The sequence below is a fragment of the Bos mutus genome, chromosome 18, assembly GCF_027580195.1.
Source record: "Bos mutus isolate GX-2022 chromosome 18, NWIPB_WYAK_1.1, whole genome shotgun sequence".
Lineage (NCBI taxonomy): Eukaryota > Metazoa > Chordata > Mammalia > Artiodactyla > Bovidae > Bos > Bos mutus.
In genome coordinates, this window is record NC_091634.1 from 8,116,693 (window position 1) to 8,187,916 (window position 71,224).

The 71,224-nt window shown below is 43.6% G+C and overlaps 3 protein-coding genes across 3 annotated transcripts; 2 read left to right on the forward strand and 1 right to left on the reverse strand.

The window, feature by feature from the left end:
• Positions 1–3,946: 3,946 nt before the first annotated feature.
• LOC138991669 (sulfotransferase 2A1-like) lies at positions 3,947–21,308 on the forward strand. The gene is made up of 6 exons (XM_070386812.1): positions 3,947–4,082; positions 7,102–7,310; positions 7,834–7,960; positions 10,501–10,595; positions 19,703–19,880; positions 21,096–21,308. Exons 1-6 carry the CDS (start codon positions 3,947–3,949, stop codon positions 21,209–21,211), a joined length of 861 nt encoding a protein of 286 aa, XP_070242913.1. The 3' UTR covers positions 21,212–21,308.
• An 8,798-nt stretch (positions 21,309–30,106) lies between these two features.
• Positions 30,107–51,599, forward strand: LOC102269085 (sulfotransferase 2A1). Its single transcript, XM_070386720.1, is given in 8 exon segments — positions 30,107–30,202; positions 31,439–31,463; positions 34,229–34,267; positions 34,270–34,436; positions 35,489–35,615; positions 38,773–38,867; positions 41,005–41,182; positions 51,329–51,599. Coding segments are annotated over 8 exon segments (840 nt in total). The 3' UTR covers positions 51,442–51,599.
• A 15,872-nt stretch (positions 51,600–67,471) lies between these two features.
• LOC102287501 (cone-rod homeobox protein) lies at positions 67,472–70,684 on the reverse strand. The gene is made up of 3 exons (XM_005910208.2): positions 70,585–70,684; positions 69,706–69,857; positions 67,472–68,119 (listed from the first exon to the last, which is right to left on the reverse strand). Exons 1-3 carry the CDS (start codon positions 70,682–70,684, stop codon positions 67,472–67,474), a joined length of 900 nt encoding a protein of 299 aa, XP_005910270.1.
• Positions 70,685–71,224: the final 540 nt, after the last annotated feature.

The following is a 71,224-nucleotide window of genomic DNA, read 5'->3' on the forward strand; positions in this document are numbered from 1 at the left end:
ATCCCACGGGTGGAGGAGCCTGGTAGGCTGCAGTCCATGAGGTCGCTAAGAGTGGGACACCACTGAGAGACTTCACTTTGACTTTTTACTTAAATGCATTGGAGAAGGAAATGGCAACCCAATCCAGTATTCTTGCCTGGAGAATCCCGGGGACGAGGGAGCCTGGTGGGCTGCCATCTATGGGGTCGCAGAGTTGGACACGACTGAAGCGATTTAGCAGCAGCAGACAATTATTTTTTAAAGATTCCTCAATTAGAGTTTACAGGAGATGTTCTCATTAATATCTTCAGGTCTAGACTTCATCTTTTAAATATGCCCACATAAAAGGAAGGAAGGTAAGGACTTCCTTGGCAGTCCAGTGGTTAAGACTCTGAGCTTCCAAAGCAAGGGGTATGGGTTCAATCTCTGATCAGAGAACTAAGCTCCCACATGCCATTAGGCCTGGCCAGAAAAAATTAAAAAAAAAAAAAAAAAAGGAAGAAGGTGAGAGTAAATTTACCATGGGGAAATCTCAGTTCAGTTCAGTTCATTTCAGTCGCTCAGTCATGTCGGACACTTTGTGACCCCATGAATTGCAGCATGCCAGGCCTCCCTGTCCATCACCAACTCCCAGAATTCACTCAAACTCACATCCATCGAGTCGGTGATGCCATCCAGCCATCTCATCCTCTGTCATCTCCTTCTCCTCCTGCCCCTTATCCCTCCCAGCATCAGAGTCTTTTCCAATGAGTCAACTCTTCGCATGAGGTGGCCAAAGTACTGGAGTTTCAGCTTTAGCATCATTCCTTCCAAAGAATACCCAGGACTGATCTCCTTTAGAATGGACTGGTTGGATCTCCTTTAGAATGGACTGGTTGGATCTCCTTGCAGTCCAAGGGACTCTCAAGAGTCTTCTCCAACACTACAGTTCAAAGGCATCAATTCTTTGGCACTCAGCTTTCTTCACAGTTCAACTCTCACATCCATACATGACCACTGGAAAAACCATAGCCTTGACTAGATGGACCTTTGTTGGCAAAGTAATGTCTCTGCTTTTGAATATGCTATCTACATTGGTCATAACTTTCCTTCCAAGGAGGAAGCGTCTTTTAATTTCATGGCTGCAGTCACCATCTGCAGTGATTTGGGAGCCCAGAAAAATAAAGTCTGACACTGTTTCCACTGTTTCCCCATCTATTTCCCATGAAGTGATGGGACCAGATGCCATGATCTTCGTTTTCTGAATGTTGAGCTTTAAGCCAACTTTTTCACTCTCCTCTTTCACTTTCATCAAGAGGCTTTTTAGTTCCTCTTCACTTTCTGCCATAGGGTGGTGTCATCTGCATATCTGAGGTTATTGATATTTCTTCTGGCAATCTTAATTCCAGCTTGTGCTTCTTCCAGCCCAGCGTTTCTCATGATGTACTCTGCATAGAAGTTAAATAAGCAGGGTGACAATATACAGCCTTGACGTACTCCTTTTCCTATTTGGAACCAGTCTGTTGCTCCATGTCCAATTCTAATTGTTGCTTCTGACCTGCATATAGGTTTCTCAAGAGGCAGGTCAGGTGGTCTGGTATTCCCCTCTCTTTCAGAATTTTCCACAGTTTATTGTGATCCACACAGTCGAAGGCTTTGGCATAGTCAATAAAGCAGAAATAGATGTTTTTCTGGAACTCTCTTGCTTTTTCGATGATCCAGCGGATGTTGGCAATTTGATCTCTGGTTCCTCTGCCTTTTCTAAAACCAGCTTGAACATCTGGAAGTTCACGGTTCACGTACTGCTGAAGCCTGGCTTGGAGAATTTTGAACATTACTTTACTAGCGTGTGAGAGGAGTGCAATTGTGTGGTAATTTGAGCATTCTTTGGCATTGCCTTTCTTTGGGATTGGAATGAACACTGACCTTTTCCAGTTCTGTGGCCACTGCTGAGTTTTCCAAATTTGCTGGCATGTTGAGTGCAGCACTTTCACAGCATCGTCTTTCAGGATTTGAAATAGCTCAACTGGAATTCTATCACCTCCACTAGCTTTGTTCGTAGTGATGCTTTCTAAGGCCCACTTGACTTCATATTCCAGGATGTCTGGCTCTAGGTGAGTGATCACACCATTGTGATTATCTGGGTCGTGAAGATCTTTTTTGTACAGTTCTTCTGTGTATTCTTGCCACCTCTTCTTAATATCTTCTGCTTCTGTTAGGTCCATACCATTTCTGTCCTTTATCGAGCATATCTTTGCATGAAATCTTCCCTTGGTATCTTTAATTTCCTTGAAGAGATCTCTAGTCCTTCCCATTCTGTGTTTTCCTCTATTTCTTTGCATTGATCACTGAGGAAGGTTTTCTTGTCTCTCCTTGCTCTTCTTTGGAACTCTGCATTCAGATGCTTATATCTTTTCTTTTCTCCTTTGCTTTTCCCTTCTCTTCTTTTCACAGCTATTTGTAAGGCCTCCTCAGACAGCCATTTTTCTTTTTTGCATTTCTTTTCCATGGGGATGGTCTTTATCCCTGTCTCCTGTACAATGTCACGAACCTCCGTCCATAGTTCATCAGGCACTCTATCTATCAGATCTAGCCCCTTAAATCTATTTCTCACTTCCACTGTATAATCATAAAGCTAACAAACATTACTTCTGCCAGGTCATCAAAATCAACATCTAAAATGAGATGTCAGTGAAAGTGAAAGTCACTCAGCCCTGGCTGACTCTTTTGACCCCATGGAGTATAGAGTCCATGGAATTCTCCAGGCCAGAATACTGGAGTGGGTAGCCATTCACTTTTTCAGCGGATCTTCCCAACCCAGGGATCAAACCAAGGTCTCCTGCATTGCAGGTGGATTCTTCATCAACTGAGCTATGAGGGAAAGCCCCATGTGGCTCAGCTGGTAAAGCTCCACCTGCAACGTGGGGACCTGGGTTTGGTCCCTGGGTTGGGAAGATCCCCTGGAGAAGGGGAAAGCTACCCACTCCAGTATTCTGGTCTAGAGAATTCTATGGGATCCCAAAGAATCGAATATGACTGAGATGTCAGGTTGATAGTAAATACCCTCTAAATGTTGTGACTGTACTAGTATTTTACCTCCATGATCTTCTCTCCAAAACCCAGAAACCCAGTCTAATTTGGAGAAAAACATCGGGCACACCCAAAGACAGCAACCTTCCCCCAAAATCCTTGACCAGTAATCCTCAAAACTGTCAAAGTCATCAAAGACAAGGAAAGTCTGAGAAACTGTCGCAGCCAAGAGAGACCTAAGGAGACATGAAGACCCAATGTAATGTAGCATCTGGGATGGGATCTTGGACCAGAGAAAGGATATTATGTAAAAACTAAGGAAGTCCTAATAATGTATGGACTATGAGAAGTCTTTACACTATCTTTACAATTTTCCAATACATCTAAAAGTGTTGAAAAAATATAACAAACCTTATTTAAAATATTTTTTTAGGATTCCCCTGGTGGTCCAGTGGTTAGGATTCTGCCTGCCAATGCAAGGGACTCAGGTTCGATACCCAGTCCGGAAAGTTTCCACGTGCCAATGCACAACTCAGCCCCTGTGCTATATATTCAGCCCAGCTGCCTAGATCCCCACCTTGGCAAAAAGAGAGTAACCTCTGCTTGCTGCAGCTAGGAAAAGCCCACACACACCAATGAAGACCTGGTGCAGCTAATAAATAATAAACTTAAAGATATACATTTTTAATCCACCACATGTCTACATCCTCCATCTTGTTACTAAACTCCCAGTTCCCTCCCATGAAGTCAAACTCAGGTCACACCAGAATGTTCTCTGAATGACTTCACGATTGCCCAATATTATCAATCTTGTGACCCTCTCTTTTTATGGACAGGAACACTCATCAACGACCTGGGAGAGATTAATGATTGTTCGATGTTGACTATAAAATGGATCTCCCAATCCAACAGTGACTATGGCTAAAAGGCTCACAAGAGGTAGAAAGAGCTCATCGTCATGACAGGAAAGTGTGTGTGGTTTGAAGGGATACCCTTCCCAAGCCTGGATTACTCACCTGAACTCCTGAGAGAGGTGCAGGAGAGTTTCCTTGTTAAAGACGAAGATGTCTTACTGCTGACTTTCCCCAAATCAGGTAAGGAAGCAGGATCAGATACTGACAGGCTGTGGCTGTGGCCCTCATTCATTCAGTAGACAGGTGGAATGCTTTCTGTATGCCGACAATGCATTAGGGGAATAGAAATGTGCACTGATACCGCTGATGTCCAGAGAAAGGGGTTGAGCCAGGCAGTCACACAGTCAGCTGAGTGCTCAGAGAGGGTAATCAAAGGCATCGGAGGAAACCATGGGAATGAAGCCCAAGGCAGATTCAGCTGTTTGTAGAGAGGAGTGGAAGAAGATGGAGAGTGAAGTCTGTAGAGGAAACGGGCTGCTGTTGTTTAGTCACTCAGTTCTGTCTGACTTTTGTGAAACCTCATGAACCATAGCCCACCAGGCTCCTCTGTCCATGGGATTCTCCAGGTAAGAATACTGGAGAGGCTGCCATCTCCTTCTCCAGGGGATCTTCCTGACCCAGGGATTGAATCCTAATCTCTTCTCTCTCCTGCGTTGGCAGGTGGATTCTTTACCACTGAGCCACCGGGGAAGCCCTAAAAGTAGTGGAAGGAGGTAATTCTGTGAGATGTATATGTTAATTAGCTTGACGGGGGTAGTCTTTTCACAATGTGACATGTAACAAATGAACATGTACACCTTAAATACACACATTCTTTTTTTTAATAGAATTTTGCTTTTTGCTTTTATCATTATTGTTGATTTATTTTGGACTGTGTTAGGTCTTCACTGCGTGCGTGGGCCTTCTCCAGTTGCAGTGTGAGGGCTTCTCTAGAGGTAACTTCTCTTGTTGTGGAGCCGGGGTTCTAGGGCTTCAGTAGTTCAGTGACTCGTGGCTCAGTAGTTATGGTGTATGGGTTTAGTTGCCCCACTGCCTGTGGGATCTTCCCGGGTCAGAGATTGAACCCATGTCTCCTGCATTGGCAGGCAGATTCTTTACCACTGAGACCCCAGAGATGCCCTATTTCTGCTTTATATGAAAGAGACAATAAGCTCCCTGCTAGCAGAAACAAGTCTTATCCAGTTACTTGTATAATATAATGGAGCAATGGAGAGTTTAGTCTTGCCATGTTGACCCCACTGTTTTTGAACTGAGGGTGTTAAACATATACATCCTGAACTTGTTAGTTAAGTCAATAAAACAAGGTGGGAGGGCTGGGGTGGGGAATAAAACATAACTACCGCAGCCAAACAGCAAGGTAGAAGAAATGACACTAGATTGAGATCAGAAAGAGTGAACGCGGGGCTTCGCTGTTTGATCCCTGGTCAGGGAAGATTCCACATCCTGTGGTGCAACTCAGCCTGTACACCGCAGCTACTGAGCCGTGCTCTAGGGCCCACAAGCCACAACTGCTGAAGCCCATGTGCCCAGAGCCTGTGCTTCACAAGAAAAGAAGCCACTGCAATGAGAAGGCTTCTCAGTAGCCCCTGCTCACTGCAACTAGAGGAAGTCCGAGTGCAACAATGAAAACAGCACAGGCGTTAATGATAAAATAAATGAATCTTTTTTTAGAAAAGGGAAAGAATTAGCAGCAGGAAAATAAAATGTTTTTTTTTTTTTACAGAGTGAATGTGAAATTATTTCATGAAAAGAGATATTTTCCAGGACTTCCCTGATGGTCCAGTGGTTAACAATCTGCCTGCCAATGCAGGGGACATGGGTTCAACCCCTGGTCCAGGAAGATCCTCCATGCTGTGGAGCAATTATGCCCATGTGTGACAACCACCGTAGCCTGCCGGCTCTAGAGCCCATGCTCTGCAACAGGAGAAGTCACTGCAATGAGAAGCCTGAGCATCACAACTAGAGAGTTGCCCCCTGCTCACTCCAGCTGGAGAAAGCCCAAGTACAGCAAGACCCAGCCAAAAATAAATGCATAAATAAATATAACTTTTCAGAAAGGAGAGATTTTCCAGTAAAGGTATCAGCATATCAGCATGGATAGTAATCAGGAATTGGAAAAGAACTTGACAAATCCACTGAACTGAAAGGATGTGGATCATATATCTAAGAGTGGCAGGGTCATAGATGGACTGTGATTGGGCAAGAAACAAGGCTGAAGTCATTGGAAGTGCTGTGGTCATGATGAGCCAAGGCCACTGGGAAGCTGTTCAAAGACCAAGAGCAACAGGAACAAGTTCAAGGGGTTTAAGCAAATAGCCAAAGCATAGAAGCAACCCAAAGGTCCATTGACAGATGAATGGGTAAACAAAATTTATTATCCACATATTGAGAATATTATTCAGCCTTAGAAAGGAATGGAGCTCTGACACTTGCTACAACATGGATAAACTATGAAGACATAGTATGTATGGAGTGAAGTGAAAGAGTTAGTTGTTCAGTTGTGTCTGACTCTTCATGATCCCAGAAACTGTAGCCCTCCAGGCTTCCCTGTCCATGGGTTTCTCCAAGCAAGAACACTGGAGTCTGTAGCCATTTCCTTCTCCAGGGGATCTTCTGACCCAGGGATCAAACCTGGGTCTTCTGCATTGCAGGCAGATTTTTTATCATCTGAGCCACCAAGCTCTGCATGGTATGTATGACTCTACTTAAATGAGGTATCAGAAAGGGAAAGTAGAATGGTTGCCAGGGACTGGGAGGAGAAGAAAATGAGAAGTTGTTACTTCATGGGCAAGAGGTTCAGCTGTGCAAGATGGAAAAGTTCTGCAGATTGTTTGCATAACCATGTAAATATACTTAACCCTACAGAGCTGTACAGGTGTGCCTGGTGGCTCAGTGGTAAAGAGTCCGCCTGCCTATGCAGGAGACGTGCGTACCATCCCTGGGTCGGGAAGATCCCCTGAGAGGGAAATGGCAACCCACTCCGGTATTCTTGCCTGGGAAATCCCATGGACAGAGGAGCCTGGAGGGCTACAGTCCATGGGGTTGCAAAAAGAGTTGGACATGACTGAGTGACTAAACAACAACTCAACTGTACATTTAAAGATGGTTAAGATGGCACCTTTTATGATCTGTATACATTATAAAAATCTTTATAAGTCAGATTAAAATGATTGATCATAGTTTTCCTTTCTTTATCTAGGAACGAACTGGTTGATTGAAACTGTCTGCCTGATTTACTCCAAGGGGGATCCCAAGTGGGTCCAATCTGAGCCCATTTGGGACCGCTGCCCCTGGGTAGAGACTAAGCATGGGTATGAATTACTAAAGGAGAAGGAAGGCCCACGTCTCATCAGTTCTCACCTTCCCATCCAACTCTTCCCCAAGTCTTTCTTCAAATCCAAGGCCAAGGTCAGTGTACAGCGGTCAAGACAGTCTTCATCAGGGCTTCCCTGATGGGCCAGTGGTGGTACTCTGTTGCTTAAGTCATGTTCTTAAGTCATGTTCATGACTCTTTTTGACCCCATGGACTGTAACCCACCAGGCTCTGCTTTCCATGAGATTTTCTAGGCAAGAATACTGGAGTGGGTTGCCATGCCCTACTCCAGGGGATCTTCCCAACCCAGGGATTAAACCCACATCTCTGGCATCTCTTGCATTGACAGGAAGATTCTTTAGTCTATAGTATCCCAAAGGGAAAGAACAATGCTTTCCTCTTTCTTAGTTAGGGCCTTACTATTGGTCCAGTGACTAGTTCACAGGAACTTTAAAATACATATTTGATTAATGAATATAATAACTAGTTTATTAAAACAATCCATGATATTTAAAGGGCACTTTCTAGGAAATGTTTTTTTTTTTCCCCATTTTTATGATGATTAAGAAGGTTAGAAAATGACTATTGATTTTTCATGATCCAATTTTTCTCTTTAAGATGATCTACCTCATCAGAAATCCCAGAGATGTTTTAGTGTCTGGTTATTTTTTCTGGAGGAGTGCAAAATTTGTTAAGAGACCACAGTCACTGGAACAATACTTTGAATGGTTCGTCGAAGGAAATGGTGAGTGAATGTAAAATATGAAAGCTTGGAGTTGTCAGAGTCCTTCATCAGACCTCTTTTTATTTTTTTACCCAACTTGATGTCTCTACATCTAACCAATACATGAGTATAGGGTTCCATCACCACTGGAACCCAAATTTTCTAAATCCACATACTATCTTGTAAAGCAGAAGAACTTCAACCAGCCCTTTTGTTTGCCCCATCAGAAACTATCCTAGCTATCTTCTAAATCTCCATGACCTAATACTAACAGAAAGCATTCACATTCTTCTCCTGTACTCTCCTAAATTTGTGAAAGTCAGGAGACTTTCTGAAAGACAGCTTTCATTGGCTTCCCGGACAATACAATCCTGACTTTCCACCATTTATGGGTGCATCTCTAGAAAAGTCCCTTCATTCTCTTGTCCTCTGTGTCTAAAAACTGTATGCATTACGCCAGGACCTTTATGGGCTTCCCCGGGTGCTCAGTGGGTAAAGAATCTGGCTGTAGTACAGGAGATGCAGGAGATACAGGTTCTTTCCCTGGGTCGGGAAGATCTCCTGGAGGAGGCCATGACAACCCACTCCAGTATTCTTGCCAGGAAAATCCCATAGAGAGGAGCCTGGAACGCTCCAGTCACTGGGATCGCAGAGAGTCAGACACAACTGTAGTGACTTAGCACGCATTCACTCAGGACCTCTATTTTTTTAAATTATTCATTTATCTGGCTGCATCAGGTCTTAGATGTGGAAGGTGAATTCTTCCATCTTAGTTGTGGCTTGGGGGTTCTTTCATTGCAGCATGTGGGATCTAGTTCCCTGACCAGGGGTAGAACCCTGGCCCCCTGAACTGGAGCACAGAGTCTTAACCACTGGACCACCAGGGAAACCTCTCTATACTTTTAATTATGCAAAACATCTAAGCATTCTCAGATACTTGAAATGTTGCAGTTTTTCTCAAAACTATGTGATGAATCTAGTATCTCACCTATGATACATCTCCTGGTTTCAGAACTGTTTCTTTAGTAGCCCATGGACATCTTCACTGGAGAGGGCCATTGTTGTTTAGTCGTTCAGTCGTGTCTGATCCTTTTCATAAACTATACAAAATAGCGTCTCTCCCATCTCTATAGTTTCATCTTTCCCCCACCTTTGCAGTCATCACCAGTGAGTATGTATTCTATTTGTTTGTTTCTGCCACATGTATCTCCACTAAAATGCAACATCTTTGAGTTTTTCCTTGTTGACTCCAGGCCCTAGGGTGGTGCTTGCCACTTGTGTGTGAGTGCTCAGTCAATCAATCATCTCTGACTCATTGCAACTCCCTGGACTGTAGCCCACGAGGCTCCTCTGTCCATGGAATTGTCCAAGAATATCGGAGTGGGTTACTATTCCCTCCTCCAGGGGGTTTTCCTGACCCAGGGATGGAACGCACATCTCTAGCCCTCTTGCATTGGCAGGCAGATTCTTTACCACTACTGCCACCTGGGAAGCCCCATTATCATCAGTGTGAGATGACAAATAAACAATCAAATACAACATGAAATAAAGCAAAGAGATCGTAGTAATGTCATTCAGAGATCTATTAATGTCACTCTTTGATGCTCACAGAGGGCATCCTGCCATCAGTGGACATGCACTCTGCTCCCTGTCTGCCAACATTCTGCCATAACTCAACATCTTTTCTGCTTCTTGGGCAGCTGGGGACACACTGGTCACCAAGACAGTTGATGGTGCTGCTGTCGACACAGGAGAATCCAGTGATGTCCTTGGTCTATGGGAGTAATGCCACAGACTCTTTATTGTCCTCATCTGCATGCTCTTCAGCCCTTCCAGGCTATGACACAATCATCACTTCTATATTGAATAGTTCAGGTTCCCTCACTTTTTTTTTTTGCCCTCAACACTAAAGTCCAATCTTCAAACACTGGAAGTCATAGTTTTTATTGAGCTGATCCTGAGTGAACTCCTGAAGCAAATCTCCTGATTTGCTTCAGGCTACTCTTTCAGTAAAAGAGCAACAAGACTTCCCTGGTGGTCCAGTGGTTCAGAATCTGCCTGCCAAGGCGGGTGACATGGGTTTGATCCCTGGTCTGGGAAAATCCCACATGCCATGGGGCAACTAGGTGGATGCACTGGAACTACTGAAGCCAGTATTCCCTTCCTGATTTGGTCTCCCAGGGAATCATAATTCCAACAGCAACAATGAAGGGAAGATGACAGGGAGAGGGAGGAAAAACAAGTGTTGTGAGAATGTACCTAACAAGCAAAAATATCTAAATGCTGAACAGATAAGAGGAAAAAAAAATGCCTTGTCTCAGACCACATGGTTCACTGGACACGATCTCCTTACAGACCCTTGAAAACTGTATACAAAACCTGCTGCAAAGGCATTAGGCTTGTTAAAGGGCAAATGCGTGGTGTTGGATACCAGTTATAGCAAATGTAGATGTGTCCGGCACTGTGCTAGTCACTGTGCCCACAGAGTGAACATAGTGTATGGATCCCTGCTTTCATTCCGTGCGTCATCCACTCACTCTTTCTGCCTCCCCTCCATGCAGTGGTATTTGGATCGTGGTTTGACCACGCTCGGGGCTGGATGTCCATGAGAGACAAGGAGAACTTCCTGATACTGAGCTATGAAGAGATGAAATGGGTAACTATTGCTCTTAGAGTCAACACACTCTCTCTCACCACCATCTGCACTCCCCCCACCTTCCCTCCATTCCCATGTCTCCCTTTCACCTTCTCAAAGTTTAGCCTGTAGTCAATAGGAGTGAGAATAGCAACCCGGTCTTCATTGCCTTATTTCTGGTTGACACTTCAAAGCTCCGAGCTCTATTTCTTCACATATTTTTCTTTGTTTCACCATAAGCTGAAGGGCTTTTTTACAAAAGGATTTTATTTATGTATTGGCTGTGCTGGGTCTTCACGGCTGTCCTCAGGCTTTCTCTAGCTGTGATGAGCCAAGGATACTCTTGTTGCAGTGCCCGGATTCTAGAGCACAGGCTCAAAAGTGATGCCACACGGGCTGAGTTGCTCCGAGGCAGGTGGGATCTTCCCAGACCAGGGATCGAACCCATGTTTCCTAAACTGACAGGCAGAATCTTTAACACTGAGCCACCAGGGAGCCCCTTTGTTTTCTTTTTGTTAGGATTTTTGTTCTGTTCTGTCCGTGTTGTTCTTGTTGTTGTTGTTGTTGTTATTTTTACAGGTGTGTGGCTTCTTTTATTTAATTTGTTTATTTTAATTGGAAGCTAATTATCTTACAATAGTGTAGTGGTTTTTGCCATACATTAACATGAATCAGCCATGGGTGTACACGTGTTCCCCATCCTGAACCCCCCTCCCACCTCCCTCCCCATCCCATCCCTCAGGGTCATCCCAGTGCACCTGCCCTGAGCACCCTGTTTCATGCATTGAACCTGGACTGGTGACCTATTTCACAAATGTAATATATGTTTCAATGCTATTCTCTCAAATCATCCCACCCTGGTCTTCTCCCACAGAGTCCAAAAGTCTGTTCTTTACATCTGTGTCTCTTTTGCTGTCTCGCATATAGGGTCATCGTTACCATCTTTCTAAATTCCATATATATGCATTAATATACTGTATTGGTGTTTTTCCTTCTGACTTATTTCACTCTGTATAATAGACTCCAGTTTAATCCACCTCATTAGAACTGATTCAAATGCATTCTTTTTAATAGCTGAGTAATATTCCATTGTGTATATGTACCACAGCTTTCATATCCATTCACCTGCCGATCAAAGTCTAGGTTGCTTAACATTAGGGTACATGTGTCTCTTTCAATTCTGGTTTCCTCGGTGTGTACGCCCAGCAGTGGGATTGCTGGGTCATGTGCAAGTTCTATTTCCAGTTTTTTAAAGAATCGCCATAGTGGCTATACTAGTTTGCATTCCCACCAACAGTGTAAGACTGTTCCCTTTGCTCCACACCCTCTCCAGCATTTATTGTTTGTAGACTTTTTTATATCAGCCTTCTGACCAGCATGAGATGGTACCTTAATGTAGCTTTAATTTGCATTTCTCTGATAATGAGTGATATTGAGCATCTTTTTAGGTGTTTGTTAGCCATCTGTATGTCTTCTTTGGAGAAATGTCTGTTTAGTTCTTTGGCCCGTTTTTTGATTGGGTCATTTATTTTTCTGGAATTGAGCTGCATGAGCTGCTTGTATATTTTTGAGATTAATTCTTTGTCAGTTGCTTCATTTGGTATTATTTTCTCTCATTCTGAAGGCTGTCTTTTCACCTTGCTTATAGTTTCCTTCATTGTGCAAAAGCTTTTAAGTTTAATTAGGTCCCATTTGTTTATTTTTGCTTTTATTTCCATTACTCTGGGAGGTGGGTCATAGAGGATCCTGCTGTGATTTATGTCAGAGAGTGCTTTGCCTATGTTTTCCTCTAGCAGTTTTATAGTTTCTGGTCTTCCATTTAGATCTTTGATCCATTCTTAGTTTATTTTTGTGTATGGTATTAAAAAGAGTTCTAGTTTCATTCTTTTACAAGTGGTTGACCAGTTGTCCCAGCATCAGTTGTTAAAGAGATTGTCTTTTCTCTATTGTATATTCTTGACTCTTTTGTCAAAGATAAGGTGTCCATAGGTATGTGGATTTATCTTTGGGCTTTCTATTTTGTTCCATCGATCTATATTTCTGTCTTTGTGCCAGTACCATACTGTCTTGATGATGGTAGCTTTGTAAAGTATAGTCTGAAGTCAGGCAGGTTGATTCCTCCAGTTCCATTCTTCTTTCTCAAGATTGCTTTGGCTATTCGAGGTTTTTTGTATTTCCATACAAATCATGAAATTATTTGTTCTAGTTCTCTGAAAAATACCATTGGTAGCTTCATAGGGATTGCATTGAATCTATAGATTGCTTTGGGTAGTATACTCATTTTCACTGTATTGATTCTTCCAATCCATGGACATGGTATATTTCTCCATCTATTTGTGTCATCTTTGATTTCTTTCATCAGTGTCTTATAGTTTTCTATATATAGGTCTTTTGTTTCTTTAGGTAGCTTTATTCCTAAGTATTTTATTCTTTTCATCACAATGGTGAATGGAATTGTTTCCTTAATTTCTCTTTCTGTTTTCTCATTGTTAGTGTATAGGAATGCAAGGGATTTCTGTGTGTGAATTTTATATCCTGCAACTTTACTATACTCATTGATTAGCTCTAGTAATTTTCTCTTGCCTGGAAAATCCCATGGACAGAGGAGCCTGGTAGGCTGCAGTCCATGGGGTCGCTAAGAGTCGGACATGACTGAGCGACTTCACTTTCACTTTTCACCTTCATGCATTGGAGAAGGAAATGGCAACCCACTCCAGTGTTCTTGCCTGGAGAATCCCAGGGACGGGGGAGCCTGGTGAGCTGCCGTCTATGGGGTCACACAGAGTCAGATACGACTGAAGAGACTTAGCAGCAGCAGCAGCAGTAAGTTTCTGGTGGTATCTTTGGGGTTTTCTATGTAGAGGATCATGTCATCTGCAAACAGTGAGAGTTTTATTTCTTCTTTTCCAATCTGGATTCCTTTTATTTATTTTTTTTTTCTGATTGCTGTGGCTAAAACTTCCAAAACTATGTTGAATAGTAGTGGTGAGAGTGGGCACCCTTATCTTGTTCCTGACTTAGGGGAAGTGCTTTCAATTTTTCACCATTGAGGATAATGTTTGCTGTGGGTTTATCATATATGGCTTTTATTATGTTGAAGTATGTTCCTTCTATGCCTGCTTCCTGGAGGGTTTTATCATAAATGGATGTTGAATTTTGTCAAAGGCTTTCTCTGCATCTATTGAGATAATCACATAGTTTTTATCTTTCAACTTGTTAATGTGGTGTATCACATTGATTGATTTGTGAATATTGAGGAATCCTTGCATCCCTGGGGTAAAGCCCACTTGGTCATGATGTATGATCTTTTTAACATGTTGTTGGATTCTGTTTGCTACAATTTTGTTAAGGATTTTTGCATCTATGTTCATCGGTGGTATTGGCCTGTAGTTTTCTTTTTTTGTGGCGTCTTTGTCTGGTTTTGGTACTAGGGTGATGGTGCCCTCATAGAAAGAGTTTGGCAGTTTACCTTCCTCTGCAATTTTCTGGAAGAGATTGACTACGATAGGTGTTAGCTCTTCTCTAAATTTTTGGTAGAATTCACCTGTGGAGCCATCTGGCCCTAGGCTTTGTTTGTTGAAAGATTTTTGATTACAGTTTCAATTTCCATGCTTGTAATGGGTCTGTTAAGATTTTCTATTTTTTCCTGGTTCAGTTTTGGAAGGAATTTGTCCATTTCTTCCAAGTTGTCCATTTTATTGACATATAGTTGCTAACAGTAGTCTCTTATGATCCTTTGTATTTCTTTGTTGTCTGTTGTGATTTCTCCATTTTCATTTCTAATTTTGTTGATTTGATTCTTCTCCCTTTTTTTCTTGATGAGTCTGGCTAATAGTTTGTCTATTATATTTATCTTCTCAAAGAACCAGCTTTTAGTTTTGTTGATTTTTGCTATAGTCCCCTTTGTTTCTTTTTCACTTATTTCTGCTCTCATTTTTAGGATTTTTCTCCTTCTACTAACCCTGGGCTTCTTTATTTCTTCTTTATCTAGTTGCTTTAGGTGTAAAGTTAGGTTATTTATTTGATTTTTCTCTTGTTTCTTGAGGTAAGCTTGTATTGCTATGAACCTTCACCTTAGCACTGTTTTTACAGTGTACCATAGGTTTTGGGTTGTCATGTTTTCAGTTTCATTCATTTATATGCATATTTTGATTTCTTTTTTGATTTCTTCTGTGATTTGTTGGTTATTCAGAAGCATGTTGTTTAGCCTCCATATGTTTGTATTTTCAGTAGTTTCTTTCCTGTAATTGATGTCTAATCTTACAGCATCGGGATCAGAAAAGATGCTTGAAATGATTTCAATTTTTTTGACTTTACCAAGGCTATATTTATGGCCAGGATGTGATCTATCCTCGAGAATGTTCCATGTGCACTTGAGGTAAAGGTAAAAATTCATTATTTTGGGGTGAGACGTCCTAGATTTCAATTAGGTCTAACTGGTCTATTGTATCATTTAAAGTTTGTGTTTATAAACCTTTTCTGTGTTTGCTGTCTAGAGAAGATCCTTTAGTATTTATTGAAGAGCTGGTTTGGTGGTGCTGAATTCTCTCAGCTTTTGCTTGTCTGTAAAGCTTTTGATTTCTCCTTCATATTTGAATGAGATCCTTGCTAGGTATAGTAATCTGGGTTGTAGGTTTTTCTCTTTCATCACTTTAAGCATGTCCTGCCAGTCCCTTCTGGCCTGAAGGGTTTCTATTGAAAGATGAGCTATTATCCTTATGGAAATCCCCTTGGGTGCTATTTGTTGCTTTACCCTTGCTGCTTTTAATATTTGCTCTTTGTGTTTGATATTTGTTAATTTGATTAATATGTGTCTTGGGGTGTTTCGCTTTGATTTTATCCTGTTTGGGACCCTCTGGGTTTCTTGGACTTGGGTGGCTATTTCCTTCCCCATTTTAGAGAAGTTTTCAACTATTATCTCCTCAAGTATTTTCTCATGGCCTTTCTTTTTGTCTTCTTCTTCTGGGACTCCTATGATTTGAATGTTGGGGTGTTTAACATTGTCCCAGAGGTCTCTGAGGTTGTCCTCATTTCTTTTAATTCTTTGTTCTTTTTTCCTCTCTGCTTCATTTATTTCCACCATTCTATCTTCCACCTCACTTATCCTATCTTCTGCTTCAGTTACTCTACAGTTGGTTCCCTCCAGAGTGCTTTTGATCTCAGTTATTGCATTATTCATTATTGACTGACTCTTTTTTATTTCTTCTAGGTCCTTGTTAAACATTTCTTGCATCTTCTCAATCCTTGTCTCTATTCTATTTATCTGTAACTGCATTTTGTTTTCAAGATTTTGGATCATCTTTACTATCATTATTCTGAATTCTTTTTCAGGTAGACTCCCTATCTCCTCCTCTTTTGTTTGGTTTGGTGGGCATTTATCATGTTCTTTACCTGCTGAATATTTCTCTGCCTTTTCATTTTGTTTAGACTGTTCTGTTTGGGGTGGACCTTCTGTATTCTGGAAGTTTGTGGTTCCTCTTTATTGTGGAGGTTGCTCCCTGTGGGTGGGGTTAGACTAGTGGCTTGTCAAGGTTTCCTGGTTAGGGAAGCTTGCATCACTGTTCTGGTGGGTAGAGCTGGATGTCTTCTCTCTGGAGTGCAATGAAGCATCCAGTAGTGAGTTTTGAGGTGTCTATGATAGGTTTGATGTGACTTTGGGCAGTCTGTACTTTAATGCTCAGGGCTATGTTCCTGAGTTGCTGGAGAATTAGCGTGGTATGTCTTGCTCTGGAACTTGTTGGCTGTTGGGTGGAGCTTGGTTTCAGTGTAAGTATGGAGGCTTTTGGATGAGCTCTTGTCGATTAATATTCCCTGGAGTTAGGAGTTCTCTGGTGTTCTCAAGTTTGGGATTTAAGCCTCCTGCCTCTGGTTTTCAGTCTCATTCTTTGAGTAGCCTCAAGATTTCTCCATCCATATAGCACTGATGATAAAGCATATAGGTTAATGGTGAAAAGATTCTCTACAGTGAGGGACAGCCAGAGAAAGTCACAGAGTTAACATAAAGAAGAGAAGAGGGAGGAGGGAGATAGAGGTAACCAAGAGGAGAAGAGGGACAGTCAAAAGGGGGGAGACCAATCTAGCCAGTAATCAGTTCCCTAAGTGTTCTCTACAGCCTGGAACACCCAGAGAGATTCACAGAGTTAAGTAGAGAAGAGAAGGGGGAGGGAGGAGATATAGGTGACCTGGGGGAGAAAAGGGAGAGTCTAAAGGGGAGAGAGCAATCAAGCTAGTAATCACATCCCTAAGTAAAAATAAGTACTGAAGATTAGATTCTTAATGGTACAAAATTGATAACAAATACCAATAAGCAAAGATGAAAAATCTAGAGTAAAGGTTAAACTCTCAAAAATACAAAACAATATTAATCACAAAAATTATTTTAAAAATATATATGTGAAATTTGCTTTAAAAAATAGGGTCTTTTTGCAAGGTAATAGTATGTTATAAAAATGAAAATTAAAGAAGTAATAAAGAAATTAAAAATAAAAAAACTAAATAACGATAATAGTAAAAATATATCTAGGAATTTCTCTGGAGCTGTTGAGGACAGTGTGGGGTCAGTTCAGTTTCAGATAGTTCCTTGTTACAGCTTATACTTCTTCTCAAGGTCTATAGGCCCCTTTCAATGCTTAGTCAATGCTAACTACAGGGTTTTAATCTGCACCTGTCACTTCCAGAGCAGTTCCCTCTTTGCTTATTTTTGCTTCCTCTGTTTGCAAGTTTCTTCAGTGTCTAATTTCCACCCTGACACAAGGGGGCAAAGGTGGTCACTTATTTAGGCTCACTTGTTCAGTTGTGCTGTAGAGTAGGAGGAATACTGCAAGCAATTTTCACTGGCATGTGTGGGGAGTGCTCGCAGTGTATGGACCACACTGGGTTTGCCTCAGCTCAGTCCCTTGTGGCTCCTGCATCCCTTGTGGCTCAGCTGGTAAAGAATCTGCCTGCAATGTGGGAGACCTGGGTTCAATCCCTGGTTTGGGAAGATCCCCTAGAGAAGGGAAAGACTACCCAATCCAGTATTCTGGCCTGGAGAATTACATGAACTGTAAAATCCATCAGGTCACAAAGAGTCGGACACAACTGAGCTATTTTCACTTTCACTTTTATGGCCCCTATGCTTTTCCACTCTACACTGCTCAGGCTCCGGGTTACTCTGAAGGGGAACTGTCCAAAGCAGGCCCTGGGTTGTGTGCACTTCCCATGTCTAAGCTGCTCAGGTTCAGGTTCTCGGATACTCCACAAAGGCAGAGACTCGGTTGGGCCTGCGTTTTGTGACCTTCCCAGGTCCAAGGAGCTCAGACGACCAGGTGCTTTTTGAGCCCACTATCCCAGGTTTGCAGTGTGTCTTATCACCTCCCCGGTCCCAGCCGCTCAGTTTCCTGGGTGTGTCGCAAAAGCGCCATCTCAGGTGTGCCCTGTGTCTCCTCTGGGGGGCTGATCTCAGGCTGCGACCCTCCTGGCAGATGTCAACCATCCAGGATCCCAGGAAGACTTAGTTAGCAACTGGGAGCCTGCTCACAGTTTGGTATAGGATGCTGTCTCTGGGGCCAAGATTGCTCCCTGCCTTCCAGCTCTGGCTGTTGCCTACCTGTCTCTCTGCCTCTGGCACGGAGATGGGCCAGTCTGCAGCTAGCTAGCTCTCCTATTGTATTCACTCAATCCTTTGTTCTGGGAGCCGGCCGGGCTGAGCCTTAGGTTAGAGCTTTTTGCCGGAAAGTTCTCTCTTTTTTTTTTCCTCTCTCTCTGGCTATCCCACAGTTTGCATTGCTATCTCATGTTAGCTCCTTCAGATTGTCCCCTGGGCATTCAGGCCCGGTCCTTACCCTAAGCATGCAACCTGCGCCTCCCCCACTTGCTGGTGGCAGACACGAGCATCTAGGCTATTTCTCTGCTGGGAGTTGTGCTTAAGGCACATATTCTGTGGGCTTTTTTTTTCCCCCTCCCGGTTATGTTGCCCTCTGAGATTCCAGAACTACCCACAGACCCGCTGGTGAGAGGGTTTCCTGGTGTTTGGAAACTTATCCTCCTTCACGACTCCCAACCTGGGACAGGTCTCCATCCCTAACAATTTTGTCTCTCTTTTTGTCTTTTATATTTTGTCCTACCTCCTTTTGAAGAGAATGGGCTGCCTTTCTGGGTGCCTGGAGTCCTCTGCCAGAGTTCAGAAGTTGTTTTGTAGAAGTTGCTCAGCATTCAAATGATTTTTTGATGAATTTATGGGGGAGAAAGTGGTCTCCCCATCCTACTCCTCTACCATCTTAGGACCGCCCCAGGTGTGTGATTACTTGTTAGACCATACTGAAGGCTCATGGAATAAAGAAAACCTTTAAAGCATTATACCTCTAAGAGGAAAGTCTGATTTAAAGCAAAGCCGTTCTGGTTATAAAATCTTTTTTCTTATCATAATCTCCCAAGATCATATGCCAAGTATTGAGATAATAAATAAGAAGATATGGTAAATCTCTCTTGTTTTATTCAAATGTTAGTTGTGAAAAACAGCATTATTTGGGCACATAGCCAAGGCCTGAAATCAACTCCTTACATTTTTGTCAGTTTCTCCCTGAAAATCTCTTCCCTAACCCTGATTATAACTCTAGAAGCCCTTCTTAAGTCTCTTTAACAAACCCAGCACTTTAGTGTTTCAATGTGTCCTGAATTCAACTATACTGGGAAATCCATCATGGTCTTTCGATCTATTTTTTTCAACCTTTCTCTAAGTCATTTTTAAATTTTTCAAAAGTTTTATTGACATATAGTTGCTTTACAGTGTGCATAGCTTCTAGTGTAAAGTGAATCAGCTATACCTATGCATAGATACCCTTTTTTTTTTTTGTATTTACTTCCCATTTAAGTCACCACAGAGCATTGACTAGAGTTCTCTGTGCATACAGTAGGTTCTCATAGGTTACCTATTCTTTGCTTAGTAATGAAAGTGTCTATGTGTCAATGTCAATCTCCCAGATCATCCACTCTGGACTCCTCCAACTCTATCCCTACTCACATCTCTACATTTCTTTCCTCTTTTCCTCTCCCCTCTCCCCCTCCTCTTTCTGCTGTCTCCTCCCCCTCATCTTCTTTTCTATGTTCTTGTTCTTTCACATAATCTCTCAGATTTTCTCTTCTTCTAGGACACGAGGAGCACTGTGGAGAAGATCTGCCAATTCCTGGGCAAGAAGCTAGAACCAGAAGAACTGAACTCAGTCCTCAAGAACAGTTCTTTCCAGGCCATGAAAGAAAACAGTATGTCCAATTATTCCCTCCTGAAGGGTCAGTATTTTGAGGAGAATGGACAACTTTTGAGAAAAGGTAAAGAAAACATTCTGCCTTCAAAATGGATCAGACTATGTAGAGATTATTCTTGGCTTATAATAGGGCACTAACCATTGGGAGTAGAGAATGTTTGAATTTATCAATTTAAATTGCTCATCAGGGCAATTTAATAATCACAAGATTATCTCTTGTGAGCCCTCATCAGGGCATCTCTTTTTAGCATACTGATGTGGGCTGCAGGTGCTTGAGAAAGTTATTTATTTTAAGATTAATTTGTTTTGGTGTGGACCATTTTGAAGTGTTTATTGAACTTGTTACAATATTGTTTCTGTTTTATGTCTTGGTTATTTGGCTCCAAAATAAATAATGGCATGACCAAATAAATAATAAACAATTAAAAAAAACAGAAAAGAGTAGTTAGACATCTAATACAATAATGCAGGTGAGAAATGATGTTGGCTTGGATGGAGGTGGTAGAAATAGAAGTTGTGAAAAGTAACTAGACACTGGTTATTACAGACCCCATGGACATCTGTCCAGGAGATTCTCCAGGCAAGAATACTGGAGTGGGTTGCCGTGCCTCCTCCAGGGGATCTTCCCAACCCAGGGACTGAACCTGGGTCTCCTGCATTGCAGGCAGATTCTTGACTGTTTGAGCCACAGGGAAGATCTGTTATAGAAAATATAGCAGTGTTATTGGTGATGAATTTCATTCAGGATGAGAGAAGAGAAGGCAGGAAATTGTTCCAAGCAGGCCAATGTGTAAATGAGTATGACCATTAGGCATATGAGAACAACAAACCATTAGTCATTCTGCTATATTAACTGGAATTTCTATGTCAAGCAGACAGAAGGAAATAAATCGAGGGCTTCCTAATGGTTTAGTGGTTAAGAATCTGCCTGCCAAAGCAGGGGACACAGGTTCAATTAGTTGCCCATGCACCACAGCTGCTGAGGCCAAGCTCTAGAGCACATGCCTGGCAATAAGAGGAGCCCGTGTGCTGAGACTAGAGAGTAGCGCGTGCTCACTGCAACTGGAGAAAGCCGATGCACAGCAACAAAGACTCAGCACAGCCACAAATAAATAAATTTTTTTAAATATATAAAATAAAACAGATAAGAATGTGTTGTGTACTACTTAATAGCAATAAATTAAAAGAAATAGATCTAGAATACCTGTAGTCTTCTAGAGTCTTGAGACTTGAGACTAAGTCCTAGATCTGGCATGAGTCTCTATTTTATGTTTCTCAGGCGTGACTGGGGACTGGAGAAATTACTTCACGGTGGCCCAAGCTGAAACCTTTGATAAACTATTCCAGGAGAAGATGGCAGACCTTCCTCAAGATCTGTTCCTGTGGAAACAATGATGTAAAACTTCTGGATCTTATATGGACAATGATAATTGCTGTCCTGTCCTCATATATGTGAATGACTGGGAGTAATTGCATAAAACCTGTTATTTCATCCTGGTGCTTCAATTGATCCAATTTCTGCATCTTTGAGGACCTGACTATTAAAATTATCAGGGTACCCCTATTTCGCTTCTTGGTATCCCAGCTTTCAAAAAATGTTTCTAGTGTTTCATTTCATTCACACAGAGTGGTCAAGAAACAACATAAGAATCATTGTTATTGTTGTTCAGTCACTGAACTGTGTCCGACACTTTGTGACCCCATGAACTACAGCATGCCAGGGTCCTCTGTTACCGACTTTCTGCGAGTTGGCTCAAATGCATGTCCATTGAGTCTGTGATGCAATCTAACCATCTCATCCTCTGATGCCCCTTTCTCCTTTTGCCCTCAATCTTTCCCAGCAGCAGAGTGTTTTCCAACAATCAGCTCTTCACATCAGGTGGTCAAAGTATTGGAGCTTCAACTTCAGTCCTTCCAATGAGTATTCAGGGCTGATTTCCTTAGGATTGACTGGATTGATCTCCTTCTGTTCAAGGGACTCTCAAGAGTCTTCTGCAGCACAGAAGCACCACAATTTGAAAATATCAATTCTTTGGGGCTCAGCCTTCTTTATGGTCCAACTCTGACATCCGTAGAGTCAAAACTATGGTGTTTCTAGTAGTCCTATATGGATATGGTAGAGAAGCCCTGGATGGTCTTAATTTTACTGACTGAAGCCCACCAGGAAATGACAGAAACCTAGATGTTTCTTTAATTACTTCTGAGTCAGTATTTCAGAAGCGGGCATTCTTCCTTTTGCTTGTTGTGTGACTGTGGGAAGCCTTGAATCCTAGAGTCCTCCACTGGGTAATAGAAGGTGGGACCCATAAAATAACAATTGCTATTATAGATTTTCAATGTGGCCAAAAAGAGAAGTCTCTCAGACCAACCACGAAAACCTGGAAGCGTTTCATAAATTCTCAGTATGTTAATGATGAAATGTCAAATAAGAACTGGATCCTGCTGTGTAGTTAAGTATTTAAATTCACCCCCATACCTGTGAGTCTAAAGCAAGTTCTTGACTCTTATGCTTAGAAAGAGAGATTTCAGGGACTTCCCTAGTGGTCCAGTGGTTAAAACTCTGTGCTTCCAATGCAGGGTGTGTGGGTTTGATCCCTACACAGGGAACTAAGATCCCACAGGCTACACAGAGTGGCCAAAAAAAAAAAAAAAAAAGATTTCTTAAAAAAGTAGGTTGCTATTTAAAAAAAAGTGTGAGATTTAAATCCATGGTATCCCAATTTCCCTCTAGCTTATTGTCACTACACCTATGTACTTAGTTTTTATTTTGATTTTTTAAGGGCTTCCCTGAAATCTCAGTTGGTAAAGAACTGCCCTGTAATGCAGGAGAACCCTGTTCAATTCCTGGGTCAGGAAGATCCCCTGGAAAAGGAATAGGCCACCCACTCCTATTCTGGCCTAGAGAATTCCAAGGACTTTGTAGCCCATGGGGTTGCAAAGAGCTGGACACGACTGAGCAACTTTTTTATTTTTAATTATCTTCAAACTTAGGGGAATCTTGCAAGCAATACACACAAAATTCTTGTGTATAATTCACACAGATTTACCAACACTAACCTTTTATAACATTTACTAGGTTATGCTCTCATTTCTTTCACTCTAATATACAATGTAAACTTTTTTAGCCATTTGAGAGTAAGTTACAGAAATCCTTTCCTTTTATCCTTCAAAACTTCAGTGTATGGGGCTTCTCTGGTTGCTCAGTGGTTAAGAATCCAGCTGTCAATGCAGGAGACATGGGTTCCTCTCTGGTCTGCAAAGATCCCACATGTCACAGAGCAACTAAGCCCGTGCATCACGACTATTGAGCCTGTGCTCCAGAGCCCGGGAGCCACAACAACTGAAGCCCTCGGGCCCTAGAGCCCGTGCTCCGCAACAAGAGAAGCCACAGCAAGGAGAAACCTGCTCACTGCAACTAGAGAAAAAGCCTGGGCAGCAACTAAGACCCAGCAGAGTTAAAAATAAATAAATACAATTATTTTTAAAAAGCTTTATATTTTCTAAGATCAAAAATATTTCACTTATAATCACACAAAAATGATAGAAATCAGAGAGGTTTGTATTGATGCAATGCTATTATCTAATCCACAGTGTGTATTCAAATGTGGTCAACTGTCCCAATAATAAAATAATAGCATTTTCTGTGGTCTAGAAGTCAATCCAGGATTTAGTTTACATTCTCCTCTATCTGGAACATATCCTCAGCTTTTTTTTTTTTTTTAATAACATTTTGATAATTTAAATGGTGCCAGACAATAGTTTTAGAGAAGATCCTCAATAAGAGTTTACACAATATGTTCTCATTAATACCTTCACATCTAGACTTCATGTTTTAAATATGCTGACATAAAAAGGAAGGAAGGTAAGGACTTCCCTGGCAGTCCAGTGGTTAAGACTCTGAGCTTCCAAAGCAAGGGATATGGGTTCAATCTCTGATCAGAGAACTAAGATCCCACATGCCATGCTGCTGCTGCTGAATCGCTTCAGTCGCGCATGGCCAAAAAAATTAGAAAAAAAAAAAAAAAGACGGGGTGAGTACATTTACCATGGGGAAATCTAACAAACATTACTTCTGCCAGGTGATCAAAGTCAACATCAACAATGAGATGTCATGTTGACAGTAAATACCCTTCAAATGTTGTGACTGTACTAGTATTTTACCTCCATGATCTTCTCTCCAAAACCCAGAAACACAGTCTAATTAGGAGAAAAACACTGGGCGCACCCCAAGAGAGGGACCTTCTCCAAAATACCTGACCAGTAATCCTCAAAACTGTCAAAGTCATCAAAGACAAGGAAAGTCTGAGAAACCGTCACAGCTAAGAGAGACCTAAGGAGACATGAAGACCCAACATAATGTAGCATCTGGGGTGGGATCTTGGGCCAGAGAAAGGATATTAGGTAAACACTAAAGAAGTCTGAATAAAGTATGGACTGTGAGAATTCTTTAAAATTTTCCTATGTATCTAAAAGTGTTGAAAAAATAACAAAGCTTATTTAATATATATATTTTTAGGACTTCCCTGGTGGTCCAGTGGTTAGGATTCTGCCTGCCAATGCAAGGGACACAGGTTCAATACCTGGTCCGGGAAGTTTCCACATGCCATGGCACAACTTAACCCCTGTGCCACATATTCAGCCCAGCTGCCTAGACCCCCAGCTTGGCAAAAAGAGAGTAACCCCTGTTTGCTGCAGCTAGAAAAAGCCCACACACAGCAATGAAGACCTAATCCAGCCAATATATAAATAATTCTTAAAAATATTCATCTTTAATCCGCCACATGTCTACACCCTCCATCTTGTTACCAAACTCCTGGTTCCCTCCCATGAAGTCAAACTCAGGTCACAACAGAATGTTCTCTGAATGACTTCACGGTTGCCCAATATTATCAATCTTGTGACCCTCTCTTTTTATGGACAGGAACACTCATCAACGACCTGGGAGAGATTAATGATTGTTCCATGCTGACTATACAACGGATCTCCCAGTCCAATAGTGACTACGGCTAAAAGGCTCACGAGAGGTAGAAAGAGCTCATCGTCATGACAGGAAAGTTCCTGTGGTTTGAAGGGATACCCTTCCCAAGTGTGGATTACTCACCTGAACTCCTGAGAGAGGTACAGGAGAGTTTTCTTATTAAAGATGAAGATGTCTTACTGCTGACTTTCCCCAAATCAGGTAAGGAAGCAGGATCAGATACTGACAGGCTGTGGCTGTGGCCCTCATTCATTCAGTAGACAGGTGGAATGCTTTCTGTATGCTGACAATGCATTAGGGGAATAGAAATGTGCACTGATACCACTGATGTCCAGAGAAAAGGGTCGAGCCAGGCAGTTACACAGTCAGCTGAGTGCTCAGAGAGGGTAATCAAAGGCATTGGAGGAAACCATGGGAATGAAGCCCAAGGCAGATTCAGCTGTTTGTAGAGAGGAGTGGAAGAAGATGGACAGTGAAGTCTGTGGAGGAAATGGGCTGCTGTTGTTTAGTCGCCCAGTCCTGTCCGCCTCATTGTGGAACCTCATGAACTGTAGCCCACCAGGCTCCTCTGTCCATGGGATTCTTCAAGTAAAAATACTGGAGAGGGCTGCCATCTCCTTCTCCAGGGGATCTTCCTGACCCAGGGACTGAATCCTAATCTCTTCTGTCTCCTGCGTTGGCAGGTGGATTCTTTACCACTGAGCCATCAGGGAAGCCCTAGAAGAAGTAGGAGGCTGCTGCTGCTAAGTCGCTTCAGTCGTGTCCAACTCTGTGCGACCCCATAGACAGCAGCCCACCAGGCTCCCCCATCCCTGGGATTCTCCAGGCAAGAACACTGAAGTGGCTTGCCATTTTCTTCTCCAATGCGTGAAAGTGAAAAGTGAAAGTGAAGTCGCTCAGTTGCGTCCGACCGACTCTTCACAACCCCATGGACTGCAGCCTACCAGGCTCCTCCATCCATGGGATTTTCCAGGCAAGAGTACTGAAGTGGGGTACCATTGCCTTCTCCAGAATAAGTAGGGGAGGGAGGTAATTCTGTGAGATGATGTAATAGTTAATTAGCTCGATAGTGGTAGTCTTTTCACAATGTGACATGTAACAAACGAACACGAACACCTTAAATATTCACATTCTTTTTAAAATAGAATTTAGCTTCTTGCTTTTATTATTACTATATGTTGGGGTCCAGCCCCAGCAGGATCCTAGGGTACCCTCAGGAAAGACGGTGTCAGCGAGAGAGAGATGACACGGGCCTTATAATGGATTGAAACCTGATAGTCTGGGGTCGAACGATAAGAGAATAAAGGAGAAAGAATAAAGAGAAGAGAAAGAGGCTTGATCGTTGATTAACACAGAAAGCCAATAAAGCTCCTGTGTTCCAAGGAGTCATCCTGAAAGAAGAACAGAGAGAGAAAAGGAGGGAAGAGGAAAAAAAGAATGACACCGGGAGACCAAGCTTCGGTGAGCGAGGCCCATAACTTTATTTTTAAAAGGAACTTTTATATCTTGACTTGTACATAGAGGGAAATGAAAGATGCAAAGTCATACCGAGTCAACCCAAACATTACCTCTGTTTTGTCTTTATCAAAACCAGGATTTTTTTTTTTGTATATCTTTTTTATAAACAGTGTTATGTACAATATCTTTTGGCCTTGGAGGCCTGTGGACATTTTATGACCCTTTTTTGATAAAGCCTGTTCAACCAGAAAACTTATTTTTTTTGAAGTGGTTTTTTTTTTGTATTTGTAACCTATGTCAGCCTCAGAAAGTGTTCAACAGAGTTACATTTTCACAGAGCAAAGGTCATAACAAAGAAAGAACCAATTAGCTCAAAGGTCTGATGTGGTTAATTCTAAGGCTGTTGTTTGTTTTTTTTACATTTCAACTATGTTAACTAATGTACTCCCAGGTGTACAATGGATAAGGGATATGGGAACTTGGCAGCAAGCATTGGCTCAACAATGAAACCCTTTACCAGTACTATCTATTTTAATAATTTTTTATCTCTTAAAGGACTCTATGTTTATTAGGACTTTTATTTATTTATTTTTTTTTATTAGGACTTTTAGAATGTTTTGGCTTCTCATGTCTTTTAAGGTTGGGGAGTTGTGAACAATCATGTGTGTTAATTGCAAGAGTATGGATAAACCTGTCAGGCAAGCTAGAATGTCAACAGAGGGGTTTGAATTGAAATATTTTTATCATGTCTATTAACTAAAGTCCTAAGTTGATTTTTTTCAGAGGAAGGTGGTCGGGGATAGCCCCCTGTTAATGTCAGAAGAGTTGGTGAAAAGCATAATATAATAAACAGTAGATAGATTTTGGTTTTGGGGTAGATGTTCGAGCAGATTTAGGGGGTCCCTTGAGGCCTGATCCGCCTTTGCCTGTCAGGTCTCTTCTGCATGACCTTTGTCATGGGTGGGATCTCCCGTGGTGGCTCTCAGCATCTCCCCCTTTTTTATTTTTTAAGACAGCCAGATGTAATTTAGTCGTGAGTTTTTGAGTGTTTTGTTGAAGAGTTTTGACAATATAAGGAAGAATAATTATGAGAAGCAGAATTAGAATGGCCACAGCAGCATAGCTAAAAATAGTAGACAGAATTTTTTTTTTTTTAATAAAGTTAGAAAATGTATGGAAAAAGTCATTTGTTGTTTTTGTGGCAGTAAAGTCTAATCGGGAGTGTTTCATGGTCTTTATCTGATTGTGAAGTTTTTTTAAATCTAAACTAATATTGGAACTATTTTATATTTCTGAAATGTGGTTTTTAATTTTTTTTAGTTATAATCTGTCTCGTTTATTTTTAGGGGTGTTATACAAATCTACGGTAGTCAGCATGACAGGACAGTGTCTATCTCACCTTTACAGCCTGTAATTTAATATTAATATGTATTATTGTTTTTTTTAAGGCATCTACCTCTATTTTTAATTTTTTATTTATAATTTTTTGTGTTGTCAGTGTTAAAGAGACATTTTTAGACACAGTATTAACATATTGAGCAGTATGTACTTGTTGAGTCAATGATATTGTCGCCACAGTAACAGAAGTAATTGTAGTTATTAAAGCTGATATTTTTAAGATAAGTAAGCCCACAAACCTTGGTTATCGTATTAAATCTTGTAGTTGTTGTAACACAGCAAGACCATAGTTATACCAATAAATCACAGTCACAGGCACCATGAGACAGGGTGGACATTGTGATATTATAAAGGAGCAAACATTATGTTGAGAGGTCAAACAAGATGAGAGCATACATTGTTTGCTGCTGCTGCTGCTAAGTCGCTTCAGTCGTGTCCGACTCTGTGCGACCCCATAGACGGCAGCCCACCAGGCTCCCCGGTCCCTGAGATTCTCCAGGCAAGAACAGTGGAGTGGGTTGCCATGTCCTTCTCCAATGCATGAAAGTGGAAAAATAAAGTGAAGTCAGTCAGTCGTGTCCGACTCCTAGGGACCCCATGGACTGCAGCCCACCAGGCCCCTCCGTCCATGGGATTTTCCAGGCAAGAGTACTGGAGTGGGTTGCCATTGCCTTCTTCGATACATTGTTTACAAGATATTATGTTAGGTCTACCTCTTTTTTATTGACCGCTTTGGCCCTGATCACTGTACCTGTATTGTAAAACGCCTGTTGTGGGTGTACCGGGGAGCAGCCGCAGGCGTCGACCCGGGGGAGCAGTGTCGCCAGCAGCCGGAGGCAGAACGCGAGCGGCAGGCTGTGGGCCGCGGCGTCTATGGCGGGCGGAGGAGCAGGGGTCGGGGACTCGGGCTAGCCGCCACCTGGGCCCGGGGCGCTCTCCTCTCGCCGGACGGAGCCGCGTTGGTCTGGACCGCACTCTGTGGGCGTGGTTTTTTTTTTTGGTCTTCACTCGCGGCACAAACTTTTTTGGCTCCAGGTCGCTGGGTGTAGCGAGGAGGGTGTGGGGCGCGGCTGGCGGCGCTCCGGGATCTAAATTGGAGAATCTGTGTCTTGAGGAAAAATACAAACATATCTTCTCTCACAAGTTAGCAACAAACACATCTGGCCGGGGTATGAAATTTATACCTTAAACCAGCTGTATTTTGATGGAGAATTTTGTGAGAATTTTTGGCCTTTATTAATTTGTACAGTTTTGGTAGGCGGTGAGATCAAAACTTTAATTTTTTCAATATAATTAGAACTTATTATACCAGGCACCACCGAAATTTTTTGAAAAGAAAGCGAGCTACGCCTCAGCACAAATTTTACAATGTCCTCAGGTAGGGGGCCAGCCACTCCCGTTGGAATTGGAGTAACTGGCACGTCAGGGGTTAATATTGGTGTCAAGTCTCGTTACCGTTTTGCTTTTTTTTTAGTCTGGGTGAGGCACCCCTGAGGGTTTTTTTTTTAAGGAGCACATTTTATATATTGTGTACGCGTCTGTTTTAAAAGTTTTTTTGTTTAAAAAACTTTTTATCTTTTTTTTATCTTGTCTCTTTTTTTCCAGTCTCACCTGTTGTCTCTGTGTCTCTGGCGTTTGAATCTCTTGTCTTTTTCAGTCTCTCTCCTTTTTTTTTTTTTTTTTTTTTTTGCAGCACCCCACCCCCCATATCACTTTTTTTTTTTCAGTCTTTTCTGTTTTTCTCTAGTTTTTTCTGGGACTCACAGAGTTTTTTTTTTTTTTTTTAAGTCTCTATCTCTCTCTCTTTTTTTTTTCCTGCTGTCTCACCCCATCTCTCTCTCCCCTTATAATCTCTTTTTCTTTTTTCTTTTTTTTTCTTTTTCTTTCTTTCTTTCTTTTTTGTGTGTGTGTGTGGCCCTCTATGACTGTTGTTTTTTTCTTTTTTGGGTTTTGTGTTTTTTTTTGTAAACTTGTCGGCCACTCACAGGTACAATCTTAACCGTCCTGCATTATAATCTCAAATTATTTACCCTTTAGATTTATGAGCAGGATTTAAAGCGTCTCTAATCATGTTTTATAAAGAAAATGTATCAGTGGGGACTTTTTTTGGGGGCCATGTAAAGTGTAATAAATTTTTAAAGGTTTGGGTAGAGGCAGAGGGAGCTCGCCAGGGTGCTCAGGCGCAGCGGACACTGTTTTTGTTTAAATGTAAAAAAGGATTGAACATTAGTTTTCTTAACCTTAATTCCTCTTTTGTCTAACAGTTTTAAGATTACTTGTATAAAGAGTTTTTGTTTTTTAGTTTTAGAGTTACCTATGTCAGAAAATTTATTATCTTGTTTACTTCTGTTAGTGCGAAAAGATTCCACTACCCACTCCTTCTCACCCTACCTATCTTATGTAGAGGGGTCTGCAGCACCCTGAGTGGGGTCCTAGCCGTCCCAAAAAACTGAACAATGGGGAGACTTATCTTCGGGGCCCCTCGTTGGGCACCACTTGTCGGGGTCCAGCCCCAGCAGGATCCTAGGGTACCCTCAGGAAAGATGGCGTCGGTGAGAGAGAGATGACACGGGCCTTATAATGGATTGAAACCTGATAGTCTGGGGTCGAACGATAAGAGAATAAAGGAGAAAGAATAAAGAGAAGAGAAAGACACTTGATCTTCTTTGATTAACACAGAAAGCCAATAAAGCTTCTGTGTTCCAAGGAGTCATCCTGAAAGAAGAACAGAGAAAGAAAAGGAGGCAAAAGGAAAAAAAGAATGACACCGGGAGACCAAGCTTCGGTGAGCGAGGCCCATAACTTTATTTTTAAAAGGAACTTTTATATCTTGACTTGTACATAGAGGGAAATGAAAGATGCAAAGTCATACCGAGTCAGCCCAAACATTACATCTGTTTTGTCTTTGTCAAAACCAGGATTTTTTTGTATATCTTTTTTATAAACAGTGTTGTGTACAATATCTTTTGGCCTTGGAGGCCTGTGGACATTTTATGACCCTTTTTTGATAAAGCCTGTTCAACCAGAAAACTTATTTTTTTTGAAGTGTTTTTTTTTTTTAATATTTGTAATCTATGTCAGCCTCAGAAAGTGTTAAACAGAGTTACATTTTCACAGAGCAAAGGTCCAATGGGTCATAACAAAGAAAGAACCAATTAGCTCAAAGGTCTGATGTGGTTAATTCTAAGGTTACATTTCAACTATGTTAACTAATGTACTCCCAGGTGTACAATGGATAAGGGATATGGGAACTTGGCAGCAAGCATTGGCTCAACAATGAAACCCTTTACCAGTACTATCTATTTTAATAATTTTTTATCTCTTAAAGGACTCTATGTTTATTAGGACTTTTAGAATGTTTTGGCTTCTCATGTCTTTTAAGGTTGGGGAGTTGTGAACAATCATGTGTGTTAATTGCAAGAGTATGGATAAACCTGTCAGGCAAGCTAGAATGTCAACAGAGGGGTTTGAATTGAAATATTTTTATCATGTCTATTAACTAAAGTCCTAAGTTGATTTTTTTCAGAGAAAGGTGGTCGGGGATAGCCCCCTGTTAATGTCAGAAGAGTTGGTGAAAAACATAATATAATAAACAGTAGACAGATTTTGGTTTTGGGGTAGATGTTCGAGCAGATTTAGGGGGTCCCTTGAGGCCTGATCCGCCTTTGCCTGTCAGGTCTCTTCTGCATGACCTTTGTCATGGGTGGGATCTCCCATGGTGGCTCTCAGCAACTATTGGTTTATTTTGGACTGTGTTACGTTTTCATTGCTCTGTGGGCCTTCTCTAGTTGCAGTGTGAGGGCTTCTCTAGAGGTAACTTCTCTTGTTGTGGAGCCTGGGTTCTAGGGTTTCAGTAGTTGTGACTCATAGCTCAGTAGTTACAGCGCACGGGCAGTTGCCCCACTGCCTGTGGGATCTTCCCGGGTCAGGGATCGAACCCATTTCTCCTGCATTGGCAGGCGGATTCTTTACCACTGAGCCCCAGGGATGCCCTATTTCTGCTTTATATGAAAGAGACAATAAGCTCCCTGCTAGCAGAAACAAGCATTATTTGTATAATATAATGGAGCAATGGAGAGTTTAGTCTTGCCAGGTTGCCCCTACTATTTTTGAACTGAGGGTGTTAAATATATACGTCTTTAATTTGTTAGCAATAAGTCAATAAAATAAAGTGGGAGGGCTTGGGTAGGGAATAAAACATAACTACCTCAGCCAAAAAGCAAAGTAGAAGAAATGACATCTAAATTGAGATCAAAAAGAGTGAACGCGGGGCTTCGCTGTTTGATCCCTGGTCAGGGAAGATTCCACATCCTGTGGTGCAACTCAGCCTGTACACCACAGCTACTGAGCCGTGCTCTAGGGCCCACAAGCCACAACTGCTGAAGCCCATGTGCCCAGAGCCTGTGCTTCACAAGAAAAGAAGCCACTGCAATGAGAAGGCTTCTCAGTAGCCCCTGCTCACTGCAAGAAAGCCCATGTGCAGCAATGAAGACTCAGCACAGCCTTAAATAATACAATAAATAAATCACTTTTTTTTAGAAAAAGGAATGAATTAGCAGCAGGAAAATAAAATGTTTTTCTTTCTTCAAAAAAGAGTGAATGTGAAATTATTTCATGAAAAGAGATATTTTCCAGGACTTCCCTGATGGTCCAGTGGGTAACAATCTGCCTGCCAATGCAGGGGACATGGGTTCAAACCCTGGTCCAGGAAGATCCTCCATGCTGTGGAGCAATTATGCCCGTGTGCCACAACTACTGTAGCCTGCCGGTCTAGAGCCCATGCTCTGCAACAGGAGAAGTCACTGCAATGAGAAGCCCGAGCATCACAACTAGAGAGTCGCCCCCTGCTCACCCCAGCTGGAGAAAGCCCAAGTACAGCAAGACCCAGCCAAAAATAAATGCATAAATAAATATAACTTTTCAAAAAGGAGAGATTTTCCAGTAAAGGTATCAGCATGGATAGTGATCAGGAATTGGAAAAGAACTTGATAAATTTACTGAACTGAAAGGATGTGGATCATATATCTATGAGGGGTGGGGTCATAGAGGGACTGTGATTGGGCAAGAAGCAAGGCTGAAGTCATCAGAAGTGCTGTGGTAATGATGAGCCAAGGGCAATGGGAATCTGTTCAAAGGCCAAGAGCAATGGGAACATGTTCAAAGGATTTAAGCAAATAGCCAAAGCATAGAAGCAACCCAAAGGTCCATTGACAGATGAATGGGTAAACATAAATTACTATCCACATATTGAGAATATTATTCAGCCTTAGAAAGGAATGGAGCTCTGACACTTGCTACAACACCGATAAACTATGAAGACATAGTATGTATGGAGTGAAGTGAAAGTTTTAGTCACCCAGTTGTGTCTGATTCTTCGTGATCCCATAGACTCTAGCACTTCAGGCTCCTCTGTCCATGGAATTCTCCAGGCAAGAATGCTGTAGTTTGTAGCCATTCCCTTCTCCAGCGGATCTTCCCGACCCAGGGATCAAACCCGGGTCTTCTGCATTGCAGGCAGATATTTTATCATCTGAGCCACCAAGCTCTGCATGGTATGTATGACTCCACTTAAATGAGGTATCAGAAACAAAAAGTGGAATGGTTGCCAGGAAGGAGAAGAAAATAGGAAGTTGTTATTTAATGGGCAAGAGGTTCAGCTGTGCAAGATGGAAAAGTTCTGCAGATTGTTTGCATAACCATGTAAATATATTTAGCCCTACAGAGCTGTACAGGGGTGCCTGGTGGCTCAGTGGTAAAGAGTCCGCCTGCCTATGCAGGAGACGTGGGTATGATCCCTGGGTCGGGAAGATCCCCTGGAGAAGGAAATGGCAACCCACTCCAGTATTCTTTTTTTTCTTTATTGTTTAAAATTAATTTATTTAGTTTAATTGGAGGCTGATTACTTTGCAATATTGTGGTGGTTTTGCCATGCATTCACATGAATCAGCCATGGGTGTACATGTGTTCCCCATCCTGAGCACCCCCCTTTCCACCTCCCTCCCAGTCCCATCCCTCTAGGTCATCCCAGTGCACCAGCCCTGAGCACCCTGTCTCATGCATCAACCCTGGACTGTCAATCTATTTCACATATGTTAATATACATGTTTCAATGCTATTCTCTCAAATCATTCCACCCTTGCCTTCTCCCACAGAGTCCAAAAGTCTGTTCTTTACATCTGTGTCTCTTTTGCTATCTGGTATATAGGGTCATTGTTATCATCTTTCTAAATTCCATATATATGCGTTAATGTACTATATTGGTGTTTTTCTTTCTAACTTACTTCACTCTGTATAATAGACTCCAGTTTCATCCACCTCACTAGAACTGATTCAAATGCATTCTATTTAATAGCTGCCACTCCAGTATTCTTGCCTGGAAAATCCCATGGACAGAGGAGCCTGGAGTGCTACAGTCCATGGGGTTGCAAAAGGAGTTGGATATAACTGAGTGGCTAAACAACAACTGAACTGTAATTTAAAGATGGTTAAGATGGCACCTTTTATGATCTATATACCTTATGAGAATTTTTTAGAGTCAGATTAAAATGATTGATCATGGTTTTCCTTTCTTTATCTAGGAACGAACTGGTTGATTGAAACTGTCTGCCTGATTTACTCCAAGGGGATCCCAAGTGGGTCCAATCTGAGCCCATTTGGGACCGCTCCCCCTGGGTAGAGACTAAGCATGGGTATGAATTACTAAAGGAGAAGGAAGGCCCACGTCTCATCAGTTCTCACCTCCCCATCCAACTCTTCCCCAAGTCTTTCTTCAAATCCAAGGCCAAGGTCAGTGTACAGCAGTCAAGACAGTCTTCATCAGGGCTTCCCCGGTGGGCCAGTGGTGCTCTGTTGTTTAAGTCATGTCCAACTCTTTTCAACCCCATGGACTGTAACCCACCAGGCTCCTCGTCCCTGAGATTCTCCAGGCAAGAATACTGGAGTGGGTTGCCATGCCCTCCTCCGGGGGATCTTCCAAAGCCAGGGATCGAAGCTGCATCTCCTGTGTCTCCTACATTGCAAATGGATTATTTACTGTTGAGCCAGCAGGAAAGCCCCAATGCAGGGGACACAAGTTCAGTCCCTGGTCGGGGAAGCTCTGCATGCCATGGGGTGCAGCCAAAAAACAAAAATATAAAATAAAGATAGGCTTGAGCAATGCTTGTTAAACTTTAATTTGCCTAGGAATCTCTTGGAGATCTGATTGAAATGCAGTTGTATTCAGTAGGTATGGGGTAGGACCTGGGAGTCTATATTTGATGGTAACACAACCATACTGGAATACAAATGTGTAGACCATTCTGTAGGTATGCTAGCCAGGTGTAAGCCAGAGACCAGGGGAAACAATAATGCCAAAATCTTAGAAAACCACATTTAAAGTCGAACTAGGATTTATAACTGTATCATACCCTGAATAATCCTCCTTTGTTGCTCTAAAAAATAATAATAATAATTAGCCAGTCTTAATTAAATAAATACCTCCTGCCATTTATGTAGAAGCACCAGAAAGTTGCTCATTTGAGAAGCAGCATGCTTACATCAATGCCTAAATTCAGGGTGGTTACTCTGCCTTCATGAGTGGTTTTTCTCACCCCTCTGTGTTCCTATATCCAGCTGGTACTTTGGTTTGTTTGTTTGGCTGTATCACACAGCAGGTGGGATCCTATTTCACTGACTAGGGATCAAACCCACACCCCCTGCAGTGGAAGCACAGAATCTTAACCACTGGACCACCAGGGAATTCTTTGGCTTTTTCTCCATTTTTATGAAAATCAAGAAGGTTGGGGGAAAAAAGGTTAGAAAATGACTTGATTTTTCATTATCCTATTTTTCTCTTTCAGGTGATCTACCTTGTCCGAAATCCCAGAGATGTGTTTGTGTCTGGTTATTTTTTCTGGAAGAGTGCAAAATTTGTTAAGAGACCACAGTCACTGGAACAATACTTTGAATGGTTCATCCAAGGAAACAGTGAGTGAATGTAAAATATGAAAGCTAGGGGTTGCCAGAGTCTTTCATCAGACCTCTTTTTTTTTTTCTTTTAAACACAACCTGACATCTCTACATCTTCCCAAGCCTTGAGTATCTCCATCACCACTGGAAGCCAGATTTTCTAAATCCACATACTGACTTGTAGAGCAGCAGAACCTCAACCAGCCTTTTTGCCCCATCAGAAACTATCCTAGCTATTTTCTGAGTCTTCAGGATCTAATATTAGCACCGAGCACTCATGTTCTTTCCTCTACTCTCCTAATCTATGACTTTCTGAAAGTCAGCTTTCATTGGCTTTCTGGACAATATAATCCTGACTTTTCACCATTTTTCAGATTCATCTTCTTTATTCCTTTATTTATGTATTTTTGGCCACATTGGGCCTTCATGGCTGCACGGGCTTTTCTCTGGTTGCTGAGAGTAAGGGCTACTCTTCATTGCAGCACACGGGCTTCTCATTGCAGTGGCTTCTCCCGTTGTGGAGCTGGGGCTCTAGGGTGCTCGAACTTCAGTAGTTGTGGCACGTGGGCTGAGTAATTGCAACTCCCGAGATGAAGATCAAACATCCCAGACCCAGCCCAGACAAGCAAATAAATATTTTTTTAAAAAAGAAAGAAAGGCTCAGACATGGTAGTGTTAGTCGCTCAGCCGTGTCCAACTCTTTGCGACCCCATGGACTGTAGCCTGCTGGGCTCCTCTGGCCATAGAATTCTCCAGGCAAGAAAACTGGAGTGGGTTGCCAAGCAGCTAACAGCAACTCCACCCATTAGCTGACGATTGGATTAAAGCTTTACTGAGAGAGGCTCTGTCCACCAGAGCAAGACACAAACAGAGAGGAATAATACACTGGAAGGAATCAGTAGCAGAATAACTGAGGCAGAAGAATGAATAAGTGACCTGGAGGACAGAACGGTGGAAATCACTGCCACGGAACAGACTATAGAAAAAAGAATGAAAAAAAGAAAATGAAGACAGCTGAAGAAGCCTCTGGGACAACATTAAAGGCACCAACATTTGCATTATAGGGGTCCCAGAAGAAAAAGAGAGAAAGGACCCAAGAAAATAGTTAAAGAGATAATAGCTGAAAACTTCATAAATAGTCAACCAAGTCCAGGAAGCTCAGAGAGTTCCAGCAGGATAAACCCAAAGAGGAACCCACTGAGACACAGAGTAATCAAGCTGACAAAAATTAAGGACAAAGATCAAATATTAAAAGCAACAAGGGAAAATGACAAATGACATATAAGGGAGAGCCCATCAGGTTTATCAGCTGATCTCTCAACAGAAACTCTACAAGCCAGAAGGGAATGGCACGATATATTTAAAGTGATGAAAGGGAAGAACTGACTACCAAGAACACTCTACCCAACGTGACTCTCATTCAGATTTGATGGAGAAATCAAAAGCTTTCCAGACAAGCAAAAGTTAAGAGAATTCAGCACCACCAAACCAACTTTACAACAAATGCTAAAGGAACTTTTCTAGGCAGGAAACACAAGAGAAGGGAAAGACCTAAACCAAATACACCTGAAACAATTAAGAAAATGGTAATAGGATCATACATATCAATAATTAACTTACATGTAAATGGATTAAATGCACCAACCAAAAGATATAGACTGACTGATTGGAGGAAAACGTGCATATATGCACTTCCACTTACCACATCACTCTACTTAACCACCCCAATTGTACATAATTATTTTATATGGTTGAGTTAATCACACTTCCATTATGGGTTGCAATTTTAATTGTCTTTTACTTTTTGTCTGGCTATTGATTGTGAAAAACTAATAAATATCTTTTATTATTGTGATTATGTAACTATTAGTCACTTAACACCATTGCATCATGATTGATTAACAAAATAATAGAATTCTGTATCACCAAAACTACCATTTAATAGAAAAACCTGTCATCACTTTTTAAAATCAAGATACATATTAGAATTATCTTGAAATTTTCTGAAAAATACAAATGCCCAAGTTTTGCCTTTTTTGTCCAAAGCTCCAGATGTTTCTAATAAGCAACCATGTTTAAAAACAACTGGATTTTATGCTGATCTTTTATCTAGCTTGTTTCACTTTTTCTATTTCATATTCGGTGATCCCATTTCATTTAGTTTATGTTTTCCAATTTTTCCATCTCTTCCTTTTTTTTGATGTTCTTTCCCAAGCCTTTATCAAGCATAGTAGAAAAGCTTTCATATACATCAGATCAGATCAGTCACTCAGTCGTGTCCGACTCTTTGCAACCCCATGAATCGCAGCACACCAGGCCTCCCTGTCCATCACCAACTCCTAGAGTTCACTGAGACTCAGGTCCATCGAGTCAGTGATACCATCCAGCCATCTCATCCTCTATTGTCCCCTTCTCCTCCTGCCCCCAATCCTTCCCAGCATCAGAGTCTTTTCCAATGAGTCAACTCTTTGCATGAGGTGGCCAAAGTACTGGAGTTTCAGCTTTAGCATCATTCCTTCCAAAGAAATCCCAGGGCTGATCTCCTTCAGAATGGATTGGTTGGATCTCCTTGCAGTCCAAGGGACTCTCAAGAGTCTTCTCCAACACCACAGTTCAAAAGCGTCAATTCTTGGGCGCTCAGCCTACTTCACAGTCCAACTCTCACATCCATACATGACCACAGGACAAACCAAGTGAACTAGCCTTGTCTTATTTTATTTGGTTTCTAAATTTTTTGTTTATTTATTTTTGGCTATGCTTGATCTTCATTGCTTTGCTCGGGCTTTAGCTGTGGTGAGAGGGGCTGCTCTCTAGTTGCAGTGTGTGAGCTTCTCATTGCGGTGGCTTGTCTTTGTTGTGGAGCATGGTATCTAGGTGTGTGGGCTTTGGTAGTCATGGCGCGTGGCCTCAGTTGCTCCAGGTCATGGGGAATCTTCCTGGTCCAGGGATCAAACCCTCATCCCCTGCACTGGCAGGCCGATTCTTACCCACTGCGCCACCAGGGAAGTCCTAGGCTTTTTAAAGGGCTAATGCCTGATACTGGATACTAGTTACAACAAGCATAAATGTGCCCTACATTGTGCTAGCAATTATGTCCACAGAGGGAACATATATATGGATCCTGTTTTCTTTCCGTGTGTCATCTACTCACTCTTCCTACCTCTTCTGTATGCAGTGCCATTTGGATCGTGGTTCGACCACATTCGGGGCTGGATGTCCATGAGAGACAAGGAGAACTTCCTGGTACTGAGTTATGAAGAGATGAAATGGGTAAAAATTGCTCTTATAATCAGCAGACTCTTTCTCATCTTCACGCCCTCTAACTTCCCTCCCTTCTTTAGCCTGTGCATGGTCATTAGACTTGAGAACTTAGCCATCTGGTCCTCATTGCCCTGCTTCTGGTCAAACGCCATGCTCTCTTTCATCACGTCTTCTTCATCTCACCTTACAACATCCAAGAACTGACTCATTGGAAAAGACCCTGATGCTGGGAAAGATTGAAGGCAGGAGGAGAAGGGGATGACAGAGGATGAGATGGTTGGATGGCATCACCGACTCGATGGACATGAGTCTGAGCAAGCTCCGGGAGTTGGTGATGGACAGGGAAGCCTGGCATGCTGCAGTCCATGGGGTCGCAAAGAGTTGGACATGATTGAGTGACTGAACTGAACTGAACAATATCTAAAGGGCTTTTTCCATCTACTGAGGCAGAGTATAGTGGTTTGTGCTCACACTGGTCACTGGTTCTATCATTTCTAGAGGTATATCCCTTGGTGCTGCTGATAACCTAGCAGTGAGAGGGGTCTGAGAAAGAAGATGGGAACGCGTAGAAGCAAGCTGGGTTCCAGAGACGTGTTCAGCTGTCTGACATCCCAGATGACATCCCAGTATGTACCCCAGATGGTAGGGGAAAACTTAAGTCGTAAAATCAATCAGTATGATTACTCTAAGGCCAAGTACTGAACTGAGCAGTAATAGGCAGGAAAAGTGGGCATATGAAACTCAAAACCGATAAAGGTGATGAAATCACAGAGAGAAGAACTTTAACCCTTAGTGGTATCTTGGAGAAAAGAAAAATAACACAAACACTGGCTTTTGCTTCTATCTGAGAAACATTACTTTCCATCATCTTCCAGCTACTTCTATTCAATCCTCTACGGCGTCCACACGAATTTCCTTTTTACCAAGGAGTCTTTTGTAAATAACAATTTACCCCAGCAAATTGTTTTCTTTTCTCTCTTTTTTTTTTTTTTTTCTGGGGGAGGGGGTGATTTTTGTTTGCTTGTTCGGTGTTGCTTTTTTCCTTTTTCCTTCTTTTTTTGATGTTCTTTTGTTCTTTTATGTTTTGCTGCTGTGTCTTCTCTTGTTAGATCATAGTGAAGGCTCACGGAATAAAGAAAAAAAATCAAAGCATTTTAGCTCTAAGAGAAAAGTCTCTGATTCAAAGCAAAGACTTTCTGGTTATAAAACCCATTTTCTTATAACCTCCCAGCATCATGGGCCAGGAACTAATTATTGAGATAATAAATAAGAAGACATGGTAAAGCTCTCTTGTGTTATTCAAATGTTAGTTGTGAAAAACAGCATTATTTGGGCACATAGCCAACGCTTGAAATCAATTCCTTAAATTTTTGTCAAATTCTCCCAGAAACTCTCCTGCCTAATCCTGCTCATAATTGTCTAGAAGCCCTTCTAAAGTCTCTTTGGAAAAGAGTCCCTTTGGAAAACCATTAAGGTGTCCTGAATTCAACTATACTGGGAAATCCATCATGGTCTTTCCATCTTTTTTTTCCCAATTGTTCTCTAAGTCATTTTTTGTTTGTTTACTTTATTTCTTAAAATTTTTAGCTCAGTGGTAAAGAATCTGCCTGCCAGTGCAGAAGCCCCAGGAGACACACATTCAATCCCTGAGTTGGGAAGATGCCCTGGAGGAGGAAATGGTAACCCACTGCAAGGCTCTTGCCTGGAAAATCCTGTGGACAGAGGAGTCTGGCGGGCTACAGTCCATGGGGTCACAGAGAATCGGACACACCTGAGCACACATGCACACTCGCTTTACAATGCTCGCTGTACAGCAAAGTGAATCAGCTAAGCGTTTACATATGTCCCCTTTGGGGATTTTCTTCCCATTTAGGTCACCACAGAGCATTGGCTGGAGTCCTCTGTACCCTACAGTAGGTTCTCATAGGTTACCTAGTCTTTACTTGGTATCAACAGTGTCTATGTGTCAATGTCAATCTCTCAATCTCTCTGGACACCCCCAACTCTATCCCTACACACATCTCTACATTTCTTTCCTCTTTTCCTCTCCCCTCTCCCCCTCCTCTTTCTGCTGTCTCCTCCCCCTCATCTCCTTCTCTATGTTCTTGCTCTTTCACATCATCTCTCAGATTTTCTCTTCTTCTAGGACACGAGGAGCACTGTGGAGAAGATCTGCCAATTCCTGGGCAAGAAGCTAGAACCAGAAGAACTGAACTCAGTCCTCAAAAACAATTCTTTCCAAGTCATGAAAGAAAACAATATGTCCAATTTTTCCCTCCTGAAGGGTCAGTATTTAGAGGAAAATGGACTTCTTTTGAGGAAAGGTAAAAGAAAACATGCCTTTAAAATGGATCAAAACATGTAGAAGTTATTCTTTTTTGTTTTGTTTTGTTTTTTACGTTTTTTTTTCCTAATTTTATTTTATTTTTAAACTTTACATAATTGTATTAGTTTTGCCAAATATCAAAATGAATCCACCACAGGTATACATGTGTTCCCCATCCCGAACCCTCCTCCCTCCTCCCTCCCCATACCATCCCTCTGGGCCGTCCCAGTGCACCAGCCCCAAGCATCCAGCATCGTGCATCGAACCTGGACTGGCAACTCGTTTCCTACATGATATTTTACATGTTTCATTGCCATTCTCCCAAATCTTCCCACCCTCTCCCTCTCCCACAGAGTCCATAAGACTGTTCTATACATCAGTGTCTCTTTTGCTGTCTCATACACCGGGTTATTGTTACCATCTTTCTAAATTCCATATATATCGTTAGTATACTGTATTTATGTTTTTCCTTCTGGCTTACTTCACTCTGTATAATAGGCTCCAGTTTCATCCACCTCATTAGAACTGATTCAAATGTATTCTTTTAATGGCTGAGTAATACTCCATTGTGTATATGTACCATAGCTTTCTTATCCATTCATCTGCTGATGGACATCTAGGTTGCTTCCATGTCTTGGCTATTATAAACAGTGCTGCGATGAACATTGGGGTACACGTGTCTCTTTCCCTTCTGGTTTCCTCAGTGTGTATGCCCAGCAGTGGGATTGCTGGATCATAAGGCAGTTCTATTTCCAGTTTTTTAAGGAATCTCACACTGTTCTCCATAGTGGCTGTACTAGTTTGCATTCCCACCAACAGTGTAAGAGAGTTCCCTTTTCTCCACACCCTCTCCAGCATTTATTATTTGTAGACTTTTGGATCGCAGCCATTCTGACTGGTGTGAAATGGTACCTCATAGTGGTTTTGATTTGCATTTCGCTGATAATGAGTGATGTTGAGCATCTTTTCATGTGTTTGTTAGCCATCTGTATGTCTTCTTTGGAGAAATGTCTATTTAGTTCTTTGGCCCATTTTTTGATTGGGTCGTTTATTTTTCTGGAGTTGAGCTGTAGGAGTTGCTTGTATAATTTTGAGATTAGTTGTTTGTCGGTTGCTTCATTTGCTATTATTTTCTCCCATTCTGAAGGCTGTCTTTTCACCTTGCTAATAGTTTCCTTTGATGTGCAGAAGCTTTTAAGGTTAATTAGGTCCCATTTGTTTATTTTTGCTTTTATTTCCAATATTCTGGGAGGTGGGTCATAGAGGATCCTGCTGTGATGTATGTCGGAGAGTGTTTTGCCTATGTTCTCCTCTGGGAGTTTTATAGTTTCTGGTCTTACGTTTAGATCTTTAATCCATTTTGAGTTTATTTTTTGTGTATGGTGTTAGAAAGTGGTCCAGTTTCATTCTTTTACAAGTGGTTGACCAGATTTCCCAGCACCACTTGTTAAAAGATTGTCTTTAATCCATTGTATATTCTTGCCTCCTTTGTCAAAGATAAGGTGTCCATATGTGTGTGGATTTATCTCTGGGCTTTCTATTTTATTCCATTGATCAATATTTCTGTCTTTGTGCCAGTACCATACTGTCTTGATAACTGTGGCTTTGTAGTAGAGCCTGAAGTCAGGTAGGTTGATTCCTCCAGTTCCATTCTTCTTTCTCAAGATCACTTTGGCTATTCGAGGTTTTTTGTATTTCCATACAAATTGTGAAATTATTTGTTCTAGCTCTGTGAAGAATACTGTTGGTAGCTTGATAGGGATTGCGTTGAATCTATAAATTGCTTTGGGTAGTATACTCATTTTCACTATATTGATTCTTCCAATCCATGAACATGGTATATTTCTCAATCTATTAGTGTCCTCTTTGATTTCTTTCACCAGTGTTTTATAGTTTTTCTATATATAGGTCTTTAGTTTCTTTAGGTAGATATATTCCTAAGTATTTTATTCTTTCCGTTGCAATGGTGAATGGAATTGTTTCCTTAATTTCTCTTTCTGTTTTCTCATTATTAGTGTATAGGAATGCAAGGGATTTCTGTGTGTTGATTTTATATCCTGCAACTTTACTATAGTCATTGATTATTTCTAGTAATTTTCTGGTGGAATCTTTAGGGTTTTCTATGTAGAGGATCATGTCATCTGCAAATAGTGAGAGTTTTACTTCTTCTTTTCCAATTTGGATTCCTTTTATTTCTTTTTCTGCTCTGATTGCTGTGGCCAAAACTTCCAAAACTATGTTGAATAGTAATGGTGAAAGTGGGCACCCTTGTCTTATTCCTGACTTTAGAGGAAATGCTTTCAATTTTTCACCATTGAGGATAATGTTTGCTGTGGGTTTGTCATATATAGCTTTTATTATGTTGAGGTATGTTCCTTCTATTCCTGCTTTCTGGAGAGTTTTTATCATAAATGGATGTTGAATTTTGTCAAAGGCTTTCTCTGCATCTATTGAGATAATCATATGGTTTTTATTTTTCAATTTGTTAATGTGGTGTATTACATTGATTGATTTGTGGATATTGAAGAATCCTTGCATCCCTGGGATAAAGCCCACTTGATCATGGTGTATGATCTTTTTAATGTGTTGTTGGATTTTGATTGCTAGAATTTTGTTAAGGATTTTTGCATCTATGTTCATCAGTGATATTGGCCTGTAGTTTTCTTTTTTTGTGGCATCTTTGTCAGGTTTTGGTATTAGGGTGGTGGTGGCCTCATAGAATGAGTTTGGAAGTTTACCTTCCTCTGCAATTTTCTGGAAGAGTTTGAGCAGGATAGGTGTTAGCTCTTCTCTAAACTTTTGGTAGAATTCAGCTGTGAAGCCGTCTGGACCGGGGCTTTTGTTTGCTGGAAGATTTTTGATTACAGTTTCAATTTCCATGCTTGTGATGGGTCTGTTAAGATTTTCTATTTCTTCCTGGTCCAGTTTTGGAAAGTTGTACTTTTCTAAGAATTTGTCCATTTCTTCCACGTTGTCCATTTTATTGGCATATAATTGTTGACAGTAGTCTCTTATGATCCTTTGTATTTCTGTGTTGTCTGTTGTGATCTCTCCATTTTCGTTTCTAATTTTGTTGATTTGATTTTTCTCCCTTTGTTTCTTGATGAGTCTGGCTAATGGTTTGTCAATTTTATTTATCCTTTCAAAGAACCAGCTTTTGGTTTTGTTGATTTTTGCTATGGTCTCTTTTGTTTCTTTTGCATTTATTTCTGCTCTAATTTTTAAGATTTCTTTCCTTCTACTAACCCTGGGGTTCTTCATTTCTTCCTTTTCTAGTTGCTTTAGGTGTAGAGTTAGGTTATTTATTTGACTTTTTCTTGTTTCTTGAGGTGTGCCTGTATTGCTATGAACTTTCCCCTTAGGACTGCTTTTACCATGTCCCACAGGTTTTGGGTTGTTGTGTTTTCATTTTCATTCGTTTCTATGCAAATTTTGATTTCTTTTTTGATTTCTTCTGTGATTTGTTGGTTATTCAGCAGTGTGTTGTTCAGCCTCCATATTTTGGAATTTTTAATAGTTTTTCTCCTGTAATTTAGATCTAATCTTACTGCATTGTGGTCAGAAAAAATGCTTGGAATGATTTCTATTTTTTTGAATTTACCAAGGCTAGCTTTATGGCCCAGGATGTGATCTATCCTGGAGAAGGTTCCATGTGCGCTTGAGAAAAAAGTGAAATTCATTGTTTTGGGATGAAATGTCGTATAGATATCAATTAGGTCTAACTGGTCTATTGTATCGTTTAAAGTTTGTGTTTCCTTGTTAATTTTCTGTTTAGTTGATCTATCCATAGGTGTAAGTGGGGTATTAAAGTCTCCCACTATTATTGTGTTATTGTTAATTTCTCCTTTCATACTTGTTAGCATTTGTCTTACGTACTGTGGTGCTCCCGTGTTGGGTGCATATATATTTATAATTGTTATATCTTCTTCTTGGATTGATCCTTTGATCATTATGTAGTGACCTTCTTTGTCTCTCTTCACAGCCTTTGTTTTAAAGTCTATTTTATCTGATATGAGTATTGCTACTCCTGCTTTCTTTTGGTCCCTATTTGCATGGAAAATCTTTTTCCAGCCCTTCACTTTCAGTCTGTATGTGTCCCCTGTTTTGAGGTGGGTCTCTTGTAGACAACATATGTAGGGGTCTTGTTTTTGTATCCATTCAGCCAGTCTTTGTCTTTTGGTTGGGACATTCAACCCATTTACGTTTAAGGTAATTACTGATAAGTATGATCCCGTTGCCATTTACTTTATTGTTTTGGGTTGAGTTTATACACCGTTTTTGTGTTTCCTGTCTAGAGAATATCCTTTAGTATTTGTTGGAGAGCTGGTTTGGTGGTGCAGAATTCTCTCAGCTTTTGCTTGTCTGAAAAGCTTTTGATTTCTCCTTCATACTTGAATGAGATCCTTGCTGGGTACAATAATCTGGGCTGTAGGTTATTTTCTTTCATCATTTTAAGTATGTCTTGCCATTCCCTCCTGGCTTGAAGAGTTTCTATTGAAAGATCAGCTGTTATCCTTATGGGAATTCCCTTGTGTGTTATTTGTTGTTTTTTCCCTTGCTGCTTTTAATATTTGTTCTTTGTGTTTGATCTTTGTTAATTTGATTAATATGTGTCTTGGGGTGTTTCTCCTTGGGTTTATCCTGTTTGGGACTCTCTGGGTTTCTTGTACTTGGGTGATTATTTCCTTCCCATTTTAGGAAGTTTTCCACTATTATCTCCTCAAGTATTTTCTCATGGTCTTTCTTTTTGTCTTCTTCTTCTGGAACCCTATGATTTGAATGTTGTAGCGTTTAATATTGTCCTGGAGGTCTCTGAGATTGTCCTCATTTCTTTTAATTCGTTTTTCTTTTATCCTCTCTGATTCATTTATTTCTACCATTCTATCTTCTAATTCACTAATCCTGTCTTCTGCCTCTGTTATTCTACTATTTGTTGCCTCCAGAGTGTTTTTAATTTCACTTATTGCATTATTCATTATATATTGACTCTTTTTATTTCTTCTAGGTCCTTGTTAAACCTTTCTTGCATCTTCTCAATCCTTGTCTCCAGGCTATTTATCTGTGATTCCATTTTAGTTTCAAGATTTTGGATCAATTTCACTATCATTATTCGGAATTCTTTATCAGGTAGATTCCCTATCTCTTCCTCTTTTGTTTGGTTGGTGGGCATTTATCCTGTTCCTTTATCTGCTGAGTATTCCTCTGTCTCTTCATCTTGTTTAAATTGCTGAGTTTGGGGTGTCCTTTCTGTATTCTGGCAGTTTGTGGAGTTCTCTTTATTGTGGCGTTTTCCTCACTGTGTGTGGGTTTGTACAGGTGGCTTGTCAAGGTTTCCTGGTTAGGGAAGCTTGTGTCGGTGTTCTGTGGGTGGAGCTGTATTTCTTCTCTCTGGAGTGCAATGAAATGTCCAGTAATGAGTTATGAGATGTCTATAGTTTTGGGGTGACTTTGGGCAGCCTGTATCTTGAAGCTCAGGGCTGTGTTCCTTTGTTGCTGGAGAATTTGCTTGGTATGTCTTGCCCTGGAACTTATTGGCCCTTGTGTGGTGCTTGGTTTCAGTGTCGGTATGGAGGCATTTGATGAGCTCCTGTCAATTAATGTTCCTTGGAGTCAGGAGTTCCCTGGAGTCAGGGTTTGGACTTAAGTCTCCTGCTTCGGTTATCGGTCTTATTTTTACAGTAGTTTCAAAACTTCTCCTTCTATACAGCACCATTGATAAAACATCTACATTAAAGATGAAAAGTTTCTCTACAGTGAGGGTCACTCAGAGAGGTTCACAGGGTTACATGGAGAAGAGAAGAGGGAGGAGGGAGTTAGAGGTGACCCAAATGAGATGAGGTGAATCAATAGTGGAGAGAGTGAGCTAGCCAGTAGTCACTTCCTTACGTGCACTCCACAACTGGACCACTCAGAGATGTTCACGGGGTTATACAGAGAAGAGAAGGAGGAGGAAGGTAACAGAGGTGGCCAGAAGGATAAAAGGGGGGAATGAAAAGGAGGGAGACAGATCCAGCCAGTAATCAGTTCCCTAAGTGTTCTCCACCGTCTGGAACACACAGAAATTCACAGAGTTGGGTAGAGTAGAGAGGGGTTAGGGAGGAGACACAGGCGACCTGGTGGAGAAAAAGGAGAGTCCAAAGGGAGAGAGAGCAGTCAAGCCAGTAATCTCACTCCCTAGTGAAAAATGGGTCCTGAAGATTGGGTCCTTAAAGGTACAAAATTGGTAACAAATACATAAAAGCAAAAATTAAAAATCTAGAGTAGAGTTTGGAATTTCAAAAATACGATGTTAAAGAAAAGAAGAAGGAAAAGAAAAGAGAAAAAACGAACAACAAACAAAAACAAACAAGGTCGTGAAAATTATAAAGAAAGTACAGGTACAAAATTGATAACTAATACCAGAAAGCAAAAATTAAAAATCTAGAGTAGAGTTTGGAATTCAAAAAATACGATGTTAAAGAAAAGAAGAAGGAAAAGAAAGAAAAGCAACAAACAAAAACAAACAAGGTCACGAAAATTATAAAGAAAGTACATGTACAAAATTGATAACTAATACCAGGAAGCAAAATTAAAAATCTAGAGTAGAGTTTGGAATTTCAAAAATACAATGTTAAAAAAAAAAAAGAAGAAGAAGAAAAAATAAAGAGAGAAAACAAACAAACAAATACGAACAATGTCACAAAATTATAAAGAAAATACAGGTACAAAATTGATATCAAATACCAAAAAGCATAAATTAAAAATCTAGAGTAAAGTTTGGAATTTCAGATATACAATGTTATATAAAAGAAGAAGAGAAAGAAACAGAGAAGAAGAAAAAAAAAAGTCACAGAAATTATATAAAAAAACTATAGGTACAAAATTGATAACATATACCAAAAGCGAAAATTAAAAATCTAGAGTAGAGTTTGGAATTTCAAAATTACAATGTTAAAGAAAAGAAGAAAAAAAAAAAAAAAACAAAAAAAAAACCCCAAAAAAAAAAAAAAAACAAGGTCAAAAAATTATAAAATATATATATATGAAGTTTGCTGAAGAGAAAAAAAAATAGGGTTTTTTTTTTTTTTGCAAAGTAATAGGTTATAAAAGTGAAAATTAAAGGAACAATAGAGGACTTAAAAATTTTTTTAATTAAAAAAAAAAAAGAATGATCGTAAAAATAATAAAAATATATCTAGGACTTTTTTTTTTTTTTTTTTGTGGGTGTTGTGGGTTCAGTTCATTTTTGGCTAGTTCCTTGGTCAGATTTATATTTCTCAAGATCTGTAGGCCCCTTCCTATGTAGTCCGTAGTAACCACAGGGTTTTGATCTATTGCCTGTAGCTTCCAAGGCGTTTCCCTCTGTTATATCTTCTTCTGTTTGCTAGTTTCTTCAGTATCTGGTCTCCGCCCTGACACAAAGGGGACGGTGGAGGACACTTTTTTTTTTTTTTTAGGCTTACTTGTTCAGTCGCACTGTGGGGAGGGAGGGAGGGATGCTGCAAACAAATAACACTGGCGTGGGCTCGCAGTGCCTCAGCCACCCTGGGTCTGCCCCTCAATCACGGGGCGTGTAGCCACCCTGCCCACACTGCTCGGGCTCTAGGTTGTTCCGCCGGGAACAATCCGAGGCCGGCCCTGGGTTGCATGCACCTCCCAGGTCCAAGCCGCTCAGGTTCAGGCACTCGGGTAGTCCTCAGAGGCGCAGACTCAGTTGGGCCTGCGTTTTGTGCTCTTCCCAGGTCCGAGCAGCTCAGGTGATGAGGTGTTTGGCGAGCGCCAATGCTGCGACTTATCGCCTCCCCGCCACTCGGTTATCTGGGTGTAAAACCGGCGCACCTTCTCAGGCAAATGTTGACCGTCCAGACCCCCAAGAAGTTTTAGTTAGCAAAGAAGCCTGCTTACAGTTTTATAGATAATGTCTCTCTGGGGCTTCGATTGCCCCCTTCCGGCTCTGGCTGCCTGTCACCGGAGGGGGAAGGTCTGCAGCTGGCTATCTCTGTTCAGTCCTTTGTTCCGTGCGCGGGCCTGGCGGTCTTAGGTTAGGGCTGGCTTTTCGTGTGGTAGATATCCCACAGTCTGGTTTGCTAGCCCAAATTATTTCGCTCAGATAGCGCTCAGGGTATTCAGGCCAGATTCTTACTCTCAGCGATGCAGCCCACACCGCGCCTCCCTGCCCAGCCCCGGGTTGCTAATGGCGGATGCAGGCGTCTGCGCTGCTTCTCCGCTGGGGGAGTTACCGTAGGGCTCGCAATCTGCGAGTTTTAATTGTTTATTTATTTTTTCCTCCCTGTTATGTTGCCCTCTGTGCTTCCAAAGCTCGGCACAGATTCGGCAGTGAGAAGGTTTCCTGGTGTTTGGAAACTTCTCTCTTTTTAAGATTCCCTTCCCAGGACGGAACTCCGTCCCTCCCTCTTTTGTCTCTTTTTTTGTTTGTTTTTAATATTTTTTCCTACCTCCTTTCGAAGAGTTGGGTTGCTTTTCTGGGTGCCTGATGTCCTCTGCCGGCATTCAGAAGTTGTTTTGTGGAATTTACTCGACGTTTAAATGCTCTTTTGATGAATTTGTGGGGGAGAAAGTGTTCTCCCCGTCCTACTCCTCCGCCATCTTGGCTCCTCCCCCCTAGAAGTTATTCTTATGCTTACAACAGGGTACTAACCGTTGGGAGTAGGGACTGTTTGAATTTATCAACTTATATTGCTCATCACTTGAAAACGTCTCTTGTGAGCCCTTATGAGGGCGTCTCTTTTTATAGTACTAAGGTGGGCTGCAGGCGCTTGGAGAAAGGTTTTCAGGTATAGCATGGTGATCAGTCCTATATGCAAGGCCGTTCAAACTCTCTCTCTCAGAATTTAACACGGAAGATATCTCTTCTGCAAACAGTAGCCAGGTTAATCCACTATTCTTGCTAAATCGCTAGCTGTGACTGACCCAGAAAATAAGGACAGGATTGGGAAAGTTCATGTTTGTGTTACTGCTGGTGATTGAACATAGAGAAATATCCTCAACAACAACACAAACGTATGAAGAATAGCTCAATTGGAGAAAGGAAAGAGGAAAGACTTTTCACGTAGCTGAGAGCCTGTCTTGTTATCAGATATTATAAAGCCTGCTGTGATGAGAAATTAATCATGTCCATATCCTTGAACTCAAGATGAATGAACAGAATATACAGCATAGAGGGGAGGAGCCTGTTTTCCCAGAATCCTAGAGTTCAAATAGATCGAGGATATGATTCATGCAAGGAAGAACTGAAATGGACTTCCGTGGTGGTCCAGTGGCCAATACTCTATCTCCCAATGCAGGGTGCCAGGGTTCCTTCCCTGGTCAGGCAACTAGATCCCACATGCTGCAACCAAGACTTCAAACGCCACAGCTAAAAACCCTGCATGTGACAACAAAGATCAAAGATCTCGAGTGCCACAACTAAGACATGGCACAGTCAAATAAATAAACACAAATAAACAATTTTTTAAAAACCAGAAAGACCAGTTAGATTTCTAATACAATAATCCAGGTGAGAAATGATGTTAACTTGGATGTAGGTGGTAGAAATAGAGGTTGCGAAAAGTGGCTAAATACTGGTTATATCAGAAAATAGAATTGCATTATTGCCGACAAATTTTACACTGGGAGAGAAGAGAACAAGGGAAATTGTTTCAAGCAGGCAGAAGTCTAAATGGGTATGACTGCCAGGCAGTAAAAAGAAACAAACCATTGGTCATTCTGCTTTATTAGCTATGATTTCCATGTCAAGCAGACAGAAGAAATAGATCCAGGGCTTCCTTGGTGGTTCAGGCGTTAAGAATCAGCCTCTAGCGCGGGGGACAGAGGGTACAATCCCACATGCCTTGGACAACTGAGTCCATGCACTCTGAGCTCCTGATCCACAAGAGAAGCCACTGCAGTGAGAAGTCCTAGCACACCTGGAGAGTAGCCCCCAGCTGCCGCAACTAGAGAAAGCCAGGAAGAGCCACAGTGACCCAGCGCAGCCATAAATAAATAGATAAATAATTTTTAAAATAAAAGGTGTAAGAATGTATCGTGTACTACTTAATAGCAATACACTTTTAAAAAGAAAAGCAATGGATCCAGGAAGACGGGTAGTGGCGTCTTGAGACCAAACCCTAGATCTGATCGGAGTCTCTATTTTTATGTTTATCAGGTGTGACTGGGGACTGGAAAAATTACTTCACGGTGGCCCAAGCTGAAATCTTTGATAAACTATTCCAGGAGAAGATGGCAGACCTTCCTCAAGAGCTGTTCGCGTGGGAATAATGCTCTAAATCTTCCGGATCTTATATGGATATTGATAGTTGTTCTTCTGCCCTTATACATGTGAGTGACTGAGGGTAATTGCATAAAACCTATTATTTCATCGTGGTGTTTTGAATGATCAAATCTCTGCATTTGACAACTTGACTGTTAAAATTCATCAAGGCACCCCCTAATTCCCTTTGTGGCATCCGACTTTTTAAAAATGTTTATCGTATTTCATTTCATTCCTATAGAGTGGTAAAGAAATAATATAATGATTACCCCCCAATTATGTCAATTTTTAAATAAAACTGAGAAATAAAGTTACAAAGCAGATAAGGCGCCTTCTCTTTCCATTGCCTGTATCTCTACAATTTACTATTATGACGACCTTGAAGTATATCATTTCCAACCAGGCATTATTATCTTAGTATGTGCTGTTTGACCATAAACAATATATTGAATTTATGGAGGCTTCTTAAACCTAGAAAAATGGCGTCCTGCATAATGCATTCATCAACTTGCCTTTCAACTCAGTATTTTCTGTTTGGGGGGTCACTGCATGTTGAGTGTATAACTCATTCTTTATTAGGTACTGAGATTTATAATTTAGTCACCTATCTTCCCTCAGATTAATTTGGATATCTTCCCTGCCGATTTCTCCCGATTTAAAACATGGCTTTAGCCTCACGTACAGCCTAACCTTGGAGAATGTTAGATAAATGGATTTTTAAAATGTGATATATACAAACAGAGGGATATTATTACTGAGTCTTAAAGAAGAAAGACGGTCTATGAAATACGGATGAACTCGAAGGGCATTCATATTAGTGAAATAAGTCAGACAGAGGAACAAATAGTGCGTGATTTCACTTACATAAGGAACATAGAAGAGTCAGACTCAGAAAAAGAAAGCAGAATGGTGGTTGCCAAGGGCTGGGGGAGGGGACATGGGCAGCTGTACTCATCAGGTACTGTCTCAGTCATACAAGACACAAGTAAGTCTAGAGACTTACTCTACAGTGTTGTGCCTATAGTTAACAATACTGGGTTGTGCATTTAACACTTTGTTAGAGGACGTCCCTGGTGGTCCAGTGGTTAAAAATCCGCCTGCCGACACAGGGGACACAGGTTCAATTCCTGGTCTGGGAACTAAGATCCCACATGCCTCAGGGCAGCTAAGCCCGTGCTCCGCAACTACTGAGCCTGTGCTCCGGAGCCCGGGAGCCACAACTACTGAAGCCCTCAGGCCCTAGAGGCCATGCTCCACAGCAAGAGAAGCCACCGTAATGAGAACCCCACACACGGCAACTAGAGAAGTGCCCACGCAGCAACAAAGACCCCGCACAGCCAAAAAAAAAATAGATAAAATTAGTTAAAAAAACTTTTTAATCAATCAGTATACTTCACCATACCCACAAACTAAAGTAAGAAAATCACATAAGTGTACCAACTGATGCAGAAAAATAATTTAATAAAATTCAATATATATCCTTTTCTTCTAATGTTTGAGAACCAGCAGTTTTTTATTTTATTTTATTAGATTTTTGGCCTTACTGTGCAGCATGCAGGATCCCCCCACTGGGATCAAACCTGCAGTGAAAGCACCAAGTCCCAACCACTAGACAGCCAGGGAAGTCCTCCAGTACAGATCTTTTTACCTCCTTGAGTAGGTTTATTCCCAAATATTTTATTCTTTTGCTACAATTGTAAATGGATTGTTGGCTTGATTTCTGTTTCTGATAGTTTGGTGTTAGTGTATAGAAATACAACAGATTTCTGTATGTTAATTTTGTATCGTTCAGCTTCACCACATTCATTCATGAGTTCTAGTGGGTTTTTGTTGGCACCTTTAAGATTTTCTTTGTACAGAATCATGTCCTCTGCTAACACTGACAGTTTTACTTCTTCCTTTCCATTTAGATTCCTTTCATTTCACTGTGGGGCTTCCCCAGTGGCTCAGATGGTAAAGAGTCTGCCTGCAATTAGGAGACCTGGGTTCAATCCCTGGGTAGGGGAGACCCCCTGGAGAAGGACATGGAAACCCGCTTCGGTATGCTTGCCTAGAGAATTCCATGGACAGAGGAGCCTGGTGGGCTACAGTCCACGGAGTGGGAAAGAGCCGGACACGACTGAGTGACTGGCACTTCCACTATTTCACTGTGGGTGAAGCCAGGTCCTGGGACTTGGGTTAGCCTACGGGCAGGCAGAGCTGGGTCCTGGGGCCTGGTGGCAGCCCAGGGGTTGCAGAGCAGGTGTAGGGCCAGTGGTGGGTGGGGCCAGTTCTGTCACAGTTAGCTGAAGGGCCTGGGGTGTCTCGATGTTGTGTTGACCTGCTAGCAGATAGGACCTGGGCCCAGCAGTCCCCGGAGAAAGATGTGGCCTGCTAGTGGGTGGGCCTGGTCTGCAGACTGCGGGCCTGCAGTCTCTTTGCTCCTGCCTGCCCCCCTGGTGGGTGGAGCTGTGCTAGAGGCTCTTGTTGTAGTTCAGTTGCTCAGTCATGTGGGAAATTTTCAAGACCTGCCAACCGGAAGTTACCACCTCCCTTCTTCCTGAGCTGAATGGGAATTCCAGATGCTTCCATCGTCGTGGATGGTGAGGACACAGCCTGAGATTGTGGAGGGAGGTGGAATAGAGCCCGGGAGAGCTTGCTAGGGGGTGGCAAAGATTCCTGGATTCAGAAGTGGGTGGGGGGATCCCTCGGAGCACCACCCTCCCTCCCCCATGCCCAGAGTGAGTCTGAATCTTATCTCCCACTTCTTCTGTCCCTGAATGCTCACAGGGACTTCCTCCACCTGGGCTCCTTCTCCTGGAATAAACAGAAGATTAGACTCCTCCCTGCCCTCCCCTACAATGTCAGGGATTGAGTGGGGTGGGGTTCCAGGGAGTTGTGTGTGTACATCCCCACCAGGGTCTGTTGGACAATCAAGAGGGTTCTCGTTACACCCTGGCATTCTGTCTTCCCCTCCCCTGTCCCCCAGCACTTCCCCCTAGAGCCTGTCACATGAGCGTCTCCCTCCCAAATCTGATCTAATTCTCTCTCTGCTCTGCTGAGGCCGGCCTGGCCTTAAGAGGATTGGAACATTTGCTAAATGGGACCAGGCCAGGGTCAGAGGACCGACTGTGGGGGGAACTCAGGAGGCAGGGCTGCCGCAGGGAGGCGGTAAAGGAAGAGGTTGATGGAGACAAGACGACTAGAGAGAAGAGATGAGATATTCCTACAGCGTTTGGTAAAATCAAAGAAGGGATAACAAACACTCCCTAGCTCTGTAGGAAACAGTGCTTACAAAATGACCTTGAACTTAATGAATTTTCAAATTATCAAGCCCAAAACAACATCCAGATAAGTTGTTACGAATTTTTTTTTTAAATTGAGCTAGGTCCCTAAATACAAAATAAATCTATCCACAGAATCTTATATACAGAACACAGATTTTTTTTTATTTTTTTAGTTTTTTAATTTGAATTGGAGGCTAATTGCTTTACAATATTGTGGTGGTTTTGCCATACATTCACATGAATCAGCCATGGGTGTACATGTGTTCCCCATCCTGACCCTCCCTCCCACCTCCCTCCCCATCCCTCAGGGTCATCCCAGTGCACCAGCCTTGAGCACCCTGCCTCATGCATCAAACCTGGACTGGCAATCTATTTCACATATGTTAATATGCATGTTTCAATGCTATTCTCTCAAATCATCCCACCCTCGCCTTCTCCCACAGAGTCCAACAGTCTGTTCTTTACATCTGTGTCTCTTTTGCTGTCTCGCATGTAGGGTCATCATTACCATCTTTCTAAATTCCATATATATGCATTAATATGCTGTATTGGTGTTTTTGTTTTTGTTTTACTTCACTCTGTATAATAGGCTCCAGTTTCATTCACCTCATTTGAACTGATTCAAATGCATTCTTTTTAATAGCTGAGTAATATTCATTCCATTGTGTATATGTACCACAGCTTTCTTATCCATTCGTCAGCCAATGGACATCTAGGCAGAACACAGATTTTAAAATAAAAATTTTAATTCATCTAAAATATCAGGTAATCACAAGACAAAGCACTGGAAACAAACCTACAGAAATAATAACACTTAGCGGAGAATTTTTGTAAACAACCAAATGAATGATTAATAAGTAATATACCTAGATTGGAAGGCTCAGTATTGTAAAGATGCCAATTAGCTCCAAAACTATTTGTGGATTTAATGCTCCCTTTTTTAATTTTGCAAATATTTATTTGAAACTACAGGTAAGGATAGAGACAAGCAAAAACAAAAATCTCTAGACATCAAGGGAAGGTAAAGATTTAAGGCAATTTTAATTAAATTCCCTATGAGGCTGGTGAAAGTCCTACAAGTTCCCACAACAGTGAAACAGACACTGTGAACAATAGTTCCACCTCTGACTTGGAAATTCACAGAAATACCCACGTGCGCCTCAAATACTAATGAGGGCAGGGACATTAAGAGCTTTGAGACCTGAGATGGCCTCATAGTGACACACGCAAAAACGCCCCCTCTCCAGGCTGGATCGAGGGAGGTGCAGTCCCTTTGCGAACAGTAAACCAGCTGTGAAGACCAAGCCATCACACCTTCCCGCGTCCCCATGGGCACCACGTGCAGACTCACAAGGCCCTCATCCCCTCTGGCCCCTTGGGGTCTGCAGGACTTTGTGGGGACAGATGACCACGACCCTACAAATTCGTGAACTGCCGGGGGCCTGTGTCATTCTCATCCTCAAAGCTATCTCTCGTTTGGTACCCAGACGTCGTGGAGGAGAGCTCTTGGGATGAAAACATCAGAGCACAGTCAGGAAGCGGAAGAGGATCTGGGCGGTCGATTGGCACGTAGGGGTCCTGAGGCCAGCCCAGGGCCGGGGCCGGGGTTGGAGCAGCCGGGCCGTACACGTGGACGCCCTGTGCCGGGCCCCACGTGGCCGGGTGATGACTGGAGACGCCGGGCTCGGGAGCTGGGAGCACACCCTCGGGGCTGGGGGGAGGAGGGCGGCTGTAGAATCCCGGGCAGCCTGAGTAACTGGGGTTCGCAGCTGCTGCAGCAGATTCCGGGGCGGGGGCAGGGGTCCAGGGGACTCCAGGGTCCGTGGGCGCATCGCCGGCCCTCCAGCATCCTCCCTGGGCCTGTCGTCGCTCCAGACGGGAGCGCTGGGCCCGGCGGTTCTTGAACCACACCTGGGTGGGCAGAGGGGACCGGGAGAAGCGGGTGTGAGAGGCGAGGGGCCCCGCGCTATCGGCCTCTGCTCCGGGGGTGAGGCTGTCCAGCTGAGAATCCCGCCTCCCCTCTCCCTCCGCCCCCCAGACCCAATTAGAGGCTCCTGGGGTTCAGGAGGCAGCGGGAAGGGGTGCAGAGGGCAGGGGGCAGGGCTTGGGCGCCCACGGGGCAGGAAGGGGTCTGCCCGAGAGGGTCCGCGGGGTCAGAGGCCCTGAGGGCTGGGCACCGGGACACCCCGGGGCGATGGGGGGTGTCAGGCAGTCCGCATGCGGTTGGCGGGGTGATACAGCACAGGGTTGAGGCGGAAGGGGTCCAGCCCTGGGTTCACAGCGGGGAGACCCCTTGCTTGCTGCGGCACCCGGGGCAGCCCTGGCCCCTCTGGCCTAGCGGTCCCCAGCGGTGGCTCTGGGAGGGCGGAGGGGTGGCCCCGGGGCGGGCGGGCTCAGACCTGCACTCTGTGTTCGTCCAGGTGGAGCCTGGCCGCTAGGCGCAGGCGGTCCTGGTAACTCGGGTACTCGTTCTTCAGGAAGGCTTCTTTGAGCGCCTCCAACTGCTCTTTGCTGTACACCGTGCGCTCCTGCCGCTGCCTGTTTGGGGGCGCTGATCTCCCCGTGAGGCCTGACCAAGGGGGAAACAGGGTCCCATGAGCCCAGGAATAGCCCCCAGCCTGCCTGGCGCCCTCCCCCTCCCTGGACCAGACCCTGGTGAGCCGGTGGGACTCAGGCCCGAAGGCGGGAGGAGAAGCCAGCGGCATCCGGAGTGAGGTTGTTGGTCAGACCCTGGCTGTCTGCCCTCCAGCCTAATCCCTACACCTCTCCGGGCCTCAGTGAGCACAGCTTGGAAATGGGCTTGATCTCAGCCTGTGGAGTATTTATGCAGGGCCCTGCCCTGGGAAGGCAGGCAGGACAAACTCCTTGGTGACCCTTGGTGCTCTCCCCAACCCCCTATCATCACCCCCTACCAAGTGGGGAGCCACCCTGACAGGGGACCCCCGAGGACCAGGCTCTCTGCTCCTCTCCCCTAGTAATGTGATTCCACCCCCAAACTCCACTAAGTCCCAGGAGGCCAGACTCACTCATGACGGACTCGGGTTCTTGCATCCTCCTGCTGTTCTGCTGTCGGAGTTTGATGCTCTGCTCACAGGCCTGGGACAGACATCCCGGTTTTATGCTGTGCCCACCTTAGGCACACCCTAAGGGTCCTGAAACCCACCCTCTCTTGCCCCACCCTCAGCCTCCCTGCCTGGCAAGAGAGTGATTAATAATTGGTTAATCCTTTTATTGTTGAGCAACTACTAGTGGGCACAATAATAAAAGCCAGCTTAAAACTCAACATTCATAAAACTAGGATCATGACATCCAGTCTCATCACTTCTTGGCGAACAGATGAGGAAAAAGTGGAAACAGTGACAGACTTTATCTTCTTGGGCTTCAGAATCACTGCGGACGGTAACTACAGCCATGAAATTAAAAGACCCTTGCTCCTTGGAAAGAAAGCTATGACAAACCTAGACAGCATATTAAAAAGCAGAGACATCACCTTGCCAACAAAGGTCCATCTAGTCAAAGCCATGGTTTTTCCAGTAGTCATGTATACAGATGTGAGAGTTGGACCATAAGGAAGGCTGAGCACAGAAGAACTGATGCTTTCAAGTTGTTCTGGAGAAGACACTTGAGAGTCCCTTGGAACAGCAAAGAGATCAAACCAGTCAATCTTTAGGAAATTAGCCCTGAATGGTCATTGGAAGGACTGATGCTGAAGCTGAAGCTCCACTACTTTGGTGGATGCAAAGAGCTGACTCATTGGAAAAGACCCTGATGCTGGGAAAGATTGAAGGCAGGAGGAAAAGAGGGCAACAGAGGATGAGATGGTTGGATGGCATCATTGAATCAATGGACGTGAGTTTGACCAAACTCCAGGAGATAGTGAAGGACCGAGAAGTGTGGTGTGCTGCAGCCCATGGAGTCACAAAGAGTCAGACACGACTTAGGGACCAAACAATTAGTGGGTCCTGTCCTGGAAGCCGTCAAGAACCCTCCGTATTAAGACACCCTGGGGGAGCTTCCCTGGTGGTCTGGTGCTAAGACTCTGTGCTTCCAGTGCAGGGGGCCCGGGTTCGATCCCTGGTCAGGGAACTAGGCCCACATGCCACAACAAAGATAGAATGTCCCCTATGCTACAACTAGGACCTGGGGCAGCCAAATAAGTAAATATATTTTTTAAAAAAAATACAGTTTGGCTCCTGCCCTCTGTGGATGAATGAACTGGATCTGGTTCGTCTGTTGGAGCTTGGGTCTTAGGAGCCTAGCTTTGTGCTTTTCCAGGCTGCATAGACCTGGGGTCTAAGCATCATACTGAACTTGGGGCAGGGGTCTCCTGGGCCTGGGGGCAGAGGAGAACACAGCTCACAATGCTCATCCCCTGGGACTTTTATTATCATCAGTGCAAGATGACAACTAATTAAGTGATCAAGTACGACATGAAACAAAGCAAAGAGATCTTGTTATTCGATTTACATCACTCTCTGATGCTCATGGGGCAACCTGCCATAGTAACATTTACTATGCTCCGTGTTGGGCAACCTTCTGCCATAACCGGACATCTTTTCTGCTTCTGGAGCAGCTGGGAACCCTTGGTCACCAAGACAGTTGATGGCACTGCTGTCGACAAGAGAGAACCTAGTAACGTCCTTAGTCTATATGACTCTAGGCTGCCTTCTCCCTAGTTTTTAAAAAATTTTATTGAAGTGTAGTTGATTCAAAATGCCACGTTAATTTTTTCTATACAGCGCAGTGATTCAGTTAAACATCAGTTCAGTTCAGTAGCTCAGTCATGTCCGACTCTTTGCGACCCCATGGACTGCAGCACGCCAGGCCTCCCTGTCCATCACCAACTCCCGGAGTTTACTCAAAACCGTTACTCAAAACAGTTATACATATATAGACATTATTTTTCATATCATTTTCCATTCTGGCTTATCACAGGATTCTGTATATAGTTCCCTGTGCTATACAGTAAGACTTTGCTGTTTTTGCATTCTATCTATAATGGTTTGCATTTGTTAATCTCAAACTCCCAATCCTTCCCTCACCCACCCTCCCCCATCATGGGCTCTCTCCCTGTGAAAGGAAATTAAATGGAACTTTGTGATGTTTAGATGAGCAAAGACTGAGAAGAAGCTTCATGCTGGGGACAGATAGCTGAGGGGATGGGGAATCTGGCTTTCCCATATTTGGGGAGAGTAGGTTGGTTATTGAGACAGACTTGATGATTGCTGTCAACACCCTCAGCCAAAGACCGTCAGAAAGCCCCACTGCTTGTGCAAATTGATTGTCTCATTGGGCTTCTCGGGTGGCTCAGTGGTAAAGAATCTGCCTGCCAAGCAGGAGATACAGATTCAATCCTTGGGTCTGGAAGATTCCCTGGAGGAGGGCATGGAAACCCACTCCAGCATTCCTGCCTGGAGAATCCCACGGACAGAGGAGCCTAGTGGACTACAGTCCGCGGGGTCACAAAAAAGTCGGACAGGACTTAGTGACTAAACAACCAAACAATTGTCTCATTGCAATGAGGGAGAACACATCATGGGAACCTTAGGGGCATCTCAGTAAGAGGCTGTTTGAAAGGACCTATCAGGGACTTCCCTGGTGGTGCAGATGGTAAAGAATCTGCCTGCATGTGGGAGACCCAGGTTCAGTCCCTGGGTCTGGAAGATCCCCTTGAGAAGGGAATGGCAACCCACTCCTGTATTCTTGCCTGGAGAATCCCACGGACAGAGGAATCTGGCAGGCTACAGTCCACTGTGTCCCACAGAGCTGGACACGACTGAAGCAGCTTAGTACGCACACACTGTAAGAGACAGCCCATCTGGCCCACCCTGGTCCCTACCCCTGGCCTCAGTCCCAGAGCTTGGTTTGTTTTAGTGGCAAGAAGGGGCCAGCAAGGCAGAAAGAGGAGGGTGGAGGGGTAAGCCAGCACCAGATTGTGCCAGCCTTGGAGAAGCCCTGAAATTGTTCCCAGAAAACAGAGAAAGGGAAAGTGAGAGTTATAGAGCTAGAAAGACAAACTGATATGAGGAGCAGAGACAAATGCAAAAATATTAATATGTATAAGAAAGAGGGAGGGACTTCTCTGATGGTTAAGAATCCACCTGCAGGGGACACGGATTTGATCGCTGGTCTGGGAAAATTCCACATGCAGCTAAAGCCCATGCGTCACGACTACTGAGCCCACACGACCTAGAGCCCGGGCCCTGCAACAGGAGAAGCCCCTGCAATGAGAGGCCAGCACACCATACCTAGAGAGCAGCTCCCGCTCACTCACCCCAAGTAGAGAAAGCCTGCTTGCAGCAGTGAAGATCCAGCCCAGCCAAAAAATAATACAAATAATTTTGCTTTAAAAAGAGTAAAAGGGAAGGAGAGAGAGATCAGGGAAATCCAACCACATTTTTCTTATTTGTGGCACTTACGCACTATTCTAAATGTTTTATATTTGGCTGCGCTGTGTGGCATGAGGGATCTGCATTGGGAGAGAGGAGTCATGACCACTGGACCACCAGGGAAGTCTCAATGGCTTGTAATTATTAACCGGGGTCTCAGCTCTCTTTATCTCTTCCTCTGCCATGACAAACTCTATCTTGTATCTTCTCTCCTCCCAGTTGGGTCCACAGGATACAATTACATATATGTTAACTAAATGAAATACAAAATTAACCTTCCTTAAAAGAAAAAAAAAAAGCCTCCTCCAGGCCCATATGCTTCACTGTTGAATTATCACATACTTGAAGAAGAAATAAGACCTTGCACGAACTCCCCTCCTGACATCTGTCTTCTTTCCCTACCTAATCTCCTCCTCCGCTCTGCTTTCTGTTCTGCATTTTCTGCTCCGTTTCCACCCTCTCTTGACCTCTTTCCCTCTCCTTCACCTCTTCCAAACTGTGGAGGGCTGAAAGGGTCACCTTTGAAGTCACCAAACAGAGAATGTGTTTGCACACTCTGCAACCCCAGGGCCGTTCCATTATCTCCCAGACTCTGTTTTTTCATCTATAACTTGAAACCACCAGGATGGCTGGGACAGAACCCCGATCACTTTAGGAAAGTTGCTTAACCCCTCTTGATCCATCAAATAGGGGAGATGGGGGTGGCCCCTACCTCCTGAGGTTGTAATGAAGATTTAATAAGGGAGAAATACAGGAGTGCCTGCCACACTGTAAGCCCTTCATAATGAATTTAGCTGTGGACTTTCTTGGTGGTACAGTGGATAAGAATCCTCCTGCCAGTGCAGGGGACACGGCTTCGATCCCTGGTCCAGGAAGATCCCACCTGCCGTGGGGCAACTAAGCCCATGGGCCACAACTACTGAGATGGCACACCTACAACCCACGCTCTGCAAGGAGAGAAGTCACTGCAGTGAGAAGCCTGGGCACCACAATGAGAGGGTAGCCCCCTCTGGCGGCAATGAACAGCTGGCACAACCAGAAAAGAATTCAGCTGTGATTTTATCACTATTGTGTGTCCCAGGCATGGTTTCACATGGAAGGGACAAGGGTGGATGATGCCCTGCCTTAGTTAAAACTCACTTGTCTCCACGATGTCCCCTTCCCCCAATGGGTCATGGGTCTGAACCTAATCCCCGCTAATTCCCCTGCCATTCTGCTGAGGCTGGGCCATCATAAGAGGATTGGAGCATTTGCTAAATTAGTCCTGTTCAGGGACAGAGGAAACAGCCCGGGAGGGGCTCAGAGATCAGGAGAAGCAGGAGGTCGTTCGGAGACATATGGGGGTGAGGAGAGAGAGGAAGAGAGAAATAACACTTGAGCTTGAGACCAAAGAAGAAAGAGACAGGCGGGAGAGAAGCAAGGAGAGGCAGGGTCAAAACTGGGGAAGAGGGGGGAAATGCCAGGAGGGTCCGGAGGGTCTGCCTTCCAGCACGAGGCGTGCACATCTCAGTTCTTATCTCTTCCTGGTCGTGGGACCGTGGGCAGGTCACCTGACCTGCCTCTGCCTTGGTTTGCTCATTTGTGAAGTGAAGATGATCATAGCATCTATCTGATAATAATAGCATCTCTCTGGTAGATTGCTTTGAGAATGTGAAGAGTTAGGACTAACTTTCTCCAGTGCTGGCAAATAGTACCTGCTGAGTAAGTTTTTCTTTTCTTTCCCTTCCAATTTATTGAGGTATAATTCATATACTATAAATTCCACCCATTTTAACCATGCAGTTTGATGAGTTTGGGCAATCATATACAGTCACGGAAATACCCCCATAGTCAAGATAGAGGATGTTTCTGCTGCTGCTAAGTCACTTCAGTCACGTCCGACCCTCAGGGACCCCATGGACTGCAGCCTTCCAGGCTCCTCCATCCATGGGATTTTCCAGGCAAGAGTACTGGAGTGGGGTGCCATTGCCTTCTCCGAGAGGATATTTCTAGCACCTCAAAAAAGAGCCCCTTTGGGAGGCTTCCTTGGTGATCCAGTGGTTAAGACTCCATGCTTCCGAAGCAGGTGATACCAGTTCGATCCCTGGTCGGGGAACTAAGATCCCACATGCCAAGTGGTGTGGCCAAAAAAATTTTTAATCTTTTTAAAGGGGAAGCCCTTCTGTCCCTTTGTGGTGAATATGATCTATTGATTCCCCAGCTCCTGCTAATCACTAATCACCTTCTGCCACTGGTTTTATCTTTTCTAGAATTTCATGAAAGTGGAATCATACTATATACACTGCTTGGAACCTGGTTTCTTCCACTCATTATTGTGTTATTCATCCAGTTGATCTGCACACCAGGAGTTCATTCCGCTCTATTGCTAAAGACATTCTCTAGATTCACCAGCTTTTTTTAAGCCATTCACCTATTGATGGACATTTGGACCGTTTCCAGGTGGAGGCCATTATGAATAAAGCTGCTATGAAGGGCACAAGTACAACTTCAGGGGAAATGCTAGGTTAAGATATACATTTAGCATAATGTCTTCAAGGTAGACATCCAGACTATTCCCATCATTTTGGTTATTGTGAATAGCGCTGCTGTGAACACAAGAGCACACCTTTTTGAACACCTGTTTTCAATTCTTGGCTCAGCTCATAAAGAATCCGCCTGCCATGCAGGAGACCCCGGTTTGATTCCTGGATCGGGAATATCCCCTGGAGAAGGGAACTGCTACCCACTCCAGGATTCTTGGGCTTCCCTAGTGGTTCAGATGGTAAAAAATCCACCTGCAATGCAGGAGACCTGAGTTTGATCTCTGGGTTAGAAAGATCCCCTGGAGAAGGGAACTGCTACCCACTCCAGTATTCTGGCCTGGACAATCCCATGGACAGAGGAGCCTGGCGGGCTACAGTCCATGGGGTCACAAAAAGTCGGACATGACTGAGCGACTTTCACAATAGACTAAGGAGTGGAATTGCTGTATCCTATCTAATTCCAGAACTTTTCCATCAACCCAAAGAGAAACTCTCTCACCCATTAAGCAGTTCCTTCCCAATGTCCCCTCCCCCCAGCAAACACAAATCTGTTTTCCATTTCCAGGGATTTGCCTTTTCTGGATATTTCACATAAAGGGATTCATTTGATATGGAGCCTTTTATGTCTTGTTTCTTCTGTGAATGTGTTTAATACCGTTGAGTTGCACACTTTAAAATGATAATAATGGTCACTTTTATGTGATATTCATTTTACTATACAAATAAACACTTATTGGGCTCTTACCGTGGACCAGACCTCAGGGCCAAATACTCAACAAAATGACATCATTTAATTCTCTCGAGGTGGGTCTCCTCAACGTCTCACGTTACCGAGGGGGAAACTGAAGTTGGGAGGAACGGATTGCCCAAGGTCATAGGACCAGACGTGGCTGAGCCAGGCTCAAACAGCAAGTCTGTCTGACCGCATTAGTTCTCTGTTAAATACACACACACATTTTAACCCAGGATCCAGCGAATGAGAGGGGCATTAGCAGAGATTGAAGACCTGGAGTTGGAGAAACAGAAAGGCTAAGGATAAGAGAAGAAGAGGAAAGAAAGAACAAGTTAAAAACCAGCAAAAACAAATGTGGACCTTGGAGTCTGAGATTTGACAGTCAAGAAGGAAAAAGGGGAGTGGGGAAAAAAGAGAGAGAAAAGACAAGAGACAGAAGAGAAATGGTGGAAAACTGAAAGTGACCAGAATGGGAGAAGGGATGGAAGGGAAGGTGGCAAGGATGGAAGGCGGAAGGGGGAGGTGCGAGATGAAGCTGCAGAGCCTTGGAGCCTGATGGGGAGGGTTCCAAGAATTCCTCTTCCTTCGAGAGCCAACTGCTAAGCACCTCCTAGCACACCACTCCCTTCCCAAGCTACTTTAATCCTCCTGTGGACCACTGAGGCAGGAAGCATGGGCACCACCCCCTTGCAGCGAGGGGTCATAGCAGGTGGAAGCTGGCCGTCTGAAGCCCATATTCCTGCTTAATTAGCTTTACAGAGATGTAACAGAAAAGACAGTGAGCAGACAGAGAAACCACATGGACACACCCATGGCCCCAAAGACAGACGTTTTTACCTCCAGGCCCCTCCACGGAAACAAACAAACAAAAAATCACCCAGACTTTAAGCAGGATCCAACATTTTAATTATTTTCACTCCACAGGTGGCCAGCGAAGGGAGACCTGGAGCTCCAGTGAGTGGGCAAGGCGAGGACAGAGGACCGACACAGAAAGAGGGAGCCCTCTTGTTCTGTTCCCACTTCCTTTGACACTCTTCCTGGCTTTAGGAATCCCTAAGGGATAGCTGAAGAACCAGCCTTCAGGAGACTGGCCCATGAGAAGGAACCTGGAATCTCCTGAAAGATTTGACTCCTTCCTCTGTCCAACTCCTAGAGAACTCTCAGAAGACCCCAGGAAGTTGTGGGGGGGTGGGGCGCTCTTAGAGTCTTACTCCCGTTGGCCTGAGTCTGTGGTCCCCCCACCCCGGCCCATTCTATTACTGCCTCTGAATCATTTGTATAAGACACGCCCTTCTCTGTGAATGGAGAACTTCGTGAGGCAGGGAGAGACTCTACTCACACCTGAGACCCCAGCCTCCAGCAAAGAGTGTGGGGGCCTCTGCAAAATGCCTAATGGACACTGCATCCTGGTCCCAGAGTTTACACGGATCCAGAGCACAGTGCCGTCTCCTACCTGCCCCTCCCTGACAAATTTTTGCCTGGATGGGGGATTGACATCCACCCCGTATGTCAATATATGTTGTCTTTCTCTGTTTAGATATCACTTCCCACTGTGGATTCTGGGTCTAATCTCCCAGACCCAGGAGAGATGATGTGTAAGCCATCTTTGGGGGCTCTAGTGATCTCAGGGTGCCGCTCATGGTTCCTCCTGACCTGGCATCATCTGATGCCACCCAGTCTCTCTTTGCATCGTGCCCCTCCTCCTGACCTTGCTTTCTGCCCTGGGGGCCTGGAGCCAGCTTGTCCTGGCTAGTGAGCACAGACGGTAAGTGTCTCTTCCTAAGTTCAGGGACCTCAGCCTGATGCCTTGACATCAGCCACAGTGGGAGTATTTACACCACAGAAATGGGCAACGACAAACCAGGATTTCCTCTTCCTTCCAGAGCTCGTTGTTAAGCACTTCCCAGCATACCACTTCCTTCCCGTGCTACTTTCTTTCACTCCTGGCCTTGTGAAACCCACCAGTGAATGGCTCGTGGCTCCTGCCTCCCCTACCCAAAAATAAAAGAACTCAGATTGAGAAAATAGGTGCCAAAGTACCAAACTTCCAAGAGTGTTGGAATGCCTGCATCCTTCTTCAGAGCCTTACACTGCTTGTCTCTGTGGCCATGGGTCAGGCTGTATTCAAATAAATACAGTGCGGCCCCAGGAAAATTTCCCAGGCCAAGCTCTATTTATAGTCCAACCCCACAGTCGAAACTGAAAACAAAACCTCTAAAAGAGGGAGTGTGAGTGCGGGATGTGGGGCTGCCCCCAAATCCATTTCTCTTGCCCCACCCCCGTCTCTTGTATATTTACAGGTGGGAAGCCTGTCCACCTCTTCTTCTCTTGGAAATAGCCACAGTCATAGCTGGTGTACCCCATGCAGCAACCGTGATTCTTCCAGTGTTTAGGTGAAGTTCACCTTTAAAAAAAATGCTAAAACGAAAGAAAACAAACCAGACGTGAAACAGGCAACTTGCCTTCCATTCTTCCACCAGATATGCCCATTTCCAGTGTCGTGAATGAATGATGAAATGTCTTTAAGAAGAAACTAACAAGAAGAAGAAAATACATGTGTGTGTGTGTGTGTGTGTGTGTAGCCCCCTAAACCTATCATGTAAACCTGACGTCTGTGAAATCTGGAAAATTGCCAAATGAATTTCTGAACTTAACGGTATAGTTGGCCTAAAGGTTCCATCCTGGGGCTTCGTAAAGTCTGTCTTTGGAATTTCTAGAAGGATCTCTACCCATGAGCTACAGAAGTGTCCCCGAATGGAAAGTTAAGGAATCAAGCCTCCCTACCTGTTTGTTCAACAGCACTGTGATTTTCTGACCTACACACGACCCCGGGTCAACTGCAAGTTTGGTTTAATTTCATCTCAGGGTGAGTTCTCAGCACCAGTTTCTGGAGTCTGGGGCTCACGGTTTGAAATGCCGGCTGGACTCTGTATGAGACCACCTTGGGGTTGAGAGGATGACTAAGACCTATCGAGCTCCCCGGGAGGAAAGGGGTGGACTGTGTTGGTCACTGGAGCCAAAGAGGCCGTGACCTTTGGAAGGACTTCTGCCACTTCCCCTGGGATGCTGTCCCAGGGCAGGTTGGGACAATGTGCAGGGGGGACAAGAGAGGGAGAGAGGAGTGTCTTCTACAAGATCTGAAACTTCCAGGCACTCTGATCCTTGTAGTCCAGGGGGTCCATGGGGTTGTAGGTGAATTTCCAGGTGCCCGTGGGGTCCTTGAACTCTAAGCTGTCCACAGGGCTGTAAGTGCCATAGCTCTGGCCTGACAGGGAGGTGGGGGACTGGGTCAGGGAGGGCCCCACAGAGGGGCCTGAAAGGGGGCTGAGGGCTGGGCCCCCCAATGGGGGCACCATGGGAGACAGGTAGGGGTCCAGGCCACTGAAATAGGAGCTTGGCGACCCATAGGCTGAGGGAGAAGAGCAGAAAGCAGAAGCAGGGGCATAGGTCATGGCGTAGGGCGCTGAGGTCAGAGAGGGGCCCGAGGCCACTAGCCCTGCCCGCTGCGCCTCGGGCAAAGGGGACTCGGAGGCCGGACTCCAAATGGACACTGTGGCCACGGCCGTGGTGGGGGAGCCCGAGGGCCCGGGGAGAGGGGGGCTGTAGGAATCTGAGATGCCCAGGGGGTCTGGACAGACATCCGTGGAGGACCTCGGGGATGTGCCTGCCTTCCTCTTGGCAGGACGAGCCTTGGCTTGCGCCCCTGGGGGCTGCTGCTGCTGTTTCTGCTGCTGCCGCTGCTGCCGACATTTAGCCCGGCGGTTCTTGAACCAAACCTGGGGGGCAAGAGGGGAGATGAGGGAGGGTGAGTGGGCAGGAGGCCCAGGGGAGCCTTCATGATGCCCAGGACTGGTGATGCCTATCCGTGAAGCATGCCGGAGTCATAACTCTCCACTTTGCAATCGGCTGTGGGGCACTCTGGGGGCTTCCCAGGGGGCTCAGGGGTGAAGAATCTGCCTGCCAATGCAGGAGACTTGGGTTTGATCCCTTGGTCAGGAAGATTCCCTGGAGAAGGAAATGGCAACCCACTCCAGCATTCTTGCCTGGGAAATCCCTTGGACAGAGGAGCGTGGTGGGCTACAGTCCGTGGTGTCACAAAGAGTCAGACACGACTGAGCAGCTAAACTACAACATGGGGCACTCTATTCATCCACCATCCACCCAATTATTTATATATACAGTTGTACAGTCACACACATACCATCATATACAATAGACACAATTGTACATGAATACATTTATGTGTACATACATAATTACACACATATATACACATTCTTCCAGCCAATCATATGTACATACCTGCTATCATGTAACATACAAATATACACCTATACATTCATCTGCCCACCTAATCATTCATATATACATGGAGACATACAATCATACATATGTACATTCACCATCTAATCATATGCACACACATAACAATCATGCATAAGTACAGTTGTATATAATGTACACAATGATGGGCTTCCCTGATGGCTCAGATGATAAAGAATCTGCCTGCAATGCAAGAGACCTGGCTTTGATCAAGGGAATGGCTACCCACTCCAGTGTTCTTGCCTGGAGAATTCCATGGACAGAGGAGCCTGGTGGGCTACAGCCAATGGGGTCACAGAGTCTGACATGACTGAGAGACTGACACTTTTACTTCACATACAATGATACACACTTTCATCTTTCCAATCCTATGTACATATGTACACATATTATCATACAAACAAGCATATATACATTCATATATACATCATACATACATATAATCAAACACACACATATACATTTATCCATCCATGCATCCATCCATCCACCCATCCATTCATCCATCCTTCCATCCATTCAATTATTTAATAAACATGTATTCTTCTACTCCTTTGGGGACACAGCAGTGAAGCTGACATTCTAGTTGAGAGAGACAGCATATAAATAAATGGTAAGGAAGGAAATCACATAGAATTTTAGAAAGTGATAAATGCTATGGGAGAACCAATTGAGCAGAGTGAGGCGGAGTAGCAGAGTTGGGATGGCGGGAAAAAGCTGCAGCTTCTAATGCCAAGGGCGGTGTAGGTCTCCTTGACTGGCAAGGTGACTAGATTGGTTGATAAACAAAGAGTTGAACAGGGTGTAGGGAACATATCTTCCAGGTAGAGGGAGCAGAGAGTGTTCTTGGTGGGAATGCTAAAGGAAGGACCGGGGGCAGGGCCGCTGGAGTAGAATGAGAAGGGATAGGCGTGCAAGAGAGGAAGCCAGTGAAATAATGGGGATGGGGGATTAACAGGACGCTGCATGACTTCAGCTCTTCCTCTGTGACCTCTCCCTCTTCCCTCCGCTCTGGATCCCAGGAACCAAGACACCCCACCTGAACCCTGGACTCAGGCAGGTTGATCTTCAGAGCCACCTCCTCACGGGCATACACGTCCGGGTACTGAGTCTTGGCAAACAGGGCTTCCAGCTCTTCCAGCTGGCTTCGCGTGAAGGTGGTCCGTTCTCGCCGTTGCTTTCTTGGGGCGCCTGGGGTGAGGACAGAAAAGCAGGACCTTCAGGTGACCTGAGCCCCCACTCTCTGCATCTGTTGACACAAGGTTCTGAGAAGGCGTGGGATGCCGACAAGCCTCTTCTGGGTGTTCTTCTGCCCAAACTAAGGGGGTGCTGATTCCCTCAACTTCTAGACCTCACTCTGTCCCCCTGGGAAATGGGTTCTCCCTTTGCCTGTCCTTAGGGGGACTCTTGCCTCACCCCGAGGAGAACTGGCTTTACCTGTGTAAGAAGGTATATGAGTTTGGTTTTTATCCCCTTTCTAAAATTTCTTCTGCACTAAGACATTCACTTGAAACACGACATTTGGGATATCCAGCCATTTGGGGATATCCAGCCTATGAAAGAGGCAGGACCGTAATGGTCAACTTAATAAAAGAATAATACCATCAAAAATAGAACGCTTCCTTCGCTAAGAAATAAAGCGTGCTGACAGATGGGAATTCCTCTGGGTCCCCCTTCCAGATGGCTTCCCTCCCTCACCCGAGACGGAACCACTGTCCTAAATTTCTGTGAAGACCCACATGCTTTCCTGCATCCCTGAGACATGTGGGGTGGTGCTCTGCATTTACAGATGAGCCCGTTTGGCTGGTGTATGGCCCTGATGTCACTCTTGTAAGTACCCATCCTCTTCCTGAGGGCAAGGGACCCCAGAAGATGGGGGCCAGCTGGGGTGGGGGGCGGGGAGGACGACTGTACTCACTGGGGTAGGACACAGCTGGGTGCATCAGATCCACACTGGGGCCACTCAGGGCCAAGGCGTTGACGGAATAGTGGGGCCCCGGGTTCATATACGCCATCATGATCTTCGGGGATGCTGGGGCCCAGGTCAGGGGGCCTGCAAGAAAAGGATGGGTGCTCACAAACTCCCCAGTTCATCACCGCCTCAGTCTCTTCCTAGATATGTGACCTTTGGCAACTTATTCCCCGACTCTGTGCCTGGGTTTCCTTACCTATAAAACAGCCCTCTGCTTAAGGTCGTCAAAGTGTCACTGGGGCTCTGTAAAGCCAAGATCAAAAGCTGCAATGAGCATTCTAAATGGAAGCTCTTATTTCTACTCTATCCTTTAAAAAATCTTCTGACCTACTCCCTTGTCCAAGACCTTTCCCCTCCCCGTGTGTTAGTGTTAGTCGCTCAGTCGTGTCCGACTCTGCAACACGTGGACTGTAGCCCTCCAGGCTCCTCTGTCCATGGGATTGTCCAGGCAAGAATGCTAGAATGGGTTGCCATGGCCTTCTCCGGGGGAACTTCCCAACCCCTAGGACCTCAAAAAAGATGTTCAGCCTCACACAGAATCATGACAAGTAGGGTGACCAGTGGTCTCAGTCTGCCGGGGATGTGG

What these genes read in the sequence shown, in the direction of transcription:
- LOC138991669 (XM_070386812.1), top strand. Translation starts at nt 3,947, where the DNA reads ATGACAGGAAAGTGTGTGTGGTTTGAAGGGATACCCTTCCCAAGCCTG. An exon ending in TCTTCAAATCCAAGGCCAAG is followed by an intron (nt 7,311 to 7,833) that starts GTCAGTGTACAG and finishes TTTCTCTTTAAG; the next exon opens with ATGATCTACCTCATCAGAAA. An exon ending in TGGACAACTTTTGAGAAAAG is followed by an intron (nt 19,881 to 21,095) that starts GTAAAGAAAACA and finishes TATGTTTCTCAG; the next exon opens with GCGTGACTGGGGACTGGAGA.
- LOC102287501 (XM_005910208.2), bottom strand. Translation starts at nt 70,684, where the DNA reads ATGATGGCGTATATGAACCCGGGGCCCCACTATTCCGTCAACGCCTTG. An exon ending in CCCAGCTGTGTCCTACCCCA is followed by an intron (nt 69,858 to 70,584) that starts GTGAGTACAGTC and finishes TCCTCACCCCAG; the next exon opens with GCGCCCCAAGAAAGCAACGG. An exon ending in TGCCTGAGTCCAGGGTTCAG is followed by an intron (nt 68,120 to 69,705) that starts GTGGGGTGTCTT and finishes CTTGCCCCCCAG; the next exon opens with GTTTGGTTCAAGAACCGCCG.